A 72089-nucleotide genomic window follows, 5' to 3' on the forward strand; every position below is an offset into this window, starting at 1 on the left:
CACAATTTCACGTGTCGATCCCAAAAGGTAGTAAAGCTATCGCGTACTACATACTGTACTTTTGCCTCATCCGTGGGCTTATACTGTGCGGACAACACATACTAATCCCCACGCACTGATCCCAAATTCATTCATCATGTCCACCTTCTTCACACTTTCTATAAGATCATCAGGATGCCACTTCCAAGTCTCAACCCACTTTCATTAGTTTTTACTTCTACTAACAAGGTTTTTCACTCTACTTTTCTCTCAAAACAGTTTTTCCCTATTCTTCCTGCTTGCCATCAAAAGCCATTTTTCTTTATAATCCAGGCTTCATGCACTTTTTTTTTTTTTTTTTAGAATTTTAATCTACTCTCTTAATGATAGTTTTTTATCATCAAGTCAAGATACTAATCAGTTTTTTATGTAGACATGATAGAACTTCAAATTTTTTACACAACCATCAGAAGTTTTACCAATTAAATTAACTAAAACTCACTTATGCACTTCATTTTAATTTAGAATAATATACTAATTTATAGATATGAATGAGTATGACAAATTTGACTTCACCAAATCACATAATATTTACTAGGCTGTTATAATCTACCAATCCTGCTCTTTAGTATATCATCCCTAAATATTTTATTGTAGATTTAAACATTTTCCTTTCAACTACTACTTTTTTGTTTTAAGTACTTTTTCACCGTTTACTCATTCTTTTCTTTTCTTTCTTCTTCTTTTTTTTTTTTATACTCAAAAGCCCATTTCCTCAGCTTTTTTTTTATTTATAAATTTTGTATCCTTTTCCTGTCTACACAACCTTTCTTGTTTTTTCTCTCTTCCATCTCTTTTATAAGCTTTTTTTTAATCTTTTTTTTAATTTTTTCTCTTCTAGTAAGTTCCAACTAAACGGTCCCATGCTTTCTCTCTGAAATCATACACCATGCTTCTGAGAAGCTCCTCAACGCCAAACTCATGGCTGCCTCACTCCAAGGACTCATCATCCCCGGAGTCTGACCAAATTGTCCAGCTTCAAAGAAGCAGATCAATTTCCTTAACAACTGCATCATCATCTTTTCATTCTCTCACTGATGTCTCCACAAAGAAGCTGGCCCAAGCCTCATCAGAATCAGACTTCCTAACCCCACCAAAGCCCAAAAAGAAGAACCCCATATCGCATAACCTTAAAAAACAACCAAAACTCATAGTCAAAGAAAGTGATGAAATAGAACAAGAGCTAAAACCCAATTCAATATCATCCTCATCTTCTTCAATTCAGAGACTTTTTTCAAGCTCTGGGTTGGGTGAGAGTGTTTTGGATGATGAGGGTTCTCCTATGGGGAAAAAAGATAGTATTTTGCAGACTCTGGGTGTGGGTGGTGGAGTTGGGAGCAATGGTGGTAAGATTTGTGGTGGTGGTGGTGGGAGAGGATCAGATGGTGGAGATGGAGGTGATGTTGGTGGTTCAGGGTTTTTTGAAAGTAATAATCATGGTAGTGATAACACTGATGCGTACTACCAAAATATGATTGCAGCATACCCTGACAATGCACTTTTGCTTGGAAACTATGCAAAATTCTTGAAAGAGGTAATATAAAAAAGAGCTTCTTTGCCAGTTATTTATTTATTTATTCATAGAATTTAAGTTCTTGACTACTTTCTTTGATTGGTTGCTACAAAAATTTAGGAATGATAAAAAAAATGATCACGTAACTCACTGAGACCAATATATAAAGTAAAATTTTTGTTTGGAATTTAATGATTTGTTTTAACATGTGAATAGGTTCGTGGAGATTTTGGAAAAGCAGAGGAGTATTGTGGAAGAGCAATTCTGGCTAATCCAAGTGATGGAAATGTCTTGTCTCTTTTTGCTGATTTGATATGGCAAACAAAGAAGGATGCTGATCGAGCTGAGATTTATTTTGATCAAGCTGTTAAAACTGCCCCAAACGATTGGTAAAGAAGACCTCAACTTATCTTGCTTTTAGATTTTGGCAGTAGTAGATTTTGACGCTTATATTGTGAGTGGATTAATATATAATTCCTTGTCTGAGTAAAAATTGAAGCCTTTTATTTGAGCAAATTGTTAGATCTTGCCTGAAGTTTGAAAAAATTGAAAGCTCTTGATGAATTTGTTTTAGAAGTTGGATTCAAAGCTTTGATAAAGTTCTATATCAACCAAATTACTGTTACAGATGGATATTTTTTCCAAGTGGGCTCCAATAATTTGGGTGCTGAGGAGATTTTTTATTTTTTGGTGGCCTGTACTTTTCTAGTTGACCTTTTATAGTTGGTGCTCAAGTTCAAGTTTGATATCTAAACTTCTTTACTGTTTGCAGTTATGTCTTAGCTTCATATGCTCGGTTTCTTTGGGATGCTGAAGAGGAAGAGGAGGATGAAGAGAATCAACATGGAACTGAGCACAGTTATCCACCACATGTATTCCTAGGAGCTTCTCACCATTCTCCTGTAACTGCAGCTTCTTAATCTTAATTCTTCAACTTTCTCTCTGTCTGCTTCTTGCAATATAAAATATCAGCTCCGAGGTCATGTAACATATAAAGTAGCTAAGAAATAATTAACATTACTAAAATATCAGCTCCGAGGTGATGTAACATATAAAGTAGCTAAGAAATAATTAACATTAGTAATGTTAATTATTTCTTGTAATTTTTGAGTAAGAAGTGAATTGCTACTACAACTTTCTATATTATCTCCTGTTTCTTGTCATCTACATAGTGTCACAACGTACTGTCGTAAATAGAATAAATATCTTCGCGTTTCTTTTGGAGGCTTTTTAGTCTGTCTTCTAGTTCAATGACCATTTCGACGTAGTTGAGTATGGAATGGAACTTTGTTTCAAAGAATCTAATAAAAAAATCTAGTATCACAAGCTTGACAACTCTAGTACTCTACTACGTGGCTGAGGAGAAAAAGTGATAAATTTAGGTGAAATTGACAAACATTTAGTCACAATACCATGGAGGAGAGTTGTACCAAAAATTATGACCACATAACAACTCGAATGTGATATGCCATGGTGAGGAATACAAATACTCTTTTTTATTTTATACTTTACCAATTACAATATATTATGTATTCATTTGATTTTACTTAAAAAATAACCAAAATTTAATAAGAAAAAAAAAATCAATTTCATGGCAAGTTGTGATTGATTTGGTGAAATATAACGTGGGGGAGAAGATTTGTATTCGTTGAGTGAGACCATATGATTATTTATGTTGGGTAGCCTATGACAAAATTGCTCAAGTGTTTCCTCTGCCCCACATTAAATTCATTTGGTGAAATATAGAGTGGGGGAGAAGATTTGTAATTAGTGAGTGAGACCATATGATTATTTATATTGGGTAGCCTGTGACAAAATTGCTCAAATCTGCCCCACATAAAATTCATTTCATTTCCTCTAAATGAATTCTTTTAGCATTTTCCAAGACAAAATACATTATACAAAATATTATAGACATAAAAAATTTCACACTTTGTTGATGTGACGGATTGTTAGTGGTAGGTAAAAAAGTAGTATTTGCGGTAGGCTCGGATGAGAACTAATAAAAATTTATCAATTTAATTATTTTAAATTTTTTGTATATATAGCATTGCTCTCATATGTTGATGTCTTTTTCAACGTGTTGAAATCTCCCCCAATAAGTCTAGATCATTCTAAGAAATGGCCCTAGGCATTTTTTGTTCTAATTCTCTTGTGACAAAAGTTTCTCTCCAAATTAGTTTGAAGATAAACCCTTCAAAGTCCTCCTATACATGTTTATTGGAAGTGAATTTTGAAAATCTAACCGTTAGATTGCATGTCCTTATTTATCCCCCGTGCTTGTGAAATTTCATGAAGATCAAAGAACAATAACTACGCCATTATTTAAATGTTTAAATTTCAAATTTTTGTGATCTTAAATTATGAATAAAAAATAAGTTTATGGATCGAATAATAAATAATATCTAGTTTAAACGAAATTTGACATGCATGTTAATAATATAAAAAACATGCAATTTAATGGTTAAATTTTCAAAATTTACATCTAATAAAAAAATATATGAGGAGTTTGAAGGGTTTTGGAGAGAAAAGCCTTTTCCTTCTTGTCTTTTTCAAAAAATAAATTTATGTAATACATTGTAACATTGGCAGCCAAAGAGGCAAGCTTCCCAAAAATATCTTCAATGAATCAAACATGAAATTGAAATTAGGGCGTGTAGCGAACTTGCGAACCTGCCAAAATTGACTCGATTCAACTCAACCCGTAAGGTTGGGTCAATTTTAAGGGTTGGTGAGTTGGGTTGGATTGTGAATTTTTTTTTTAACAATGGGTTGGGTTAGGTTCGGGTCATAAAATTTATAAATCTGTCTAACTCGACTGACATATATTTCATATATATTTAAAAAAATTTATACAATTTTTATGTACTTTTTTGCCTCTTTGCCTAAATAAAACTCAAACTCTAAATTCTCTTCATATAGTTTGTATTTGTTTGGTGTTATGCTCATGATTATTTGGTTATAAATTTGCTCTTATTGGTATTGTTATAATGTTCAATTTAATAATAATACTAATAATTAAAGAAAAAAATTGTCCAATCCATGGTCTAACCTGACCCAAACCGATTCATATGGGTTGGGTTTGATTGGATTTTTTTAACCTAGTGGGTTGGGTAAACCCATACGCTCTTCTAATTGAAATATCCAGAAAGTAGGGGAAGTGGGTTTGGAGTCTTTGGACTAAGGTCTCTATACAGTCTCCCTCTCTCAATGTGTATTTATGTGCACTCTAGATATTCCTTCCTTGTAGCCTAAAATATTGTGCATAATTACCCTTTGAATCATTGTATGGGTAATGGGTCACCTAAACCATTTCCTTTTCTCTCTTATGTCGGCAATAAAGCTGATATCATGCTTCATATTGTTTAATCTTTCTGTGTCGTTGGATTTATGACTTGATGTTGAGTTGCTGAGGCATAATGTCATTATTCAACGATTTACATCATTTGTTATTGTAATGGATTTTTTGCATGGGTGGAAAGCTTCAAATGTTTGGACTCAAAAATGATTTATTTATTTATATTTTTACCGTCAAGACCGACATCTTTGGATCCAGACGGCTTTTCAGCTTTGAGACTTGGCCCGTTATTGAGTTGTCCATATTCATTCCTTTGTCCAAGCTTTGGAAATCAGGATTAATAATAAAAATAATGATAATAAAGACAGTAATTTTTGTAACAGATGTGTTGGTAAGTTAATTTTTTTGTGAACCAACCATTAACATTACTTTATCTTCTACTATTAACAATCTGTCATCTCGCTACTTGTTCAATATTTTGTAAATTTTTCTTTACTCCAAAGTCATTATTTTATAATATAAAAAAATTCACTCTAAGAGGTATCTCATCTTTCAAACTAAATGCGGAGTCCTGCACAAGAAGTGATGAAACATCCAAACCGCTGAGTGGCAACTGGCAACTAAAAAATGGTGCCTTGATAGTAGTAGGTAACAATAACGTGAACCATGACCACTGCATAGACTCAGAACGGGTTTGGTAGATTTGAATGCAGATCACGATAGGATTAGTAAATTTTTTTTTTGGAACAAAGTATGTTGTAATAGAATAACTATTCATATTTAATAGTTTGAGCCAAAATTAGCTAGAATTTAAATAATTAAGATAGAATTGAAAGGTGATTCGTACTGGTTAATTAACCAAAATGAAAATTTTCAGTTGTTCTGGGTGGAACAAACAAAATTAATAACATTGGTTATTCATTTGAAAAAAGTTTAAAAGATAATTCATTTAGAAAGTTTGTATTTTTTAAAGTATATTGATTTTTTTTAAGAAAAGGAAATATATTTATTTTAAAAGTTGCTATTACACACCAAAGAATAGCTATTAGTACGTGGGTTCCAGTTAGCTCAATTGGTAAAGTCTCTGATGGTTAAGTAAGAGATCTGGGGTTCAATCCTCGCTTATACCAAAAACCGATTGGTATCTTGGTCTGATGATAAAGAGCATCATCAGGAGCGGACGCCATAGGTTAAAACTCTCTAAAAAAAAGAGAATACCTATTAGTACAATCTTTCAAGAGACGAATAACTATTTCTCAATTTAAGAAATAGATATTATTAAGGAATAAATTCCCTATTATGAAGATCCAAATAAACAAATAATTTTAGTGGAGTTTATAGTGTGCATTTGTATTAGAATCTCTTTTAGAGATGACAAATATAATCCGACCTACAGGTACCTAACCCGACCCTAATGGATTGGGTTTTACTTGACCCATGAAACATTAGGGTCGGGTTTAGGTTTTTATAATCCAACTTGTAGCGGGTTCAGGTCGGGTAGGGGTATTATAAAAACCCTCTCTGAATCCAACCCGAATGTATTAAATTTACATAAATGCCCTAAGTGTGTGTGTGTATTAGGGGCGGTGCTACACTATTCTCAGGGGGTTTAAATGAACCCCTTGACTTAAAAAAATATATATATATATATATATAATATATATTTTTGTTAGTTTAATACTATAATTTTTTCTTAAAAATATTTTTGCATATCCTGACTTAAATTTTGCACACTCTTATTACAAGTATTTCCAACTCTAAGAATAAAGAGTAAGTGTATGTGAATTGTAAGTGTCACTATTTTTTATAAATTTATATTATGTGTGAGTGTGTCTAATATTGATTGTGTGTATTACTTTTTGTAATAATGTTATTTGTGTGAATTATAATGTGTGTGGATGTTTGTGTGTACAATATAAATATAATATAAATTTATATAATTTAATAATTAAGAAATAAAGATGGTTTGTTACATGTTTGTGTATTGTTATTATGTTATAATAACTTTCTGTTATAAAGTTAGTAAAATTCAAGAAAAAAAATTGAAAGTCAGTGATTGTCCAAGCATTTGATTGATTAAGTAGAAACTAGTGTATAATTTTATGTATGAATGGGTGTGGTCTTGTGCGTCAATAATTAATACAAAGCCAATGAGTTTAGTTTAATCATTTAGTTTAAAATATTTTTATACAAACAATAACAAATAGATAAACTTAACAAAATAAAATGATTATAGGCTCATAGCTACTCACATTGGCAATAGATATTCATAATGAACTATCATATAACAATTCAAAATTTGAATACTTGTATAAGGAAATTGTAAAACTTCGTGTATTAATTTTTTTTTTTTGTCGGTAACTCAACATATTCAAGTTCTTTTTTTATTAAAATTTTTTAATGACCCCCTAAGCAAAATTCCTAGAGCCGCCACTGGTGTGTGTATCCTATAATCTTCTTTCCAAACCCTAAACCTAATCCAAACTCAGTCGCCTCTCTCTCTCTCATGCACAACCACCAGCCACCCTCTCTCGGCCTCACTTAGACGCCCCCCCTCACAGCCTCGCACAGGCTCACAACCCCACGGCCTCGCTCAACCTCACAGTTGTGTTCACTCAGCCACTCCCTCCTCCATGTGTCTCCACCTCGTTCTCCATCTTTTTTTCTTTTCTTTTTTTTTTGGGCTCATTTTGTCTCTCATTGCTAAAGTTGTGAATCTCAAGGTTTTACTTTTTTTTTAAAAAAAAAATTTCACCAATGAATATTATTTACAATTCATTTCATTGTTAAATGTGAGTTTGTGTTTGTGTTTGTGATTTCTGTGTTTGTATTTATGCTAGGATTTGTATTTGTGTTTGTAATTTTGAAAGGGAAAATCATAAATCTAAAATTTTTTTGTTTGTGTTAAGATTTGTGTTTATATTAGGATTTCTGTGTTTGTTTTTATGTTAGGATTTGTGTTTGTGATTTTGAAAGGGAAAATCATAAATCTAAAATTTTTGTGTTTGTGATTTCTGTATTTGTGTTTGTGTTTGTGATTTTGGGCAGGGCATGATGGGTCGGGGCCCACAGGGCCTAACGGGGCGGGTTTGGGGGTTTAAAAAAAAACCCCATTTATTAAATGGAGCGGGTTAGGGTAATGGAGGCAGGTTTGGGCATAAAGAAACCCGTCCCGAATCCAACTCGTTGCCATTACTAACCCCATTTCCTCTCCCTTGGGTGTGTGTGTGTGTTTGTTTCTCAAAAAAAGAAAAAAAGAATGGGTAATGAGAGACAAGTTTATGATGTGCCTTGTGTGAGTAATGAGAGACGAATAACTTTAGCAATGAGTATTAAGTTATACTACACAACTTTTGAGAAACAAGAATTACTAACCCCTTACCCTCTCCATGTAATTTCACTAATAGATAACTTGCATCACCCTCCCTTAAAAGTTACCATGACTTTCGAGTGAAGTTTATGATGTGTTTTTGTGTTAGAACCTCTTTTCATCTCTCTTATCTGTGTGTGCGTTTGTTTCTAAAAAAATAAAGGGTAAATTGCAAATTACATACCTGAAGTTTGGTGATGTTTGGATTTTACACCCAACGTTTTAGAAATTTGATTTTACACCTTAAAGTTTGGTTCCATTAGCAATTTACACCCCACGGTTAGTTTTTACCATTAAGTGATACATATGCATGCTGACGTGTTTTATTTTTGCTAAATCATCAACAAACAGTACCGTTTTAGTGAAGACCAAGAGCGGACCTAGCACTATCCAAAGAGTACCATTTTGCAATGTAAAAAGTAAAAACCCAAAACTCAAATCCTAAACTATACCGTTTCAGCCAAATTCTAAAATCAAAATCATTCGTGAACCCATCTGCCTGAAAACTACAGGCTCATCATGACGTGAGCCCATCAGCTAGCCCGACAATGGCCACAGATATGGCGAGCAACAATAGAGAAGCTCGAAGATGGAAGATTATGGAAAGAGGATACGACCGTTTATCTTTATCTATCTATCAATCCAAACCAACGGCACTGATTTGCAAGTGCTGTAATAAAATTCAAATTCACAAAACCAAAACATTGTTGGATAGATTTAATGGTAGGCTAGCCTACTACTTCCAATTACTATATATATCGTGTTTTTGTTTTGTAAAATTAATTGTGATATTTTATTGTTATTATTATGGATTAGAAAACAAGGCAGAGGAGATCGTCATTAGTATGTACAAGTCCTTCAAGGCTGAAGAATTAAGGCGCAGCAACACCCAGAGGATCCTTGACCTACAGGAGAAGAAACTACAAGAGGTCACGGCTAATCTGAGCAAAGCAGAGAGTGAGAAGTCCAGCTTGGATGCTGTTGTAAAAACAGCCGAGAAGCAAGCTAAGAACCAAAGATTGCAGCTTAGGCAAGCTGACAAGAACTTTGCTGCCATAAAAAGTGGATTGAGGATCTTAAGAAAGATTTAAAGGAGTCTGAGAGGGCAAAGGAGGAGGCCATCAAGGCTAAAGAATAGGCGATCAAAGCAAAAGAGGAGGTGGAGAAGGCAAAGGACCAAGCTGAACAAGAGGGTTATGAGGTTGGCGTGGCAGAGACCATTGAAACTTTCAAAGCTCGAGTCCCTGAGATTTGTAGGCATTACTGCCTTCAAGTATGGAATGAGGCACTTTCCCGAGCTAGGATTGATGCCTCTTCCACACTTTGGAAGGCAGAGCCTCTACCCCTCCCCAGCCATTTGAGCCTCTACCCCTCCCCAAATCAAGGATGGTACTGTCATTCAAGGAGCTGAGGATAAACAAGGTGATGTAGCTGAAGACCCTGTCTCTATTGAAAGTCAGCTTCTAAAGCATGCTGAACCAACAGAAGGGGTGGCACCTGAGGATACACAGCCTCCAAATAATCCCAAGGAATCTTCCAAGGACAAACAGACTAACCAAACAATGGAGCTTGTCTTAGCGACAATTCCAGTAACCTTAAAGGAAGATCCGAAAGGCAAAGGGATAGCTGCTGACTCTTCGGCGCAACCTCAGCTTCCAAAAGATCCTAAAGGCCCTTTAAAGTTAAAGCTGAAGCCATGATTGCTCCTCCTCTCTCCAGCTTTTCTCTTTATCTTTGTTTAATGTAATTTTGACAACTTGCAAGCAAATGTACTTTTTAAGAATTTCAAATCAATGAAAAAGAGAAAGTTATTTCTACTACAAATTTCAAATTTACTGTCCTTCTATATATTTATACCTGTTATCTTTTTCATCTTACTTGAAGATTGTTTGTCACGCTAGAACAATAGTTTGTTTCCTTTCATAAATTAATTAACAATTATAAGGAAGTAATTTGGAATGAATTAGGTAATAAATATGTTCAATATACTTGCAAATGCTTTAAGTGATGCTTATGGGCTTCTATCCATTTATCACTATCTAGGGAGTCCTCAAGATTTGCTTGCAGAATGGCAAACTTAGGCTTAGATCCATGTCAAACATAATTAAATTTTAGCCAATGCTCAATAGAATATCAACATACATAAGATATTTGGATAGCATGAAGTATTAATTTCCCCAAAGTGGATGATCCGAGGACCAGATATAATTAAGGTTCTGTTCAACACTTAATAAAATATTAACTTATACAAGGTATATGGTTCGAGGAGCCAGGTACGACCAAGCTTCATTTTAATACTTAAAAAAGTGAATTGAAGTGTTAATTTCCCCAAAGTAGATGATCCGAGGACCAGCCATAATTAAGGTTTTGTTCAACACATAATAAAATATCAATTTGTCAAGGTACGTGGTCTGAGAAGCCAGGCATGACCAAGCTTCAGTTTGATACTTAAAAAAGTGAACTGAAGTGTTAATTTTTCCAAAGTAGATGATCCGAGGACCAGACATAACTAAGGTTCTGTTTAACACTTAATAAAATATCAATTTATACAAGGTATGTGGTCCGAAGAGCTAGGCATGACCAAGCTTCAATTTGATACTTAAAAAAGTGAACTGAAGTGTTAATTTACCCAAAGTAGATGATCCTCGGCCAGACATAACTAAGGTTCTATTCAACACTTAATAAGATATCAATTTATACAAGGTATGTGGTCCGAGGAGCCAGGCATGACCAAGGTTCAGTTTGATACTTAAAAAAGTGAACTGAAGTGTTAATTTCTCCAAATTAAATGATCCGAGGACCAGACATAACTAAGGTTCTGTTCAACACTTAATAAAATATCAATTTATACAAGGTATGTGGTCCGAGGAGCCAGGCATGACCAAACTTCAGTTTGATACTTAAAAAAGCGATCTGAAGTGTTAATTTCCCCAAAGTAAATGATCCGAGGACCAGACATAACTAAGGTTCTATTCAACACTTGATAAAATATCTATTTATACAAGATATGTGGTCCGAGGAGTCAGGCATGACCAAGCTTCTGTTTGATACTTAAAAAAGTGAACTGAAGTGTTAATTTCCCCAAAGTAGATGATCCGAAGATCAGACATAACTAAAATTCTATTCAACACTTAATAAAATATCAATTTATACAACGTATGTGGTCTGAGGAGCCAGGCATGACCAAGCTTCAGTTTGACACTTAAAAAAGTGAACTGAAGTGTCAATTTTCCCAAAGTCGATAATCCAAGGACTAGATATAACTAAGGTTCTATTCAACACTTAATAAAATATCAATTTATACAAGGTATGTGGTCCGAGGAGCTAGGCATGGCCAAGCTTTAGTTTGATATTTAGAAATATGATAACTAAGTCAACACAATGTGAATAGAAATGATCAAATGCCCTTCATTAATAATAATAATACCTTCGTAGGTTGTTTACATTCCAGGGACGTTGTACAATATATTCATCAAGATCTTCAAGATTATAAGCCCTTATGCCCGCAACCGAGGTAATACGATAAGATCCTTCCCAATTAGGCCCCAGCTTTCCCCATGCTGGGTTCTTTGCGGTACCCAAAACTTTCCTCAATACCAAATCTTCAAGTGCAAGTGGCCATAGCCTCACATGGGAATCATACCCCTGCTTGAGTTTATGTTGATAGTAAGCTAGTTGAACCATGACATTCTCCCGCATTTCCTCAACTAGGTTTAGGCTTTTCCCAGTGAGTTGTCGTTACTGATTAGGGTGAAAGAGCTCATTCTTAGTGTTGGAAACCCAGTTTCCAGAGGTATTACAGCCTCGGCTCCATAAGTTATAGAGAAGGGTGTCTCTTTAGTAGGCCTTCAAGGTGTAGTTCGATACGTCCACAAGACATGTGACAATTCTTCTACCCATCTTCCCTTAGCATCATTTAGCCTTTTCTTGAGCCCATTGACTATCACTTTATTGACGGCTTTGGCTTGCCCATTTTCTTGAGGATAAGCTGGAGTGGAATACCTATTCGTGATGCCTAGATCACAACAATATTTCCTAAAGGCCTTATTATCAAATTGTAGGCCATTATCTGAAATAAGAGTATGAGGGATTCCAAACCTGGTGACAATGTTTTTCCAAACAAACTTCCTCGCCTCCGTATCTCTAATATTTGACAATGGCTCAGCTTCAACCCATTTAGTGAAATAATCTATTCTGACGAGCATCCACCTCCTATTCCCTACTGCTTTTGGGAAAGGCCTTACAATGTCCAAGCCCCATTGAGCAAAATGTCAAGGACTAGACAGAGGATTAAAGACACCTCTTGGTTTATGGATGTTGGGAGCAAATTTTTGACATTGGTCACATTTCTTTGCATAATCATGTACTTCTCTCTGCATATTGGGCCACCAATATCCTTGTGTGATAGCTCTATGAGATAAAGATCTTCCTCCTGTGTGACTTCCGCAAATTCCTTTATGTAACTCTTCCAAAAGTAATTTCGTTGCTTCCGGGTGTATACACAGCAAATATGGTCCTGAAAATGAGCGTTTATATAATTTCTGGTCCTCGGACAGCTAGAATCGAGGTGCTTTCCTGTGTACCTTATCTGCTTCGGACTTTTCTTTGGGCAAGATATCATCCTTAAGGAAAGACACTATAGGATCCATCCAACTAGGTCCCACCCTAATTTGATGAATTCGTATGGTGTTACCACTTGTCCCAGTGGGTTTATATAGATCTTCAACAAGGATAACCCGAGGTAGGCCATACGCCGAGGATGTTGCAAGTGTGGCCAAAGAGTCAGCATGGGTATTCCCACTCCTGGATATATGTAATAAAGAAAAAGACTCAAATTTGGATTGTATATACTTGACCCGAGTAAGATATCCCTGCATTCTTGGGTCCCTTGCCTTTAACTTCCCTTCTGCTTAACCTACCACTAATTGTGAATCCGAGAACATTTGCATTGTTTTTCCACCCATTTTTTGAACCATGTCCATCCCTACTAGCAAAGTTTCATATTCTACCTCATTGTTAGTGGCCGAGAACCCCAATCTCAAGGATTTCTCAAAAATAATTCCTTCAGGGGACACCAGAACTAGCTCCACACCAAATCCTCTTTGATTCGCTGCTCCGTCAACATACACTTCCACAACGAAGGTTTCTTGCACGAGATCATGCCAACTGATTTTTCATCCATGTCCAATCCCTTAACATTTTCTTCCAATGAGGGTTCAACAAATTCTGCCATCAGATCTACAAGAACTTGTCCCTTTACAGAGGTGTGAGGCATATACTTGATATCAAAAGCCCGTAGAATGGTACCCCATTTGGCAATCCTTCTCGTGTAGTTTGCACTCCGAAGTATAGACTTAAGAGAGAGTTGAGTCAAAACAACAATTGTATGAGATTGGAAGTAATGGAGAAGCCTACGCGTAGCATGCACCACTGCTAGGATTGCATTTTCCAACAGTAAATAATGCACCTCGGCCTCATGCAGAGACTTGCTCATGTAATAAACTAGCCTCTGTATATTATTATCATCTCGTATAAGAACCAAACTAATTGCATGATTAGCCACCGTAATATATGCGAACAAAACTTCATCAATCTCTGGCCGAAACATAATGGGTGGTTGTGAAAGATAATCCTTAAGTTGTTGAAAAGCCGAAGCATACTCCTCGGTCCATTCAAATCCCTTCCACTTATTCAATAACTAGAAGAAAGGTCTGCACTTGTCCGCGGACCGAGAAATAAATCGGTTGAGGGCAGCAATCATCCCTGTCAACCTCTGAACCTCTTTGGGATTCTGAGGTGGGTGCAAGTTGTTAATTGCCTTGACCTGAGTCGGATTAACTTCAATCCCCCAGTGAGTTACCATGTAACCTAAAAATTTACCTGATCCTACACCAAAAAAAACATTTAGAGGCATTAAGTCACAACTTGTAACTCCTCAGCGTCTGAAAAGTATCATTAAGATCTTCCTTATGGGTGGAAATCACTTTGCTTTTCACTACCATGTCGTCCACATATACTTCAATAGTCTTTCCCGGCTGGCTCAAACATCCTTGTCATCATCCTTTGATAGGTAGCTTCAGCGTTCTTCAAACTGAAAGGCATTACCTTATAATGGTAATTTCCCGTAGGAGTGACAAATGCACTTTTCTCCTGGTTCTCCAAAGCTAAAGGTATTTGGTGATAACCTTGAAAAGTATCCAAAAAACTCATCCGAGGTTGCCTAATAGTAGCATCCACCAACTGATCTATTCGAGGCATTGGGAAAGAATCTTTAGATTTGTTCAAATCTGTGAAATCCACGCATACTCTCCACTTCCCATTCTTCTTTTTTACTACCACTGTGTGAGCCAACCATTCAGGATAAAATACCTCTTTAATAGCACCAGCTTTTTTGAGCTTGAGAACCTCTTCCTTGACAGCCTCAGAATGCTCTTTAGAGGAACGCTAAGGTGGTTGCCTCCTTGGCATTGTAGCTGGATTGACATTCAAATGATGACAAATGAAATTCGGATCAACCCCGGGGGCCTCATAAGCATTCTATGTGAATACATCCACATTTTTCTTTAAAAACATAACCAACCCCGCTTTCTCTTCAGGGGGCAATTGAACTCCCACTTGAAAGAATTTCTCAGGGTCGTCATCTATAAGAACCTTCTCGAATTCCTCACATGCAGGTTCTTCTACTGATGGTACCCTGGTCGCGGCTAGAGACATTGATTGCTATGGCCTTCCTTCAGCCGAGGCCGAGGACTCCGGCCCAGGCTGATGTAGAATTGCAGCCGTCATGCATTGTCTAGCCACAGATTGACTTCCAAGCAGTTCCTCTATCTGATCACCAGACGGAAATTTGATTTTGACATGAAAAGTTGAGGACACGACACCCAGAGCATGCAATCAAGGTCTTGCCACAATGGCTGTGTAGGGAGAATAGGCGTCCACCACAATGAAATCCACGTTTATCACTTTTGAGCCTGATTGCACAGGCAACCTAATTTGCCCCTTTGGTATGAAAACCTTCCCCTCAAAGCTTATTAAGGGCGAATCATAAGCCGTAAGATCTTCAAGCTTTAAGTTTAACCCTTTAAACAAGTCAGGGTATATGATATCCGCACCACTACCCTGATCAACCATCACCCTCCTCACATCGTAGCCCCCTATCCTCAGCGTAACCACCAAAGCGTCATCATGCGGTTGGATAGTCCCGATTTTGTCCTCTTCTGAGAAACCTAAAATTGGTAGGATATTCGCTTTAATCCTCTTCGACTCATCCCTAGAATCCTCGGCTAGGGTTTGAGCCACAAACATCACCCTGAAAGGATGAAAGCCAGTTCTTCCAGGTGCAGCAAAAATAACATTGATTGTACCCAGAGGAGGCCTTGATGAAGTTCTACCCTGGTTCACCGCCCCTGAGTGGTTTCCCTGCCCATTAGGCCGATACAAGAATTACTTTAACCTTCCCTCTTTAACCAATTGCTCTAAATGGTTCCATAGAGTCCGACAATCCTTAGTGGTATGAACCCTCTCATGGTGATAATGGCAATGAAGGTTTTGGTTGCGCCTCAAGGGGTCCCCCGCCATTTTATTGGGCCACTTAATGTATGGTTCAATCCTGATTTTCTCCAATAGTTGTTGCACTGGTTCCCTAAAAACGGTATTAACCACCTGAGGGGAGGTAGGACCAGCTTGCCTGGCAAAATCTCTCCCAGGCCTGTTGTTGTTGTTGTTGTTGTATCTATCCGACCTGAAATTCATCCTCTCCTGAGGGATAACCTTCGCCTTTCCCTTACCTTACTGCTGATCTTCCTCAACCCTTTTATATTCATCAATGCTATCCATAAGCCGATGTACGCTCCTAATAAGTTTTTTGGTCAAAGATTTCCTCAAGTCGTGCTCTGCAGGTAGGCCGACCTTAAAGGTCCTTATCGCCACATCATCAAAATCCCCATCAATCTCATTGAACATCTCCCAGTATCTGTCTGAGTATGTTCTCAGGGTTTCCCCTTCTCTCATGGCCATGGACAATAATGAATCCAAGGGCCGAGAAACCCTACTGCATGTGATGAAACGAGAGCCAAAAACCCTAGTAAGTTCTTTGAAAGAATTGATAGAACCTGCCCTCAAGCCATCAAACCACCTCATCGCCACAAGTCCTAGGCTGGAGGGGAAGATCTTGCATATCAAAGTTTCATTCTTAGAATGTACTGCTATCCTCTGACTGAAATGACTCACATGTTCCACAGGATCTGTTCGGCCATTATAAATGGTGAATGCTGGTTGTGTGAAGTGCCAAAGGAGCCTCCCTTCTTCCAACTTACGTGTGAAGGGTGACTTAGAGATTTGATGTAATGCCCTACCTATGGCATAATTTCCCAAGCCCCTGGAAGAAGAATTTTTACCCTTTCGTTTATGCAAGTTGTCTTCCTCGTAGGAGAAAGACTCATCCAGGGGAGTCCTTGACCTCTGCCTATAATTGTCATCCCTAGAGCCCTCAAAAGAGGGATCAGAGAAAGAAGGGGTTTGCCTTCGCCTTTCACGACGTAACTTCTTTTTTAGGTGGTCAATTTCCTTCTGCATGGCCTTAGTATTTTCCTCGTGAGGAACTCTGCTTCCTCCTCATGAATGACTCCTACTTCTGCTAGTGTGCATTGTATGTACACTACCCTCTCGGCCTTCTTCATGCTCAAGATGCAAAGAGTGATCCTCACGCTGGGATCCCACACACTCTGTACGATGTGGACTTGAGCCTACCATCATGCTAAACCTCCTACAACACAAGATTTCCCACAGAGGGCGCCAATTGTAAGGACACAATTTAAGCCCAAACCCACAGTCAAAAGGGAATGGGCCTGAAAGGCCATTTACAATAAAATTTGTAGAGAGTGGGTTTGAAATCTAGGTTCTAGTGATGTTAGATAACAACAATGATGGGTTTTGATCACAAAGATATATACAAGGAACTGTTTATATGAAAGAATCTTCTCATCGGACACAAGCCGAGGATGATCTACATTACTTCTTCCTAATACAGATTACAATTATGGATAATTAGGTCCGCAGTATTTTTTCTCCCTTTCTTCTGATCCCCTCTCCTCAAGATCCCTTCTCCATTTTATATCCCCTCATTCTCCTCTTCTTCATGCTCCACGTCAGGGTTAGATTGCTGGTTTAGATACTTGTCCCATCCACCTCCCCTAAAGTCTTTGGAGACAGGAGCCAGGTTCCATTTTGATACTTAGGTCTCACTTCCCTATTAATGCGACCAGAATAGCAATTGTAGAGCATTCAATGTGGGGGCGGTGGTAATAGCTTTATGTTAGATATTCCACCGCCTTTTCTTTTTATCTTCCATATTTACCATGTTTACCCTTACCCATAGGGTTTTCTAAAACATAACTTGTGGATGTTAACCAGCCATTCTCCTACCTCGGCTATACATAGCCGAGGACATAATCTTCCTCGGACTCACTCTTGGACATACTTGCTTCAGACATCATCTCTTTTCTATTTAGTATTGCTTTAGGAGTTAACATTCATACATTCTCGGACCATTCAGTGTTCTCGGATTGGGCTTTTAGCCCAAAGAATACTTTTGGGCTACCCCACACATATTCCCGGGCCCAATGACCCTACAGAGGATGTGGCTGAATTTAAATGTTGAATAAAATAAGATGAAAAGAAAAATAGTAAAAATTAAATGTATAGCAATAAATACCAAATTATTTTAGCTATGCTATGTAATAGAATAACATTATATTCTTATAAACTATATTTATAATGTAATAGAATAAAATTTAACAGTCAAAGATAATAAAAAAAAAGATAACAACTTAAAACACAAAAATAAATTGTATAAACCCAAAGTAGAATTTTGAATAATACAAAAATTCATTAACCTAAATTAGAGATGCAAGAAAAATAAAAAATAAAAGTAAAAAGTAAAGTTTTTGATGTCCTTCATAAGGTTATCTCTATTTTATTTTTTACTCCTCCCAACAGCCTCTTTGTTTTCTATTTGACGGTTCAAATTGACGTTTGATTTCTTTTATTTTTTTCTACACTTTTATTACTCATAAATCTCTGTGTGTGTGTGTGTGTGTGTGTGTGTTGGCATCTTACTATTTTTCCAAATTTAATGATAATTCTAATGTACTAAATATGTAATGTAACTTTTTTTTAATTTTTCACTTCGTTTTGCTTCCATTAAGTTAGTATATCCACAACTATTAGTTTATAGGGGTAAATACAGTAAATCCGCCTGTGGTTTGGCTCAAATTTACATTGCCTATTTGTGGTTTGAGAAGTGTCACTTTGCCCAACTGAGGTTTGCACCGTTAGCCTTTCATAACCCACCTCTCAATTTGCCGTTAAAAAAACACATTTTTAGACAAAAATAAACATAACATGAATCAAAAGGATAGGGTTTTGAAAATTTTAAAAAAATGGATGAACGTTGAAAATGAAATTTCAAACCATTGCAAATAAGCATTTTACCTTCTTCTTGTAAAACAAAATTATACATAAGCAAAAAAGTTTCAACTTTCAATCATCAATCCCTTGCATCCAAGCATTCGAGAATTTATTTTTGAGGGAGATGCTCTAGTCATCATCAATCTGGTGCAAGGGGAGGATTTTTGCACTTCTCACTTCGATAATATCATCAAGATTGCAAAGTTTTAGCCATTTTTGTTTCAACCATACCAAAAGGAATTGAAACTATATATGTTGCTCATGACTAAGAAAACCAAGAATTTTGACATCTAGTTTGGCTGGATGATGTCCCAGCTAAAATATAATCTGATGTAACTTGTGGTATTTCATTGTAGTTCTAATGAAACCCAATACCCAACAATAAAAAAATAAAAGGCCTCACCTAATGGTTAGAATTTGAGCTAAAAATTTTCACTAGAGGTTACTAATTTCATTAGAATACAAACCAATCTCAACCACAGCCACAACCACTGGATTGTTCAAAGTGTCGGAGAGGTCGTGTCTTTTCCCAAGACCCGGTGGCACCAAATTCGACACCACCACTCCTGCAGCACCCTCAAGCCAGCAAACCCACACATGCATTCAACCAGACACAAACAAACATATTTCTATAATAAAAAATAAAATAAAATAAAAAAGAAGAAGAAGACATGAACAAACACCGCCACACCATCACTGTCAGCTTGTCACCATTCACCCCAAATGAACAAAACCTCCAATAAAAGAATTGAAGAATTACCTCAATGAACAAACTCCCAGATCATGAGTGGCTGGTCAAGTATAGGCTCCAATAATAATGTATAGGCAGTATAGCATAACCCAAAGTATAAAAGTTTTTATATATATAATTATTTGTTGGTTTGGTTATTCTGTTTTTGCTTTTGTTCTTCTTTTAATTACATTACATTTAATTTGTTTTCCTCTTTTAAAATGGAGTTACGGTGGTGGGTGAGTAGTGTTACATTTAAAATTTACAAAACCATCACTTTTGATCTTATTTTCTTTTGTCTTTTTAGGTTTTTTTTTTTTTTTTTTCCTGGAGAAGAGAGAGAGATAAAAAGAGAGCAAAAATACATTTTTACCTTTATTTTTAACTGAGGTGGGTTACAGAATTCTTACAATGCAAACTTCAGGTGGACAAAGTGACACTTTTTAAATCACGGGTAGGCAACGTGAATTTAGGCCAAACCACAGTTGGGTTTACTATAATTATCCGTAGTTTTTTCATATTATGTTTGGTTTCATATTCTTTTTTTTTCTTTTTTTTTTAATTGAGTGTTTCTAAATTGGTAGTTGTTTTGTATTTCATTTTTCCATTGATGCATTGTAACATTTCATGGGAAGACTTTATAATAACAATTTTTATTTATTGAATTTTAAAAAATATATTATATATTTAATTTTAAAAAAATGAGACAAAATATAAATAATTTAAAGATATGGAGGATGTTGCTAAATTTAAATGTTAAATAAAATAAGATGAGAAGAAAATTAGTAAAAATGAAATGTATAGCAATAATCACCAAATTATTTTAGTTATGCTATGTAATAATATAACATTATATTTTTATATACTATCTTTATAATGCAATAGTATAACATTTAACAATCAATGAAAATAAAAAAGATAACAAATTAAAATACAAAACTAAATCATATCAACCCAAATGATGTATGAATTATGATGTGTTTCAATTCTTTGTTATCATGGTTCGTAGAGATGCAATCCATTTTCAGCTGAGCTATTTACAATTGGTTCTACACCCCAGCCAATTCCTGTACTTTGCAACTCCACCGTTTCAGCAAATTCGTCCCAATCTGGCCGAACAACGAATAACTTCTACTTTAATGTATGGGATACATGCCAAAATGTGTCTTTCATAAAGTCTCCCTTTGCCCATTCACTAAAAGGACAAGCTTCCAGTCTAAAATTGATTTCTGCAATGCATTTGGTGGAGCTTCCAGTATTGCATCAGTATGTTTTGATAGTCAACCTGTTACACTAAAATTATATATATATACCAAGAAATGAAGAGAGAGAGACCTTTGTATGTGCAAAAATAGAAAATTATGCATGGAATAAGAGAGGGAATGAAAATTTTATAGTTTGAGGATAAGAATAAGAAGAGTAAAAAATAAAGGAAGATAAAAGGATAGAATAATAGTGATATTGAGAGTAGTGGGGATATGAAAAGTTAGAATAGAATGAGAAAGGTTGAAGAAAGTTAAGGTAGGGAGTAGTGGAGATATGAAATGTTAAAATGGAATTGAAAATTTAATAATAAATAAGAATAGTTAAAATAAGATAAATATAATATTTTGATTGTAATATAATAGTTTTTACTTTAAATGTAAAAAATTGTATAAAAATTTGGAAAAAAAATTGATAATGACATAGCTGCTGACGTGGCTCAACGTGAGTGTGGCAATATTAAATGTTACGCTTTAATTTTTAGTAATATATAGATATGAATTGGACGCTACTCTACAGGTATTGCAAAATAGATCCTATTTAGACATGGCAAACGGGTGATTTAGGTCGGGTCAATTGGGTTACGGGTCAAACGGGTTGTGGATCTATGAGGTTGAATTTATTCAATCATTTTGTTGGCTTTATTCTGTGTCAAATTTGCTTATGATTAGCATTTAGAAACCCTGTATTTAGGTGGGAATCATGTAAGGGTATTGTGTGAAAGAGTGTGAAGAAAAGCTCAAGAGTGTGCATTCAAGAAAAGCCTTGCGACTGGTGAGTTGCCAAAGGAGGCACACGTGTAAAGCATGCAGGGGGAGTTAAAGGGTCACGCCAGTTGTCGCATGATGTGCATTGATAATAGCTTAATTTTACATATTTATATCATTGTTAGAAAGCATTATCATATTTATTTTGAGGTAATTCATGCATTTTATATTTGGTTTTGGAATAATGGTGAATAATCAATTTTGTGCTTAATTGAATCTTGTTGCGTGAATTTATCTTTTGTAGGAGAATAAAATTAAATAAGTGGATTTGTGCAGAGAAGAATGCTAATGGACTTTACATTTACAAGGGCCATGATGAAGTTAGAGAAGGCCAACCCAATGAAATTTAAGTCCAATTGGAGCAGGGAATCAAAGGAAATTTGCATCAAATCCAAGTTCAATTCGGATTAGGATTCCAGCCTGCACATCAGTTAGTATTTTTGGCATAACTTTTGGCTTAGATGTCCAATCGAGATGATTCAAGTTGGGCTGGAAATTTAACTTAAAGGGCTACAACTTTGTAGTTTACCAAAAGTCCGAATTCTAACGTTAAATGGGCCAAAATTGTTGGTTAAGTGAAGCCTAAAAATCTGGAATTTTCCCCAAATGGAAATTCAACTTGTAATAGGATTCCTTGACCTATTTAAAGGCTCTTTAGGGAAAAATTCAATGGAGGCTAGTGCTAGGGCTGGGGGCTGAACATAAAGAGTGCGGTTACTTCTTTGGTTTGCTTCCATGACAGTTAGTTTTATTTTATTTGTCTAGTTTAATGTTTAGTATTTTATTCTTGTGTTTTATTTCAATTACTATGAGTAGCTAAATTTATAATTAGGGTTGAGGATGAAACCTTGTTAAAGATTATTAGTTATATACATGTGATTTGATTTTTTCCACAATAGTTGTTCTTTAATGATTTAAATTGTTCTTGCTTCATATCAATTGACTAAGATGAGATTCTAGATATGAGTTCAATCATGTTTTTCTCATGATTTAGGATTTGTCTTAATTAATTGAATGCTTGGTTTATTAATTCTTGATTATAAAATTGGATATCGCTTGTGATTTATCTGTCAATGGATACAATTTATGATTTGATTTTTAGAATTGGATATATCTTGTGATTTGTTTGGCTATAGATACAATTGATGATTTGATTTTATACTTAAGAAGTGAAGAAGAACATGCTTTTGATTTTTAAAATAAGGATTTTAATGAGAATATTTTTCATGATATCAAGATTGATTTCTAGATTATCATGTAGTAGTTGGGAAAAGCTAATGATCATAAATATATGTTGATATGACTTACAAGGCGGATTCCAAAACCTTAATTCCTTTCCCTTGATTGTTTACATCTTTTTATTGCTTTATATCTTTTGCTTAGTTTAACTATTTGCTTAATTTGACTATTTGCTTAGTTTATTTAATTTCAAAACAACCAATTTTTATTAAACTAGATTAGAATTAATTTGGTTAAGATTTAATTAATTTTCTTACATTCATTCAAGTCCCAGTGGGTTCGACCTCGTTCTTGTCAAACTATACTTTGGTACGGTTCGTACACTTGCGAGTATTTTAAAATTTCACGCCAGTTGTCGCACTACAAGACAAAACCTCCAGTTGGCCAGACAGTTAGCTCGCAACTCAAACTCGCAACTTGTTCCAGTTGTGAGCTCGAGTCGCCAGAATGTCCTGTTTGGCTGTAACTGATTCTTTGCATTCCATACACACCCTACTATAAATACTCTTATACCCATGAAATGTAGAGAGCTTCCAGAGAGAATTTTGAGAGAGAAACCTTAGAGAAAAACAAGATTGACTCATCCACAATTTTCATCCTTTGATTCTCCAAATTTCTCTACTTTCACCCTCTCCATTGTTACATCCTTGAGATGTATATTAGTCAAATCCTTATCTCACCATATCCATATCTATGAGGAGGTATTTTGGTACTTAGGAAGCAGTTAAGAAGGGACCAATTCATTTTAGTTGATGCAATGGGCTTATTGTAGGATCTGGTAAGCTAGAGAAGACAAGGTTTAGTGTAACCCTGTTGGAGCAAGAAGCTTGGAGGGCTTAGGTGCACTGGGTAGATTAGGCTTGGAGGGTCTTCTGCTATTCATGTATCCCAACTTTATTCTCTAGTGAATTATTCGCTTAGAGGGCGACAGAGAGATTTTTCGCCGAGGACTTCGCTTTCCTCTTCGATAACACATCGTTGTGTTGTCTTTGTGTTTGCATCTCTCTTCCCTTAATCTTTACCTTTTAATTACTGTTGTGGTTGTGATTAATTTCGGTTTAGATTGTTTTACCATTTATGATTTAGCTTATTTTCATATTCCACACATACATTATTTGATAATAAGCTTGTGTTAGTAATTTGTAATTTGGGGGTCTAAATGCTCATAGGTGTTTTACACACTTTTTGAACATTCAAGGTCAAAATAGGCCATTTTAAGCGAGTTAAAAATAGGTCCAAGTTAATTGGATCGGGTTGGGTTGATCCATATTTTTCCATTGATTTTTTTTTTTTATAAAGAAAATGACATGTATTTGCCATTTGGAAAGTCATGCAAGAAATTACTTGATGTAAAATGTATTACTTTGAATTCACCACTTATATCAAGAATGAATTTAGTTAAAATTTATTAATACTTATTCAATAATTTTAAAATTATACAAATCCCAATATTGCTAACTAAAACAAAATAACAAAAAGAAAAGTAAAACAAATACACAAGTTTTATTTCTACACAATATCAACATTCCAAAATATAAAACAAAATTACAAATGACTTATTAGATAACTCATTTGTCAAAGAATAAAAACATATAAGAAATTTAGAATCTTGAAAATTAATTTTATAATCTATTATCAATTGTGGTTGACGCTCTATTTCAATTTGAGAATATACATTAAAATTTGATTGTTTACTTATTTATACATGATCTCTTTTATGAATATTATATTATTATTAAACAACACATACTCTAGGAAATATCATAATTTATTTTGAAAAGCCGTTTATTTTGGACATAAATTGTTAAAAAATAGGTCTAATTATTTATAATTTATACTAATTTGATACTTTGGCTTCACTATTTTCACAATTATGAATGTTTCTTACACATGTCTACAATTTTAAATCTATATTTTTAACTCTATTGTAACCAGATTATCTTGGCATGTACTTTGTTGTTTGATATCTAAAAATCTTCACTCATTGCATAATGCTCAACTATTCATCTTTCAGTTTATTTGCATGTAGTTATGTAAATGTCTTAATTGTTTTCTTAAAGTTTAGAACAAACAATTAAACCAATATTGTCTTAATTTTATTAATTTTTTACCAAATTTTTTTAAAAATGGTTCGGGTCACAGGTTGGGTCGGGTCGGGTTAATCCACAAAAAAAACACAGGTTGGGTCACGAGTCAGCCCGTTTTTACTTCGGGGAAAAGAAAATCAGGTTCGAGTTGGATCGAGTCAGAAAATTCTGACCCATGTTGTCATGCCTAATCCTACTAGAGCATTTGTTAATAAAGTATAAAGTATTTTAGGGAAGTTTTAAATATCAACTTTTATGAGAAATATAAAAAAAAAGAGCTTTTTTTTATACAATTTTTAAAAAAAAAAAAATAATACTCTTAGTTTAATTTGGCATTGGCTTAAGAAGCTAGTTTTTTTTTTTTTAATTTTTAATTTTACTATTTAGCTTTTTATTTTATTTTTTATCTACTAACTTATTTTTATTACTATTTATAAATTTTATTATACCTTTTACATTATTTTATAAATTCCACTATACTATTTTAACTACTTTTTACCTTTATTGAATTTGTTAACCTTCCCATTAAAATAGTGACATACACCATACACATGCCGACATGCGGGTCAAAATTTGTTTCCATAGCTTTTCTAGACTCTCCAATATATTTAAAGTCCATTCGCTATCTAATTTATCCAACGATTTTATTTATTTATTTATTTTTCACTGTGAACACTCATCTTTTTGTTTCTCTCTCTTTCTCACACACAAGCAATTAAATAAACACCAATGGAAGTACTAGTTGGTGGAGAATCTTCTAACCTTGATATGGAGGGTTTATTTTGTAATGGACTTTTGTGTTTAATATATGCTATGCATCTTCTTTTATTAAAAAAGAAAAAGAAAAAAAAATTCAATATGCACCAAGAACATGCCAAATATACATAGAAAATTTCCATCAATGGACAAATCCAATTAATTTACTATAAAATATAATTAACTGAAGATTACAACACCTAGATTTATAAAAAGAAAAAAGAAAAAAAAAAACTGAAGTTCACAACATTTTTTTTATAAGGGTGGTGCTAGGAACATACAAATTTTACTGTAAAATTTTACACATATATATACTTAGATTAGATTAGAGTAGAAATTTTATCTTGTATAAAAAAAAAAACAAATAATTCATTTATTATGTTGTTTCTTTTTTGAGAAACTATTTATTGTATTGTTAAATCAACTAATTACATTCATTATCACATCAGTTTGTAGACTTTATTGCCACATCAGTTGCCAATCACAAAAAAAAAAAAAAAAAAAAAAAATTTACACACTGATTTATTATATTTGTTAATATTTAACTTTTTTTTTTATTATAATATATTTATCTTCTTGATAATGAAGAGTTTAGGAACCCGGTTTTGACCCTTGGAAGTGGGAAGCCACACTTATCAATGGCGCAATACTATGAAATTGACATATTAAACTGAGGATTTTGCCAAAATAGCGAGCTTTTTTGCATTGATGCTCTCAACACAGATAATGACGTAGGATAGTTTACAAGGATCGTTGAAATTGATGTGGATTTTCCATTTGATTTTTTAATAATAATTTGATTGTCGAGAATGAAAAATTTAAAATCTAAATGTCTTATTTAGCAACATCATGCAATGCTAACTACAGTATTTGAACTAATAACACATATTTGATTGTATCACTTACATTTTTTTAGTTAAAAGAATACTAGAAATATTAGTACATAACATAATACCGAGTCTGAGTACTATTGAACTTTGGACATATATAATTGTGTCCTACTGTTCGTGTGTTGTTTTATTAGTGTGTATGATTTTTTTTTAAAATTTTTTTACTTACTTGATTTTTAATTATTTCAATTTCTACTATGATTACAGAACAAGTATTTTCGGTCATAAATATAGATAAATCAAACTTCTCAACAAAATGAAAGATTATTTATAATTGTCCATTTGATTTCATACATTTTTTTGGAAAGTTATTGTGAAATTTAATACATAATCAATTGAGGTTTAAAAAACTGATCAATTCAAATGTATTGAGGAACAATTCTTTTTTTTTTGAGAAACGAGAAACGAGAAACAATTCTTTAATGCATTAAAAAATGTCATGGTTCTGTCCTTACACTAGTCTATCAAAAACACACATATTTACAATCAATTTATGAAAAACGTGTTACAAATAGCCTGAGGCAGATTAATTTGGCTAATGGCCCATAACTGGGGATATCAAAGATTTCCTAACTCAGATATATGTTAGTGCATGTTTGGTATGCAGTAAAAGATCTTATAATAGAATTACTATATATGTGTGCATGTAACAACTATTTGTTTATATATTTTTTTTGGTAAATTACAAATTACACCCTTGAAATTTGGGGTTATTTGAATTTTACACCCTAATGTTTCAAAATTTTGATTTTACACCTTGAAATTTGGTTACGTTAGCAATTTACTCCCCATGGCTAGTTTTTGCCGTTAAGTGACACATGTGCATGCTGATATATTTTATTTTTGTCAAACCAGCGCTAAATAGTATTGTTTTAGTGAAGACTAAGAGCAGATTTGGCACTATCCAAACAATACCGTTTGCCCAATGTTAAAACACAAAACTCCCATCCTCAACAACACCGTTTCAGCCAAATTCTAAAATCAAAATAACTTGTATCAACTACTTCCAAATTGCAGAGCAGGAACTCAATGTGAACCCATCCTCCTGAAAACTACCGGCTCTTCATGAACCCATTAGCCTGGTAGCAGCCGAGGCCACAACCAGGGACGGAGCTAGAACTTTGAGTTGGGAGAGCGGTTTTACTATTGGCTATGTATAGTGATTTCAACCTCTAATTCTGCTACTTAGCTGCTAAGATTTTTTTTTTGTAAGTAAGAACAAAATTATCTTTGTTTAGAATTTTTTTTAAAGGGCAGGGTTATTTATTTTGGATAAAATTAGTTAATTGAGCTTTTTGTTTTTAGTTTTACTAGTAATTTTTGTTGTTGACTTTTTTTTTTGACTTATATATTTTGTTTTAGATTTTAGATCTATAATTTTTATTGTGGTCACTAAAATGAGGAAAATACTAGAGCTGCAAGTTTTTTTATAAATTACTTATGTAATAAGTGGTTACTGGTAAGTAAAAAAATGATATAAATAGTGTGTCTATATATGAACCAATAAAAATTTGCTACTAAAAAGATTTGTAAAAATGTTATAAAAAAGTTTGTGAGTATAACATTACTCTTAAAAGAATTAATGATATTGTTTAAGGGAAATAAAATGTAATTTTATAGAACAAAATTGCTAAAATTAATACACATATATATAATAATATTTTTTTTTAAAAAAAATTAGGGGGGCATTGCCCCCGGTCCAAGGATAGTTCTATCCCTGCCACAACCACTGATATGGAAACATTGGAGAGCAATGTTAGAGAAGCCCGAAGAAGGAAGATTACGGAAAGAGGATAGACCGTTCAATAATGACTTAAAAAATTAGATCTAATCTGTAAAATTGATTAAATAATTAAAGAAAAGTACGAACACCAAATGAAGAACTGCTCCACTAGAATGAATACAGCTTCAATTTTACCTCATATTTATCACCACTTGGTCCACTTCCACTTCCAATGAGCAGACTAAACAACCTATGCGTAGAAGATAGCAAAGTAATAAAGCAAAGTTAAAATTTTCAAGTGTAACAGAGTTGGAGGTAAACAAAGCTTGGATGAGATCCTTACCATAGCAAGTTCCTTCTTCAAAGTCATGAAAACATTCTGATCTCTCATTCTTCTGAGCTCACCCATGTCCTCGGGTAACAGTATTGCTTGCTCCAGTGCGTCTGCTACACAGGCGGCTGTTCCCTCATCAGAATTCCTGATGGATGCGTCAACAGTGACCACATGGTCGTCCATGGTCATCTTGTGAGCCTAGATTGGGGCATGTACAGCCGCGTGAGACTCGGTCTGTCTATCTGACCTCGTTTGCACTGTGCGGGCCTGTTTTCCTCCTTTTTCATGCTCAACCTCCTTGGAAAGGGGGTCTTTCCCTCCCTCAATCACTTCTTTTCCTTTCTACTGATCCCTCTTTCTTTTGTGGTTAGCTTGGTTAATGCGTTGAGATTGGGTGGGAGGAGGAGGGAGCTTGGATTCAGGGACTTTCTCGGCACCTTTATCTTTGGCCTTGGTTTGAGGTACCTTAGAAAGCTCTTGGGTTCCCACTTGAGCTTCCAGTACAGCTTTAAGACTTGACTTAGGTTTGCGTTGGATGCCCATTATGTCAGATTGTTGGATGTCACCTTGTGGGGAGTTTGAAGAGGATGTGCCGAGGACAGCAACTTGGTCTTCGGGGAAAAGGGTCGATTGAAGACTTCAAACTTGTCCTTGGAGGAATCAAATACTTCAACAATCTCTTCTTCTTCCTTTATACTGGGTTGAGAAGAGGTTACTTCGCCAGATGTGTGTTAAGTTGGAAGAGGGACTAAGGGAATGCCGTCTAGTATGGCTTATAGCTGTTGTGTGGGATGTGTGATAAATGTGCCTTGAGGAATAGGAGTTCTCTCGGGTAGCAGAAAACCCTCGACAGTAACACTTATACGGCGTAAATGTGGGTCCTTGGCTCTGATCACGCACTTCGGCACCTGGAAAGCTTTGGATATAGGATTGAAGCCGAGGATTAAGTGAGTTGCTCGAAGTTGGCCGTCAGTGTGCACAAACACTTCGGCCTACAGTATTCTGTCTAATCTTACGAAATCAACAAGATGAGGATGACGATCTGCTGCATGTGGATCTGCAAATCATTGAGAAGAAAAACAAGATTAGAATAAGTAAATGTTTTATATAAACCCAGCTTTAAAAAAAAATGGTTATGAATAGTTCAACTGGATCCAGAACTTCACCTGGTTTCCCCTCCCTTGCTGGACAGGAAAAATCGTCGTGTCAATCCCTTGATATGAGTAGGAAGTCATTTTTCATACCCTTGTTGGATTCAGGGAGGCATTGGATTAACCTAACCTCTAGGTGTCTAGATTTTAGGTAATATCCACCTTGTTTCTTTAAGTAATGAAGGTTATAAACCCAGTTCACATCATGATGGGTGAGTCCTAGGTTCATCTTTTCGTTTAAGGCATCTATGGAACCCAGAATCCTAAACATGTTTGGGGCGCATTGGGTAGGAGCTAATCTAAACGCCCTAAGATAATCCCTAGTAACGGTCCCCATTGGGATTTTCATCCCTGTTTCTATGAGTGCTATCATCGAGATTACTACCTCTCCCATTTCCATTTTTTCATACCACTCCCCTTCCGAACAGTATTTAACAGATACCCCCGGAGGAATTCTGTACTTAGCCTTAAATTGTTCTATTTTTTCGTCTGAATCTACTAGGGATGCAAATCTACCCATCTTTGGGAGCGAGGTGTGGGTATGATGGAAGAATTAAGAAAATAGATGAGCCGAGGAAAAGTAAACACCAGAGAGAGAGAGAGAATAAGAGAAATAATGAAAGATGGAGTTTGGGAAAACTTACTTTAAGAAGGACAGAGTCACCTCGGCCTAGTTCTTGGTAAATGTGAGGGGCGCGTGTAGATTGCAAAAAGTTGGCAGATACGTTGAATGGGTGTTGTAATGTGTAAGATAGTTTGAATTGTTAGTTTTTATACCAGTGGAAGTCATAAAGCGGGAAACTTCCCGCCTATGTCTCTATGTCATCCTCAACCGTTGGATGCGCATTGCGTCGCTAAGCGTGGGGGATAGAGAGACATCAGAATTTAATTTGAGGACGCTCCGTATGCTGATACGTCAGGAATGTGCTATGGGCAGTTCAAAAGTCATCATCCCTGTCAGCAAAGATGTATGGTGTACACAAGCTAAACGGTGACAGATGTCGAGATCCTCCTTTCCTCCCGAGGTAGTAAAATGAGAATCTCGATGGGCTATTGTAGGGTCATTGGGCCCCGGGAATATGTGTGAGGGGGCCCAAAAGTATTCTTTGGGCTAAAAGCCCAATCCGAGGACACTGAATGGTTCGATGATGTATGAATGTTAACTCCTAAAGCAATACTAAATAGAAAAGAGATGATGTTTGAAGCAAGTATGTCCAAGAGTGAGTCCGAGGAAGATTATGTCCTCGGCTGTATAGCCGAGGTAGGAGAATGGCTAGTTAACATCCACAAGCTATGTTCTAGAAAACCCTATAGGTAAGAGTAAACATGGTAATATGGAAGATAAGAAAAAAGGCAGTGGAATATCTAAGATAAAGCTATTACCACTGCCCCCGCATTGAATGCTCTACAACTGCTATTCTGGCCACATTAATGGGGAAGTGAGACCTGAGCATCAAAATGGAACCTGGCTCCTGTCTCCAAAGATTTCAAGGGAGGTGGATGGGACAAGTATCTAAACCAGCAATCTAACCCTGACATGGATCATGAAGAAGAGGAGAATGAGGAAAAATAAAATGGAGAAGGGGTCTTGAGGAGAGGGGATCGGAAGAAAGGGAGAAAAAATACTGTAGACCTCATTATCCATAATTGTAATCTGTATTAGGAAGAAGTAATATAAATCATCCTCGGCTTGTGTCCGAGGAAAAGATTCTTTTATATAAACAGTTCCTTGTATATATCTTTGTGATCAAAGCTCATCATTGTTGTTATCTAACATCACTAGAACCTAGATTTCAAGTCCACTCTCTACAAATTTTATTGTAAAAGGTCTTTCAGGCCCATTCCCTTCTGACTGTGGGTTCGGGCTCAGATTGTGTCCTTACATCCTCCATATTATTAAATTATTTATATTTTCTATCATTTTTTATTTAAAAAATAAAAAATAAAATATTTCTTATAATAATAATAATAATAATAATAATAATAATATCAAACCAAACATATCATAAAACAAACTAATAGTCATGGATATACTAACTTCATGGCAACAAAATGGAATGAAAAAATAAAAATAAACGTTACAATGCATATTTAGTGCATTAGATTTATCATCAAATTTGGGAAAACAATAGGATGTTAATGAAGAGAGAGAGAAAGGGATTAGTAAAAGAAATCAAACATCAATTAAGTAAATTAATTATTAACCGTTAATAGGAAAACAAAGGGGCTGACGATTAAAGGAGTAAAATTAATTAAAGATGATCTTACGAAAGTCATTAAAAACTTTACAATATATGCAATTAAATAAATCAATAAATTCACTTAATTAAATCATATAATCAACAATTAAATACAATCATACAAAATTTTAACTTAAAATTAATCAAACTCTAATCTAAAAAACAATATTTATTATCAAAACTAAAAGGAAGAAGTTCTTCAATAATAATAGAAATATATAAGAAATAAAGATGGAAAATTTCAAAAATCATTTTTTTGACATTTCATTTAACATTATTTATAAATAATAAAAATCCTTAAATGCTTATATTCTTCACACGCCATGACTTTTAAAAATCTAATGAAATGTTCTAAGTTTTTAACTCTCATATAATGCCTTAATTATGAAAATCATCATCCAGTAAAATATGATAATAGTAAGAAACGTTACAAATGAGATCATGAAAAAACTAATTAGCCACTATAACTATGGAATAGATGCATTTTTTTTATGCATCTAAGGAAGTGAAATGTATAGAGTTTACTTATTGAGGTATATGTAAAGATTCGCGTTAAAAAAATATGTAAAGTTTTTTTTTTTTTGAAAAAAAGAGAGAGTATATTTAAGGTTTTTATTAACTTAAAATACGATGAAAAAATAATTGTTAATAACTACGACCGCCGTTACTCTATAAATCACACACAATACTATATTTTATATCCTAAACAACAAAATTAGGCTCTTTTGAATATACACTACTGTCAAATTTTTTAAGACTTTCTCTCATTTCTCTGTGTGTGTGTTAAAAATACTTAGTCTTCTAAAAAAAAAAAAAATCCTAAACAACTTATAAATTATAACCCAAATCAATCATACAATTACACAATCAAAGCATGAACATGTAACATGAATTACCTTCTAAATTATTGCTTGGAATTTTCACAATTATTTAAAGATAATCACCAAATTTAATTTTTAGAAAACACTTCCATAGAAAAATATATTACCCACATTATTTCAACCCTTAGAGAAAAGAAGGTTTACATGTAGCATGCCAAACATGTTTAATTGACTTAGAGATGTAAAAATTATTCAACAGACTACGGTAGAATTAAGGTTTCAAAATTTAAATAAAACAATTATACAATAATAAAAAATTATTTTGCGATAAATATGATTATGAAATGAATTACTTTTCATTAAATTAGTTCAAATTACATAATGATAATAATAATAATAATAATAATAATAATAATAATAATAATAATAATAATAATAATAATGAGACCACTCTTAAAAAATAATCGTGCACAACGAGCGGGTCGGCGACTAGTATAAAAAAAAAATTGTGCTTTCATTTTTCTCTACATTCCATTTAAGACCAAAAAAGAGTAGAAAATAATTTTTTTTAAGGAAAAAAAAAACAGTGAAAGAAAATAAACTTCAGTATAATTGTTGTAACTTTTGAGGTTCTGATCCCAAATAAATAAACCAGTTTCAATCCTTACCGAAATATTCAGGGAATACCTAAATCCTATTGTCCTTGAATTTCATTTTGCAGGTTATATTAGAGAGCAATTAATCTCTAAAAGCACGTGCCAGAACAAATGGTCACGATATGTTGATAAGAATCCTTGACTACTAGCTAGGAAGCTTTCAATAGGGACCTCATAGGACCTACATTATTTCTAAACAAAAATCAATTAGTTTATGGACACAACATTTTTCATAATTATTGACATAACCTATTTGGAGTGATGTATAATAAAAAGGCGTAAATGCACTTTTAGTCCTTATATTTTGGCCCTATTTCTATTTTGGTCCCTACATTTTCATTTTACCACTTTTAGTCCCTAAACCAATTAATGCGTATTATTTTAGTCTTTACCGTCACCCAACTAACAGAAAATGCTGACGTGGCTAACGGAGGAATTAAAATATTATAAAAATGCCACATCACCCATGACACATCAGCACGTCAGCATTTTAATTAATAAAAAATTAAATAAAAAAATAAAAACCCAAAAAATAAAAAGCTAGGTCAGAAAATAAATAAAAATTTTAAAATAAACATTAATCTATTTTTTTTTTTTACTTTTCATTTTTTTTCATAAGAACCTACATGCTCAAGCCCAGAAAATTTCAAAACCAGAAAAATTCACATCTCGATGAACTTTTGAATCATTTGATCTTAATTAATTATTTCTTAATCTAAATGAAGAACACACAAGTAAGAAGAGAAAACAAAATCAAAAGCACCCACATCACAATAACCAAAAACCCAACTCTAACATTCCAATTTTCAAAAACTTAACATCAACCATTACCCAGCTCTAACATCAACCTCACAAAAACTTAACCTTTTCCATTACCCACATCATAAATAACCAAGAATCCAGCAAACCCAAAAGATCTAAAATACCCACAAGAAAAACAAACCAAAAAACTGATCAATCATCAAATCTCAAAGGTCAAAAGAACCAAGAATCCAAGCTCCAAATCCCCATCACCGAAAAAAACTTGCTCCGCCGTGGGCGAGATTCCAAAGCATGTCGAGGATCACCACGGGCTTCGAGTAGACCCATATGCAAACACACGCAAACCCAAATGCAAAATCAACAGATCGGCGAAGGATGATGGATGAACGGAGCTGGGCTTCGAAGATGGGTGAGGAGGATGATGAATCGGGTCGGCAATGATGTGTGGGTCGGCGATGATGCGTGAGCTCTGGTGTGATGGTGCGTGAGCTTCGGCGATGGTGTGTGAGCTTCGGTGGCGGCGGTGAGGAGGACGATGAATCAGTGAGGATGATGGATGAGGAACGACGCGACCTGGCAAAGGCTCTGGCGCTGCACGAATCGACGTTGATGATTGGGTTTTCTCTGGGGTTTGTTGAGGATTTGTGGTCTGGAATTTATGGATTTTGGTTTGATGATTGGGTTTTGTTTTGTTGGATGATTTAGATGTTTTGTTGTTGATTTGGTTAGGTTTTGATTTACTGGTTTTGGAGATATGTTTGGGATGAAATTCTATGTATTTAGTTGAATTTGTGTTATGAGAAATGTTGGAAAAGAAAATCTTTGAGTACTATGTTCTTCGATCTTGTGATCTGGGGTTGTGTTTTTGTAATCTGGGTTTAAGATTTGTTTATACATGTTCTTCAACATGATTTGAATTTATGTGTTTTTACGTTTTTAATTTTTTTTTCTATTTTTTAATTTTGCTAAAATTGATAAATTAACATAAGTGACGTGTTAAGTGATGTGACAATTTTTTAATATCAAAATAGATTTTTTAATTATTATTTTACTATGCCGTCAGCCACGTCAGCATTTTCTGTTAGTTGGGTGACGGTAAGGACTAAAATAACACGCGTTAATTGGTTTAGGGACTAAAAGTGATAAAATGAAAATGTAGGAACCAAAATAAAAATTGGACCAAAATGTAGGGACTAAAAATACATTTAGTCCTAATAAAAATGGTATCACTAATAACAGTACACTCAAGTGAAAGTGATAGACTGATATCACTTTAATCGCAATAAGACATGTTACCTGTGGTGAAAATTATTGTGAATTTAGTATTACTTGTTAGAAATAGACGCAAAGGCATTCCAAAACTATGCTAGGGCATTCCTTTGGGCTTATTTCAACTGTAAGGCTATTACAATCACTTCTATCACTATTATCTTGGTCCTGATATCTGAACAGATGACAGGTGCGCATCACTATAATAGTTTATCATTCTTGATGTGGAAGTAGTCGCTTTACTTTTGCTTTTGGCAAAACTTGAACGAGAATCCAACTTAGAGGAAGTTGGAGGCTGAGGTACAGAACAATGGCCTTCAAGCATTTGAACTACTTTAGTCATTGCAGGCCTCAAATGCATATCTTCTTGTATGCACCATAGTGCAACTTTGATAGCAGTGATAACCCTTTCATCGCTTTCATCAGTTTCTAGCTTTGGATCAAGAATTTCTTTTAGTTTTTCTTCTTCCCTCATCTTGAAGGCATAAGTAGAAAGATAGACTTTGTCTGATCTTTGCCTTGGATCATAATTTTTCCTTCCTCCAATGATCTCAAGCAAGAGCATTCCATAGCTATATACATCACTCTTCTCTGATATGGCATGGTCAAAGATCCATTCTGGTGCAAGGTAACCTCTTGTACCCCTCAGCTGTGTGCATACAAGACTTTGCTCCCTATCCATAAGCTTAGCCAAACCAAAGTCTGAAACTTTGGCAGAAAAATTATCATCAAGTAGTACATTTTCAGGCTTTATATCACAGTGGACAATTTTCACTTCACACTCCTCGTGGAGATAAGCCAGCCCCTTTGCTGTACCCACTGCAATGTTGAATCTTGTATTCCAATCCAACATGGGATCACCTTCATTGTTCTTGAAAATCCACCTGTCCAAAGATCCTTTGTTCAAGTACTCATATACAAGTAGCCGGTGAGGCCCTTCAGCACAGAAGCCTTTGAGCTGGACCAGATGGACATGATGGATACTCCCAATTAGACCAACTTCAGCTCTAAACTCTTTCATTCCCTGCCCAATGGCCTCCAGTTGTTTCACAGCCAATAGAGTACCATCGGGAAACACACCTAGGTAGACTGAATAAAACCCTCCTTCGCCAAGTTTTATAGAGAAGTTATTAGTTGCTTCATGAAGGTCACTATAGCTGAAGCGAACAGGCATCCCAGAAAGAATATCCAAAAGAGTGTCATCTTCTAAATCTTCTTGGGAAGGTTCCAGCAATATCTTATTTTTGCGGTCATAGTAAAATGCTAAAAAGATTAGACCAACAATAACTAGAATTGTTGCAGTGACAATGATTACAATGATTAGAATGTGGCTTACTTTTCTGCTTTTTCCTCTTGCAGGACTTTGCCCTCCATCTCCATTAGAACCATTACTTAAGACCTTCACATAAGAGACATAACCAGCAGAACTTGCACGTTGCAAACTTCCTATCTGGTCAAACAGAAAGCAATTCCCAGAACTGCCTTCAAAGAATAGCACAAGGCATGAGCAGTTTTGAAGGCAAGCTTGTTTGCAAGCATTTATATCAGATTTCAAAAAGGGTGTGACAAACCCAAGTGCAAAATAATCAAGCTTCTCACCAACATATAAAAGGTCTCCTGAGCCTTTGGAGCTATTGCAGGTTGAGATAATCTGAGGCTTGCAATTAAGTTGTAAACTGAGAACAGAAGGGCACTGGCATTGGTTGCTCAAATAGCAGACATAATATGGGTTACAAGGCTCAGGAATGCTGCAGGAACTTTGTGGTATTCTATTTGCCTCAGGAGTAACAGAGTTTCCCATTTGAAAATTATAGAATGAGATTGAGCCATCGGAGCCTAATACAGCAGCCCACATGGCATTCTGTTCAAAATGGTTGGAGAATGTAAACTGCAAAAGTAAGGTCCCCCTTTGATCATAGAAATTCCATGAATTGGACATCAAAGATGCAGAATAAACCTTGCCACTGACATTGTTACTACTTATCCTGCTGTCATTTGCAATAGACCAATAGATTTGTGGAGTTTTATATCCAGCATACAATACCAAGTTTCCTGACTTGATTTCAAGATATTGAGACAAGTTATTGCGGTTGGGAGAACTTTTTAGTTGCATTCCTTCAAAGAATTCCTGGTTGAGTAAAAGGGTATCAGTAGGATGGCTAAAACTCTGCCAAAGAATTCTTCCATTGTCACCAAGCAATGCCAAGTTTCCGGAGTCCTGCAATTCCATGGCTGTAGCTCTTTCTCCTATTGTGTTTGTAGACCAAATCACACCATTCGTGCTTTCCAAGTAAACATTCCCATCATTGCCAAATACAAAATTATCAGAACCAGTGACCATTGAGCCCGTGTTGGCAGTCCAAACCACTTTGGAACTGTTTATGTGAATAACTACTAGTGCAAACATTGTGACATCCTGGCTGTTCTTAAAGCCAAAGGCAAAAACTGAGTTGTTGGATAAGAGGAATAGCCCATTGTTCTCAACATACACCATCTGAGACGTATTGAATCCTGGATATATCTGACCAATATTTTGAGTGATGGCAATGCAAGTTTGCAACATAAGGATGAAATAGAAACACAATGTTCTAAATTGGAATAAATCCATTACTTGTGTAGCTGCACCAATTCACTGAATTTGGCCAACTAGACCACCAAAGTCTTGAAATTTTATACCACTAACAATTTCATGTATTTGGGTGAATCAAATTTGAAACACCAGTTCAAAACAAGGAATGAGTTCGGCAGAGAGGGTACATTCTAATATTTGACCGTAAATTTAAGCATTGATTATGAATAAAACAAGGTACATATACATTCCTTAAACAAAAAGATATATTGTTGAAGGAATAACCTATGAATTTCTAAATCCAGAACCCAAAGTTTGTAGAAAGTCTTGTCTGGTATTTGAAGTAGAAAGATAAAAGAAGAAGATGCAGATGCATTTCGTGTATGTGAAGCAACAAATATAGCAAAAAACCTACTACGGATAAACTAGACTGAAGAGAATTCTTGATGACGGACTTTCTTAAATTAGCAATATAGAAAACTAGAAGCAGATCAAAAACATATTGCATAGCCATTAACGAGGAGCAAGGGATGACTCATAACACATTACAAGGATTCATATGACTAACCTCATTCTGTCTCTGAAAGAGATGAATGGATCTTGGGCTTTCCCTTGATTTGAGAGAAGAGATGAAGTAAGATGAATCAAAACTATTCTATATATTGTTATATACCATAAGATTCTTGAGTCAGCTGCACTTTCTTCTTATGTGTTCACATATATTGTGGTCAGAACGTTTCACAGTTAAAAAAAACCTTGCTTGTGAGAGTATATCACTGTTTTATTTCATTTTAATCTCTATCGTGTATATGACATGCGAAAGTCCAAGTCTTGCATATATATTAAAACTTGACCGACTTGGTTGCCAGCGCTAGAGTCTCTATTAATGTGTGAATCATGCGAGCCCAATTCTCTGATAATTTACTACTATGAAAGTGACAATAGAGATTAATTTTTATATTCTAACAACGTGAATCTCTTTGACAATGCTAGGCCAACTCCCATTTCTTAATCTAGCACGTTTCAATCATCTACGTGAGTAAATGTGTCATACCCCAGGCTCAAAAGAGAAATTAAGCTCATTAAATATTTTTTTATTCTCTCATTTTGAAAAACAAATAAGCTAAATGCCTGCACGAAATCTTGTATTATATGTCTATACCTGTAAAAGTGGATTGTAACCCCCCCTAAAGAATGAAATTTCTGTTTTATAAACCCTATTCAGAGTTAGTGCTCTTCTAGTAGGGGAGAGAATCTAAACCCTTAAATGAGTCCTCCCCATATAGACTAAAACAAAGTAATGTGGTCCAAGATGTGGTCCTCTTGGCTGTGAGTCCCAAAAATTGCTCAGTTTTGACCTTTGTGTCACAAGTTGACCCTTACTATTTTGTATTTGATTGCAAACTTGCATCATACTGCACAAATTTTCTTCTTTCTCATAGTTTAATTCTCTTTAGTTTCATTTCATTTGAAGAATATTTTTCAGTTGTGTCAACTTTACACTTGTATCGCTGATACCAGTTCATTGCTGGATATCAATCACATGTACCAGCCAAGTTGCTGATGTAAATTCATTATATGTCTCAAACTCTATCTGAGGAGAAACTAAACACACAAGAAAGTTTCATGTCAACTAGAGGAGTTTCCAGGAACATTCTTAGCAGAATTCAAGGTAGAATCAAGACTAACTTGAGCTTCATTGTGCATGTGAAATTAATAAACTGTTATTCTCTTCTTAAAATTGAAAGGTGAACAAACAAGGGCAATAATTCAATACAAAAGTTTCAAAACTAGTCAGAAACCAAGAAGAGACAAGAAAATATTTCTATTTAAATACCAATACATACGGATCATCAATACTTCATTATACATAGATTAAAATGATATCCTCTGGTGCAAAAATTTCTTCTATCATCTTGGACCTGATAAGCGAATATCTGAAATGGCTACATCACTTGAGTAATCATTCACTCCTGATGCAGTAGCCCCATAACTGTTCCATTTAAAGATGCCTGATAGAGAACCCAACTGAGATGAGGTTGGAGGCGGAGGCACATCACAAAGACCTTGAAGCATTTGGACTACTTTTGCCATTGGTGGCCTTAAATGCATCTCATCTTGTATACACCACATAGCAACTTTGATAGCTGTGACAACCCGCTCATCTTTTTCATCAATCTCTAGCTCTGTATCAAGGATTTCTTTCAGTTTTCCTTCTTCCAACATCTTGGAGGCGTAGGAAGGGAAATGGGCTTTCTCTGAATTATTTCGTGAATCATAATTTTTCCTTCCTCCAATAATCTCAAGCAAGACCATACCATAGCTGTACACATCACTCTTCTCTGATATGGCAAAGTTGGTAATCCACTCTGGTGCAAGGTATCCTCTTGTACCCCTCAATGTTGTGTACACAATGCTTTGTTCCCGGTTCATAAGCTTAGCCAAACCAAAGTCTGAAACTTTTGCAACAAAATTATCATCAAGAAGAACATTTTCAGGTTTTATATCACAGTGGACAATCTTCACTTCACACTCCTCATGGAGATAAGCCAACCCCTTTGCTGTACCCAAAGCAATATTAAATCTTGTATCCCAATCCAACAGATTACCCTCTTCATTCTTGTTGAAGATCCATTTATCCAATGACCCTTTACGCATGTACTCATACACAAGAAGCCTGTGAGGCCCTTCAACACAGAAGCCTTTGAGCTTGACCAGATGCACATGATGGATACTGCCAATGATGGTAACTTCAGCTTTAAATTCTTTTTTCCCCTGTCCAGCACCCTCCAACCTTTTCACGGCCACTTCTGTACCATCTGGGAGCACACCTATGTAGACTGAGCCAAACCCTCCTTGACCAACCTTTGTAGAGAAGTTTTTGGTTGCTCTACAAAGATCACCATAACAAAAACGAAAAGGCATTCCAGGAAGATTGTCCAAGAAATCATCCTCTTCTGACTTGCCAAAAGGATATTTGAGTAATATTTTCTTTTTACGTTGGTACCAGTATACTGCATAAATTAGACCAAAGAAAACAATCACTGCTGCAACTATGACCATGGGTAACATAATGTTATTGCCTCCATTTCCAATTTCTTCACTTGCAGGACTTACAACTTTTATATATGAAATATAACCAGCAGAACCCACATCAGACCGTTGTAAACTTCCTATCTGATCAAACAGAAAGCAACTTCCAGAGCTGTTTTCAAAGAACAACGAAAGGCAGGAGCAATTTCCAAAGCATGCTTCTTTGCAAGCATTTAGATTGGATTTCAATGAGGGTGTAACAAAGTCAAGCGCAAAATAGTTGAGCCTTTCGCCAACATATAGAAGCTGTACCGAACTCTTGGAGTTGTTACAGTTTGAATTAATCTGAGGCTTGCAATTAGAGTGAGAGCTGAGAAGTGAAGGGCATTGGCATCTGTTTTCAAAATAGCACACATAGTACGGGTTACATGGCTCAGGTGTACTACAGGGGCTTTGTGGTATTTTAATTGCCTCGGCAGTAACTGGTTTCCCCTTTTGAAGATTATAGAATGAGATTAACCCATTGGAGCCTAAAACAGCAGCCCAGAAGGGATTCCATCCAGGACTGTTGGAGATGACAAACTGCCAAAGTAAGGTTTTATTTTGATCATAGAAATTCCAGAAATTGGACACCAGAGTCACAGAATGAACCTTGCCGATGACGGAGTTATTGGTTTTGCGCCTGTCATTTGTTATGGACCAATAAATTTGTGGCGTTTCAAAGCCCGCTGACAAGACCAAATCGCCTGATCTGAATTCAAGATAGTGAGACAATTTATTGCTGTTGGGAAAACTTTTGAGCTGCATTCCATAAAAGAATTCCTGGCCAGGCAAAAGGGTATCAGTAGGATGGCTAAAACTTTGCCATAGAATGCTTCCACCGGCCCCAAGCAATACCAAGTTTCCCGTATCGCTCATTTCTATGGCTGTAGCTGTTTTTCCTCTAGTGTTTGTAGACCAAACTACACTATCCCCATCTTCCAAGTAAACGTTCCCATCTTCTCCAAACACAAAGTTAGCAGTATTTTGAATCAATAAGCCTCTATTAGCAGTCCAAACTCCTTTGGAACTAGGCATGTGAATGACAACTAGTAGAAACAATGTGACATCCACACTAGTGTAGAAACCCAAAGCGAATTTCGAGTTGTTGGATATCAGAAATATACCTTTATTATCAATATATTCCATCTGAGATGCTCGGAAGCCAGGATAAATCCGGCCAAACTGTTGAGTGCTGGCAATGCAGATCTCAAACACAAGGAGCAAACTAAGAAACAAGGTTCTAAATTTGAACAAACCCATAATTCCTAGCAAATTTGGCAACCAGTAAAAAAAAATCTGGGGTTTGGCCAAATTTAGCCTGAAAAACCAATATAAAACAAGGACTTTGAATTTTGCTAATTCTCTATAGTCTCCAAAACTCAATTATGTAACTGGGAAAAAGAGTTTGCCACCCAGCTACAAGATGAAACTTTTCTACTCAAAAAGCTGAAAGACAATTATGAATTTGTAGAAAGAATTGTATAATTGCACAAAGAGTCCGATGACAAGATCTGTGTGTTGAAATCAAAGTGAGACAGAGTTACGAAAACAAAGATAGATGTTCCCAACTGTATCTTATTTGTGTGAAGCAAAGTAAATAGGGTAAGAAACAACTAAAACAAGGAATTCCTTGGTGAGTATTGATAGATTTTCTTTGTTAACAGTAAGAATAATTTGAAATGAGTGGCAAAACAACAAAAGATGTTTGCTTGGCCATGAATGAAGGGAAAAAGAAAATGACCAAGAACCAGAAAAGGGGTGGAGATAGAGACATGACTGACCTCATTCCTTGATTCAGTTACAGAAACAAGTGGATTAGCCAAGATGGGTTCTTGGTATTTTCTTCATATTTTGGACTGTTGAGTAGAATCGTCTCTCTTTCTGTGCAGGTAGAGAGAGACATACAGAGTGAGAGAGAAAAGTTGAGTAGCCAGGTTATGGAAATAGTTTACGATGCAGTTTTCTTTATTAGCACCGAACATACTTTGAGATGTTAAAGTATTCCTTCCGTACCGTAACTGTAGCCAATGCCAAAACTTTTTTGGCATTTACCCTAGTTTTTGAGTTTTTGGTATTTAGTGCGCTAAATGTGGAAAACATCGGATAAGAATGATCTAAAGATGCTCTTTTTTAGATTCAGCTAGGCTCATAAGTTACTTTGTTATGTTTTCTACTCTCCTTTTCTCCTTTTAAAAATAAAAAATCAAAATCAAAAATAAAAACACTAAAACAAAACCATTAAAAATAAAAAACTCAACCAACGTACAAACAAAAATAAAAAGTAAAAACTCTACAAGAGATGTGGTCATTTTAAAACATGTCAGGTATGTTTGGCAAAAATTAAAAAGTCAGTCTATTTTATTATTTAGTTTATTTTTATTACTATTTATTGGCTCTACTACACTTTTTGATACTATTCACGGGTCTCTTTGTATTATTTTAGTTAACTTTTACCTTTATCTAAAGTACTTTTAGTAAAAAAATTTCAATTTCAACAAAATAAGCGAATCTCAAACAAATCTGTCATGTTTATATCACTTTTCAGTATATGTACACAAAAGTAAGCAAAATATTTCTTTTAGTCAATGTTTTTATTACTTTGTTTTAGTCTACATAATTGGTTAGGTCGAATATGTTTGAATTTTATATGATCTAGCCCAAGTATGAGTTAGAATTTTAAAAGGTTTAGAATTTCAGCAAAATAAGCAAATCACAAACAAACTTGTCGTGTTTGTATCACTTTTCAGTATATGTACACAGAAGTAAGCAAAATATTTCTTTTAGTCGATGTTTTTATTACTTTTGTTTAGTCTACGTAATTGGTCAGGTCGAATATGTTCAAATTTGATATGATCGGGTCCAAGTATGAGTTAGAATTTTATTGGAAAGATTGTTATTCCTATGACCCTATGTATTCTATCTTTAACAGTTAAATTAACCCCAGTCTACAACTACATAACCAGATTACAACTACAAAAGATTCTAACCTTTGTAGTTGTACTCTGGTTATGTAATGTATTATAAACCCAGTTTAAAACACTATTATTACTATATTTGTGTGTGTTCTAATAAATTACTATTTACTAAAAAAAATGTTTATCTCACATTAGTTGTGTGCGTTTAGTGTCCATTGTTTTTAACCCTAATCTACAACTAGTCAACTATAAAGATTAGGTCATTTTGTAGTCGTACTCTGGTTATATAATGTATTATAAACCCGATTTAAAACACCATTATTACTATTTTCGTGTGTATTATAATAAGTATTACTATTTATTAAAAAAAATAACATAATGTGATTGGTGTGGGGGTAAAATAAATAAAATGTTTATTTGGGCCTTAGGCTTGATTTGGTGGTGTAAGTCTGTCTGAGCAGAGCTTTTGAGGCCCACAAGCCAGTGCACACTACAAGAAGTGGAGGAGTCATCTGAGGAAGAGTACCTCTTCGAACGGGCCCAGTAAAGGTTATCAAACATACCAAGGGATTTAGAGACAGAATTCTGGAAGATCTATCGGGTAAAGGCGTGATCCACGCAGTGGTTAGAAGGAAGAACGTGTGAGAAATATCAGAGGAGAAAAAGCTACTACCCACGCATTAAAGACCCTGCACCTACCTCCTTGGCCGCATTAATGGGGAAATGACCTCTAAGTAGTGAGGTTCAGCTTTCCAGCTGGTATTTGGAGGTTTAAAGAAGGTGTTGGATGGGACAAGTATCTAGGGATGAGATTGGTGATACACGTGAAAAAAAAAAGGAAGAAGAAGATGGATACAAGAGAAGAAGAAAGATATAAAAGGTGGAGGATGGCAGAAGGAAGGGGGGATCGAATACTTAAATTGTAATTGTAATATTTTTCTTAAAAGAAAGAAAGGCAATACAAGTTGTCATCGGCTTACGTCCGAGGAGAGATTCTTTACTATTCTCATCTATTGAACACGCGGATAATGGCAATCTAGCCTGTTTTTCCCTTGTCCAACATCCACAGTCTAGGTTTCAAGCCCACACTTTACAAATTTTTATTGTATAAGGCTTTTTGGGCCTGAGTCCACCTAGTGATTGGGCCGGGTACAAATTTTGCACTTACAATTGACGCTGTCTATGGGAACCTAGTGCTAAAGAAATTGGAACATTATGGCAAGCTTAGGTCCGCATCATGCAGAGTCCCAAGGGTCCCAGCGTGAGGATCACTTTGAGCGTCTTGAGCGTCAGAGAGATCGAGAGGGAAGTGTGCACACGGTACACCCTGGTGCAAGCCATTCGCGTGGTGGAAGCAGAGCCACCCATGAGGATGATGCCAAGGCCATGCAGAAAGAGATTGACCACCTTCAGAAAAAGTTACGCCATGTCAGACGAAGGCGAGCTTCACCTCCTGCCAATCCTTCCTCTGGGGGCTCCTAAGGAAGCAGTTACAGTCCAAGGTCCAAGACTCCTCCTAGCGAAACCTTCTTTTACGAAAGGGATGAACTTCTGAGTCGTAGGCATAAAAAGTTTCCCTCCACAGGCTTGGGAAATGACGCTATGAGCAGGGCATTGTATCAAATCTCTAAATTCCCTTTCTCATTTAGGATTGAGAAAGGAAAGCTTCCACGATGGTTCACCCAGCCCACTTTCACCATCTATAATGGCAGGACGGACCCAGTTGAGCATGTGAGTCATTTTAATCAGAGGATGGCGGTACACTCTCAGAACGAAACCTTGATGTGCAAAGTCTTTCCCTCTAGCCTGGGACCTGTTGCTATAAAATGGTTTAACGGGCTGAAAGCCGGTTCTGTTGATTCTTTCATGGAACTCACTAGGGCATTTGCGTCTCGATTCATTACATGTAACAGAGTTCCTCGACCTTTGGACTCATTGTTATCTATGGCCATGAGGAAGGGTGAGACCTTGAAAACGTATTATGACAGATACTGGGAGATGTTTAATGAAATCGATGGTGATTTTGACGAAGTGGCAATTAACATTTTCAAGGTTGGCCTCCCAACTGATCACGATTTAAGGAAATCTCTAACCAAAAACCCTGTGCGGAGTGTACGTCGGCTTATGGATCGCATTGACGACTACAAAAAGGTGGAGGAAGACCAACAATAAGGTAAGGGTAAGGCGAAGGTTATCCTTCAAGAAAGGAGGGATTTCAGGTCGGATAGGTATAGTAACAACAGGCCGAGGAGAGATTTCTCTAGGCAATCTGGTTCAGCCACTCCTCAAGTAGTTAACACCGTATTTCGAGAACCAGTGCACCAATTGTTGGAAAAAGTCCACAAGGAGCCCTACTTCAAGTGGCCAAGTAAGATGGCTGGGGACCCTGCGAAGTCGAATCAGAACCTTTTTTGCCAATATCATCAGGATGTAAGCCATACTACTGAGAATTGCCAGACACTTTGGAATCATTTGGAATAGCTAGTTAGTGAAGGAAAGTTGAAGCAACATTTGTATCAACTTAACGGATAAGGAAACCATTCATGTCCAAATAATCAGAAGAACAACTCATCTCTGCCACCCTTGGGAACGATTAATGTCATCTTCGCTACACCTGGCAGAACTGGCTCCTGTTCTACAAGGGAGTCACATACTCCGGCCGAGGAGTCTAGCTTGAGGCCAAAAAGGATCAAAGGGAGTGCACCTATTTTGGGATTCTCGGATGAGGATAAGGTTGGGACCATTCAACCGCATGACGATGCCCTGGTGGTTACATTAAGGATAGGAAATTATGACGTGAGGAGAGTGATGGTTGATCAGGGTAGTGGTGCGGATATTATATACCCTGACTTATTCAAGGGGCTTAAGTTAAAGCTGGAGGATCTCACTCCCTATGATTCGCTGTTGATAAGCTTTGAAGAGAAAGCTGTCATACCGAAGGGACAAATTCGTTTGCCTGTACAGTCGGGTCCGGAAACAGTTGATGTAGATTTCATTATGGTCGATGCATATTCCCCATACACGGCCATCGTCGCAAAGCATTAGATGCATGCTTTGGGTGTTGTCTCCTCGACTTTACATGTTAAGGTGAAGTTCCCTTCGGGTGGATTGATTGAAGAAATTCTTGGGAGCCAATCAGTGGCAAGGCAATACATATTGACCGCAATGCTGCCTCAAGCCGAATCAGAATCCTCGGCCTCGGTTGTGGAAGACTTATAGCAATCAACAACTCTGGATGCGCCCGGTGCGGTGACAGCAGAGGAGGCAACGTGCGAAGAGTTAGAAAGATTTCTTATTGATGATGACCCTGAAAAATTCTTTCAGGTTGGTGGTCGGCTACCGCATCAAGAGAAAACGAAGTTGATTAGGTTTTTAAAAGATAATATTGACGTGTTCGCATGGGATCCCTACGAGGCTCCGAGATTTGACCCAAGCTTCATTTGCCATCATTTGAACGTCAATCCTACTGTTATTCCTATGAGGCAACCACCTTAACGTTCTTCCAAAGAACATGCTAAGGCCATCAAGGAGGAAGTGCTCAGGCTCAACAGGGCTAGGGCTATTAAAGAAATTTTCTACCCGGAATGGTTGGCGCATACTGTTGTAGTAAAAAAGAAGAGTGGGAAGTGGAGAGTATGTGTGGACTTCACAGACCTAAATAAAGCCTGTCCCAAAGACTCATTCACAATGCCTCGTATCGATCAGCTGGTGGACGCTGCGGTTGGGCATCCTTGGATGAGTTTTTTGATTCCTTCCAAGGCTATCACCAAATACCTTTGGCATTGGATGACCAGGATAAAACCGCCTGCATTACTCCTACGGGAAATTATCACTATAAAGTGATGCCATTCGGTTTGAAAAATGCAGGGGCTACTTACCAAAGGATGATGACCAGGATGTTTGAGTCTTAACTTGGAAAGACTATTAAGGTATATGTGGATGATATGGTGGTGAAGATCAAGATGGTACCTATGCATGTGAAAGACTTAGATGACACTTTTCAAACGCTTAGGAAGTTCAAGTTGCACCTTAATGCCTCCAAGTGCTCTTTTGGGGTGGGCTTTGGTAAGTTCCTAGGCTATATGGTGACTCATAGAGGAATAGAAATAAATCCGGCACAGGTTAGGGCCATCCATGGCCTACAACCACCTCGGAATCCGAAGGAAGTTCAGAGGTTGACTGGAATGACTGCTGCTCTCAGTAGGTTCATTTTTCAATCTGCTGATAGGTGCATACCTTTTTTTCCAGTTGTTGAATAAGTGGAAAGGATTCCAATGGTCCGAGGAGTGTGCTTTGGCTTTTCAACAACTTAAAGAATATCTTTCCCGGCCACCTATCATGTCTTGGCCGGAGGTCGATGAAGTCCTGTTTACATACATAACTGTAGCTATCCATGCAGTCAGTTTGGTTTTAATACGGGACGACAGTGGAGTACATAGACCGGTTTACTACATTAGTAAATCTTTGAATGAAGCCGAGGTGTGATATCTACCTTTGGAAAAGGCGATTCTGGCCGTAGTTCATGCTACGTGGAAGCTTCCTCATTACTTTCAATCCCACACCGTTGTGGTTTTGACTCAACTTCCTCTCAAGTCGGTATTGTGAAGTGCTGACTACTCGGGGAAGGTGGCCAAGTGGGGAACTATTTAGGGAGTTTTCAATATCAAATATATGCCTTGCACCTCCGTGAAGGGTCAAGTCCTTGCCGATTTGGTGGCAGAATTCGCCGAACCCTCATTAGAAGAAACTGCACAGGAGTTGCACATGGATGAAAAATCAGCTGGTATTATCACAGGCAAAGGGCTTGTGGTCTGGAAAGCATATGTTGACGGTGCGGCTAACCAGAGAGGGTCAGGTATCGGACTTGTTTTGGTATCCCCTGAAGGAATCACCTTTGAAAAATTGTTGAGACTGGCGTTCTCGGCCACCAATAATGAGGTTGAGTACGAAGCTATCTTAGTTGGTATGGATATGGTCCAGAAAATGGGGGGAAAGTCAGTTTATATGTCCTCAGATTCTCAGCTAGTCGTGGGCCAGGTGATGGGGACTATAGAGGCTAGGGATCCGAGAATGCAAGAATACTTGGCCAAGGTCAAATGTTTAGAATCCAAATCTGATTCCTTTATCCTAACGCATGTTTCTAGAAGTGGAAACACACATGCAGACTCATTGGCCACTTTGGCAATGTCCTCGGCTTAGGGTTTGCCTAGGATTATCCTCATTGAAGATTTGCTGAAACTGGCTTTAACAACCGCAAGTGTCATCCGTATCCATCTAACAAGGCTCGGATCTAGCTAGATGGACCCTGTAGTTTCTTTTCTGAAAAGTGATGTTTTGCCCGGGGAGAAGTCTAAAGCAGATAAAATTCGTCGAAAAGCACCTCAACTCTGGTTGTTCAAGGATCAGAAGCTATATAAACGCTCTTTTTTTGAACCATATCTGCTGTGTGTACACCTTGAAGCGACGGAAGCACTTTTGGAAGAGTTGCATGAGGGGATTTGTGGAAGTCACACTAGAAGGAGATCTTTAGTCCATAGAGCTCTAACTCAGGGATATTGGTGCCCCAATATGCAGAGAGAGGCTCAAGACTATGTAAGAAAATGTGACCAATGCTAGAGATTTTCTCCCAACATCCATCAACCTGGTGGTGTCCATAACCCTTTGTCTAGTCCTTGGCCATTCACTTAATGGGGGCTGGATATAGTTGGGCCCTTCCCGAGAGCTGTGGGAAATAAAAGATGGCTACTCGTGGGAACTGATTACTTCACCAAGTGGGTTAAAGCTGAACCTTTATCAAATATTAGGGATGTAGACACCAAGAAATTTATCTGGAAGAACATTATCACTAGATTTGGGGCACCTCACACACTTATTTCTGATAATGGCGTGCAATTTGATAGTCAAGCTTTCAGGAAGTATTGTAATGACTTCGGCATCACAAATAGTTACTCCACTCTAGTTTATCCTCAGGGAAATGGATAGGTCGAGGCTGTTAACAAAGTTATAGTCAATGGATTTAAGAAGAGGCTGGATGATGCAAAGGGTAGATGGGTAGAAGAATTGCCACACGTTTTGTGGATATATCGTACTATACCGCGAAGATCCACAGGAGAAACACCCTTCTCCATAACTTACTGGCTGAGGCGGTAATACCTTTGGAATTTGGGTTTCCGACATTAAGGACGAGTTCTTTTAGCCTTGGAAATAACGGTGGCTTGCTAGAGAAAAGCCTGGATTTGGTTGAGAAACAGCGAAAGGCCGCCATAGTACAACTGGCTTATTATCAGCAGAAGCTCAAACAAGGATATGATGCTCATGTGAAACTAAGGCCACTTGCGCCTGAAGATTTGGTCTTGAGGAAAGTCATGGGTACTTCCAAGAATCCAGCATGGGGAAAGTTAGCACCAACCTAGGAAGGACCATACCGAATTACTTCTGTAGTGGATATAGGGTCATATCGCTTAGCTGATCTAAATGAAAAAAATTGTACAACGCCCTTGGAATATAAATAACCTACGAAGGTATTACTATTAATGAAAGACACTTTTGCCATTTTTTGCTCATTTATTATTATGTAACATTTCGATTTATTTATTCTAAATGTCAAACAGAAACCTGGTCATGCATGGTCCTCGGACCACATACCTCGTGGAAATTGATATCTTGTTAGACGTTAAACAGAACCTTAGTTACGTCGGGTCCTCGAACCTTCTACTTTGGGAAAATTAACATTTCAATTCGCTATTCTAAATTTCAAACAGAAACTTGGTCATGCATGGTCCTCGGACCACATACCTCGTAGAAATTGATATCTTGTTAGATGTTAAACAGAACCTTAGTTACGTCGGGTCCTCGAACCTTCTACTTTGGGGAAATCAACATTTCAATTCGCTATTCTAAACATCAAACAGAAACCTGGTCATGTATGGCCCTCGGACCACATACCTCGTGAAAATTGATATCTTGTTAAATGTTAAACAGAACCTTAGTTACGTCGGGTCCTCGGACCTTCTACTTTGAAAAAATTAACATTTTAATTCACTATTCTAAATGTCAAACAGAAACTTGGTCATGCATGGTCCTCGGACCACATACCTCGTGAAAATTGATATCTTGTTAGATGTTAAACAGAACCTTAGTTACGTCGGGTCCTCAGACCTTCTACTTTGGAAAAATTAATATTTCAATTTGCTATTCTAAACATCAAACAGAAACTTGGTCATGCATGGTCCTCAAACCACATACCTCGTGGAAATTGATATCTTGTTAGATGTTAAACAAAACCTTAGTTACGTCGGGTCCTCGAACCTTCTACTTTGGGAAAATTAACACTTCGTTCCATCATTTTGAGCACCCAATACAAACCATGCCTTATGGTTACATTACTCATGGAAATTAACGTACCGATAAACCATGGTAAGTTTGATGGTTTACTTTGTGCCCCTAACTAAATATTAAGTTAAGTCTCAGACTGTGTGTTGTTGTACTTCATTTATTACAGTTTCAATGTATGATTATCTACTGATGAATAAGATTGATAAAATGAATGTACTTTTATGGGGGGTTGTTGATGTTTGAGGTGTTGTAAAGACTTCACTGTGCATTAAGGTGAAGCGAATTAGTATTTTCCTACTGAAGATTGGAAACCAGTTGAATAGCAACCTTTCAAACTTCTCTTTAATCTTTGTCAATGGATACATCGGAAATAAAATTCTGAAATAAAAAGGTTAAAATAAAAGTCCTAATACAAAAAACTCATTACATAAGGAAAAGGGGTCCTAACTGGCCTAAGCCTTAAGCCTTGGTGGGGGTGTCCTACTTGGATGTGCTGGCAGCCCCTTTTGCTTTGCTGTCCTCCTCTGTTTGTTTTAGCTCCACTTTGAATGAGGTCTGGACTTGTTTCCCTTTGTCCTTTGCCACTAGTGGGGGAACATTGGGCTTGGCATCTTTGCTCGAAGGTTTCTCGGCTTCGTCACCTTGTTCCTGCTCTTTGTCAGAACCAGCAGGTTCTTTAAGAGTTGAAATGGATTCTTGAATGATAGATGGATGCGTTGAAGGCACTATCTCGAGGGTAGGTGCGACAGGAGGAAGCTCTTCGAGCACTTAGATTTCCTGAGGAAGCCAAATATTCTCAGGTTTCCTCAACTCAAAAGTCATGGGAATCCCTGCCACGTTTTGGCCTTCTGCCCACACTTGTTGGCAATACTCCCTGCATAACTCTGCCAACACCTCCATCAGTCGATCTTCTGTCGCCTCGACCCCTTCATTGTAAGCAGCCTTCTTGGCAGCCTCTATAGTTTCCTTGAGGTTGGGAGCCTCTTCCTTCACTTGGGCGAGCTCTTTATTTAAGGTAGAGTTTTCTTGCTGAGCTTTAAACAGATCCTCGTCCCTTTGACGCAGAAGTTTGTGTTGCCCCTCCACCTAAGTTTTGATTATTTTAAGGCTGGCCTCGGCACCATTTCTCTCCCTCTTCGCCTCTGCCAACTACTTGGTTAGGTTCTCTTTCTCCGCAAAGGCTTGGCCTAAGGCCTTCTCAGTCTCCAGTCTGACCTCAAGTTCAACTGTAGCCTTCTTCCGAAAGTCTTCCACCCATTTCTCTGCAGCAAAGACTTTTTGTATGGCCTGAATTGAAATGTTGAATAACTGTATTATTATTTATGATTAATTCAAAATGCGTGCGAACGAATTTGTGCTAAAATGTGATTACAATAATAATATGGAGGTAATTAGAAGACACTCACCAAAGCCAGGTCTCTTTAGAAGGAGAGAAAGAGATGTGGCTAACTCAATTTATCTAGAGCTTCCATATCCTTTGGTAGGAGAAGAGGTTGCTCCAGGGCGTTAGCCAAGTGGTGAACGTGTCCTTATTGGAATGCCCTAATGCTGGATTGGCAGGAAATGGGGGCCTCATCTAGCTTTAACGCAGGAGACTAGTTGGCTTGTGTACGGCGTACCTCAGCCAAGTCACGGCTTTCCCCGCTCTCTACTAAGGAAGCACACGACTTACCCTTGCCTGCTTTCTATTGCTGCTGTTGTTGCTTAAGCCTCTTTTGCCTCTCTATATCTGCCTCTTTAGCCTTGTTCTTCCTCTTCTTCTTAAGCTTCGGGATGGGGATCTTAGGATCAATGGAAGGAGGGGGTGGTGGCAGAATGGGAGGGGTTGCGACCCAACCGTGCCCTACTTAAGAGCTTGTGTGCCCCTCCTAGACATCAACTTTCTAAGGGTAGAGATGTCTTCTTCCTCGGAGCTAGAGTCGGGTTGTGCTATCACTAAACCCTTTATACCTGAAGTTTCTGCAGGCACCTGTTCTTCGTCCGAGAGGATGATGAGGTGATCCTCTTGAGGTCTCTCAGCTTCTTCAAGGCGAAACTGATCAATTTCCTCGTCGAGGGATTGTTGCGAGGATGCAGGTTCTTCTCAGATGGTTGTTGTTTGGGAATGTGCCGAGAGAGGAACTGCTGCGATGGGGCGGGAGTATAGGACGACGAAGGGGTCGTCTGGGAGTTCGTGGACAGAAAGAAAGCTTTGTCTTGAAATATCTATCCTTTTGCGACTTTGGTCTCCTACGGTGATCGCGTTGCCAATCTCTTGGAAGTCATCTGATAAAGGATCATATCCTAATATCAGATGAGCTGCCCTTATTTGCAAGTCTTCGTTAACAAATACTTTGGAGAGAAGAACGCGATTAAGGTCCGCGACACTGCAAAGGCTCAGACGAGACCGTACGTGTTGTTTGTCTACAAAAACATTCAAATAGACAAGTATAGTTAGGTCAGCAGTGAACATCAACTACAAGGGTAATAATAATAAATAGTGTAACCAGAAATGGTGAAGATTATAGGACTAAGTCACAAGTTAGGGAATCTAACTCCTATAGAATCATTCCTGGGTCTCCCCACTTGACTGGGCAATGAGGACCGTCAGACCAATTTCCCGAGGTGATAAGATAGTCATCTTTCATGCCTTTGTTGGATTTGGGAAGACAGGATATTAGCCTAACAATGCTAGATTTGGATTTAAGGTAATACCCTATGTCTTTAAGCTTATGACACTCATACAAGTAAACGACGTCGTGCCATGTAAGGTTTAAATCCATTTGCTCGTTTAGAGCGTCAACGCAACCTAGGATTCTAAACACATTGGGTGTACATTGATTTGGGCATAACCTATGGTTGCGTAGGTATTCGCTAGTTACGTTTCTCATAGGAAGGGTCATCCCACCCTCTAGAAAGGCGATGATGGGGATAATCACTTCTCCCTTTGTCCTAGTGTTACCTATGGCTTCTGCAGGGCAATACTTTAGGCCTACGTCTGGGGGGATATGGTACTTGGCCCAAAAACCCTCCATACCAGCGTCGGTATCTACTAAATACTTAAATCTACCCATTTGGTGGGGCTAAGAACAGGTGTTTGGAAAGGGAAAGGATGTAATTGGTATCTGAGGACAATAGCCGAAGAGAAATGAATAAAGAAGATTAAGAACTTACGAGAAATGCCTAGATGATTCTTCACAAGCTTCTTGAGAGGAAAGAGAATGAGCGATTCTTAGATTTGATTGATTTCTAAAAGGTTAGAGTGAAGTTCAGTTTCCTAGGCACTTTGGCGTGTGAGAGGCGACCTCGAATCAGAAGTATCCCGCCCAAATTTTTAGAAAGGACCTGGGCCGTTAGATGCGAATCTCGCCGTTGAACGTGGGGAACAAGATGTAACTCGTAGTCATTAATGCGGATGTTGCAGGTTTCAAAGTGTTAGGGGCGGTTTAAAAGAAGCAAACTGACCCTTATACATGTGGCAATTCGTGGACCATGTAGAGGTTTTGCCATTAGATCAAAACTCCATTTCTCTCCTTGGATGGGAAGAAAAATGAAGTTTTGAGGGGCTATTGTGGGGGTAAAATAGATAAAATTTTTATTTGGGTCTTGGGCCTGATTGGTGGTGTAAGCCTGTCCGAGTAGAGTTTTTGAGTCCTACAAGCCAATGCACACTACGAGAGGTGGAGGAGTCGTCCAAGGAAGAGTACCTCTTCGGACAGGCCTAGTAAAAGTCATCAGACATACCAAGGGATTTAGAGATAGAATTCCAGAAGATCTATTGGGTAAAGGCGTGATCCACGCAGTGGTTAGAAGGAAGAACGTGTGAGAAATATCAGAAGAGAAAAAGCTGCTACCACCGCATTAAAAACCCTGCACCTACCTCCCTGGCCACATTAATGGGGAAATGACCTCTGAACAGTGAGGTTCAGCTTTCCAGCTGGTATTTGGAGGTTTAAAGAACGTGCTGGATGGGACAAGTATCTAGGGAAGAGATTGGTGATACACGTGGAAAAAAGAAGGAAGAAGAAGATGGATACAAGAGAAGAAGAAAGATATAAAAGGTGGAGGATGGTAGAAGGAATGGGGGATCGAATACTTGAATTGTAATTGTAATATTGTTCTTAAAAGAAAGAAAGGCAATACAGGTTGTCATCGACTTACGTCCGAGGGAGATTCTTTACTGTTCTCATCTATTGAATACGCGGATAAAGGCAATCTAGCCTGTTTTTCCCTTATCCAACATCCACAGCCTAGGTTTCAAGCCTACACTCTACAAATTTTTATTGTATAATGCTCTTTGGGTCTGAGTCCACCTAGTGATTGGACTGGGTACAAATTGTGCACTTACAATTGGTAATTTTTATCACTTAAAAATCGTCAACATACTAGGCCTATAGCTATACATAACCTAGTCAATTCCCTTTGTTGTTAATGGCCACCACTTTCACTTAAGAATTTGTTATTTGTTGGTAATAAAATTTAGCTTGGTTTTAGAACTAAAACCTACAATTGGTAAAGACTAAAGAGGCCGTATAAGTCAAGAACATAATATCTAATATCTTTTTTCGTATTTCTTTCCACATCAAATAATAATAATAATAATAATAATAATAATAATAATAATAATAATAATAATACCTCAATTATAAAAAAGTTAAGTAATACATAAATTCTTAAGTTTACTTTCTTTTTCTTTTGAGAAACTAGTCTTTGTAATTAATTATATAAAAAAAAAATGTTATACAAAACACAAGGAGTTGTTATTTGTTGGTAATAAAATCGAGCTTGGTTTTAGAACCAAAACCTACAATTGGTAAAGACTAAAGAGGCCGTATAAATCAAGAACATAATTTCTAATATCTTTTTTCGTATTTATTTCCACATCAAATAATAATAATAATAATAATAATAATAATAATAATAATAATAATAATAATAATAATAATAATTGCAGGGTCAATAGGTCTAGGAGTATGTATTGGGTCAGAGGCCCAATTTGATGACACTAAATGGTCCGAGGATGTGGGAATATCGATTCAAGAGACAGTGTTGATGGATAAAGAGACAGAGGTTGATCAAGGTCATCCCAGAAAGTTGTCTAAGGAGAAGTATGTTCTCGGCTAAATAAAGCCGAGATAAGAAAGGGTTGCCCGATGTCTAAAGACGATGTTCTAAGAGATCCTATAAGTAAGGATATGTATGAAGGGTGTACAAGATAGGAATAAGGGCTATGAAATATCCAAGATAAAGCTGCTACCACCGCATTAAATGCTCTACAGCTAAACTTCTAGCCGCATTAATGGGAAAGTGATGCTTGAGCATCAGGTTTCAACCTTACAGCTATCTCCAAAGACTTCAGGGATAGGCTGATGGGGCAAGTATCCAAACCAGTAATTTGATCCATACGTGGAGGATGGAGAGAAGAAAAAGGAGAGGATAAAAGGAGGGGAAGACATTTAAGAAAAGAGATCAAAAAGAGTAAGAAGAAAACACTGAAGACATTAAGATCAATATCTATAACTTGTCTTTGAAAAAGAGAAAGATAAGATCTAGCCTCCTCAGCTTGAGTCTAATGACAATTTTTGTTATATAAACTATCTCACCTATATGATGTTGCAATCTAGCTCATTATCTTTGTTATTTAAAATCACTAGAACCTAGATTTCAAGTTCACTCTCTACAAATTCATTGTATTGGAGTTTTTGGGCCTATCTCAATTTTATTTTTTGGGTTTTGGTGCAAATTGTGTCTTTACAATAATAATAATAATAAAATACCTCAATTATAAAAAAGTTAAGTAATACATAAATTCTTAAGTTTACTTTCTTTGTAATTTTTCTTTTGAGAAACTAGTCTTTGTAATTAATTATAAAAAAAAATGTTATACAAAACACAAAATAAAGTCAGATCACCTCTAAAAATATATACCGCTTAGGAATAAAATATAATATATTATATAAAGATAAATAAATAAATAATTAAGAAAAAATTTACAATGAGACTTATGAGTTATGACAAACCACTCAAAGATAATAATAGATGCGACATTAATTTCGAGTTTTAGACAAAACTTAATGTCAACAAGATCCACGTCCTAGTTTCATTAGTTGGTGAGCATTCTGAGAATCAGTTTCATTAGTTCACAATCTTGCTAAAGGTGGAATTCATGTTACATGTGTATTTGTGTGAATGGAGAATGCCTTTTCACACATCTCTGCGGAATTTAAGCCGATTTGGCTTATGTTTCTTAATAAAATTTATAACTTCTTGCTAAAAAAAAAAATTGTTTGATTGTGTTGAAACTTGAGGCTGCTTGATTTTTATTTTTATTTTTCCTTACAACAATTAGGGTTATTTAAATCCAGGTACTTCTCATAGGATTACACATTGGATTTTGCTTCTACTTTGAATGGTAGCTGCCAATCAATAATCAGTTACCCATTTTTATTAGCTGAGTAGGAGGAGGGGAAAAAAAAAAAGAAGACACTTGTAACTCAAAGCAGATGAACAAATGGTAAATTGGTGTTGAGTCCCTCACAAGTTGGACCCGAATTCAATGAGAAAATGGGCATTTTCCCTTTTCGCCAAAACATTTCAGCAAAATGCTCCTGTTTTAAAACTCGATTTTCTAAAAATCGAGTTTCAATTTAAAACTCGATTTTTGGACAATCGAAATTTTTTTGGTACTCAAGTTCCTTGAAAAAGTTCAAGTGGAGCTCAAATTCCTTGAACTCGAGTACCAAAAAAAAAAATTTCTAAGTTCATGTTCGTTATAGCTCGATATTCCAAAAATCGAGTTTTACATTTGAAACTTGATTTTTAGAAAATCGAATTTCAAAACAGGAGCATTTTCCTAATTAGTTTCAAACATGGGGCATTTTGCTGAAAATTTAATGAGAAATGGGTAAAAGCCCATTTTGGCCCGAATTCTGGTGTTGGGTGTTAGGTTACAATGCAATTTGAAGTTTAAGGTGATGAATTTAGTTAATTATTTATATAATAATTCAATATTATTTATTCAACTTGACATGTTATTTAAAAACATTGTTGTTTTCATTTCTTTTTAGATGCGAAATTCCTAATTAAGTTTTTGTATTCAGGTCTTATTAACATCTCTTTAACAAGTTATTAAGAAAATTGATTGTCAATAATTATTCAACACACTCATTTTTTTTTTCAAATGTAATGGTTTAGTATTTCAATTGGGTAGAATTTCAATTGACTCAATATTTTGGGACATTATTGGAGGTGTGGGGAAAGAATGCAAAACACGCCTACATTTCTCTTTTCTTTTAAAAAAATAAATTATCATCTAAAATATTGGGACTTTTTTCTTTTCTTTTCTTTTCAAGTTCCGGTAGTGGGAGACTTCAGACCCTTTATAAATGGCCAAAATACTATTTTGGTTAATACATTTTGGGGGTCATTATCAATTAGATTCTTAAATTCTAGTAGCAGTCAATTTAGTCCTTCTTCTTGTCGTCGTTGTTGTTGTCGTCGTTGTTGTTGTTGTTGCTGCTGTTGTTGTTATTCTTATTATCATTTGAAAATCTGTTATTTTCAACTTATAGTCAATTTGGTTTCATCTGTCAATTCACTAACATAAACTAACTTAAGTTAACTATAAGTTAAAAATAATCATGGCCAAATTGAATGCTAACAAAATGTAAGAACTAATTTGACAATGACTCAAAAATATAAAGATCAAAATAGTATTTCTACCTTAATAAATTAATGGGGCAAGTAGAGCCTAAGGCCTAGGCCTAGACCGACCATACTTAAAATAACTACAATATGAGCAGAGAGTCCAAGAGCAATGCTAGGACCACATAGTTTTACATATCTTTGGCCAAAACTCACTCCGTGACGAGTTGTAAATGGTAAAGATATGGACTCACCACCACACCTCTACCATTCACAACTTGTAAAGATGTGGCCAAAGTTGAATAAAATTATGTGGTCTTAGCATTTTCTAGAATGTTAGTTTCCAATAAAAATATTTAATTATTCCATGTGCTTTTGAAAACACTTATCTATTATTGGCTTGTTTGTTTGAAGGGAAGATAAAAAGTGATTTTAAGGACAAACTGAAAACTTATTGCTGAAAACTGAAAACTGAAAACTGAAAATACTGTACAAAAATAATTTTTTAATGGGTAAAAATTACTGTTCATCCCAAAAAGTACTGTTCATTGGCCTAAAATCACTGTTCATGGCCAATGAACAGTGACACATGCGCGTGGAAAAAAAAAAAAAAACTGCCCAGACGTGGACGCAGCCCTCCTATCCAAACGCATTCAAAGTATGTATTTGGAGCTTTAACCACCAATATGAAAATGACATTTGTTCTTGTTATTGTACAAGACATCAGTTGAGTTAAATAAGTCATATGCATTGCACATAAGGGGATGCATATTCATCTTCTTATTGAAGCCAAACTTAGTTCTTGTTAAGTTCTCTTTTTAAGAATTCTTAAAAAGAGCAAAGTTTGGCCTCAATAGGAAGATGAACATGCATTCCCTTATGTGCAATGCATATGACTTATTTAACTCAACTAATGTCTTGTACAGTAACAAGAACGAATGTCATTTCCATATTGGTGGTTGAAGCTCCAAACACAAGGATTCTTAAAAAGAGAACCACCACCACCCATGTTAGGCAAGTTTGTACTTCCCTAAGCCTTAAAGGCTTAAGGGATTCATAGATCCAGGTTCTTGTTATCCCGGGGTAGAGTTATACTGTCGATTGTAAAATAAAATAAAATAAAAAAAGAGAGAAGAACCCGTATGATGTGTGTCATCTTGTTAGGACTATTGCATCTTGAGGAACAAGCTAGCCTAAAGAATAAGATGTGAGACCCTCAATGTGACATTGGATTAAAAAAGAAAATTGTGTTATTCGATGCTGACTATCAAACTTTTTTTTTTTAATTTTTTTTTTTTTTATGGGAGACTATCAAACTTAAGTAGAAGGGATGTGAGACCCTCAACCATAGCATAAGGACTAGCATTTTGTTGAGAGGATAATCTAAGAAAAAGCGCATCAAGATTAAATAACAAATACTAGATGCTTCTTAAAGTCAAAAGGATTTTCTTTTTTCCTTTTTTTTATTCAAAGATAAAAGAGTTTTTTTTTTTTAATCATTTTGATCGAAGGACATAAAATTTAAAGACTGATTGTTTTCTCCAAAAAATGGGTAGTCGAAAAATCGTGGCCACGGTGAGGCCAAAAAAAAAAACAGCTCCTCTCACAACAAAATCAGTTAATTAAAGAATGGGAAAAACTTTGATGGTGTTGCTCAAGTTATATAGAAATTCTTAAATTCAAGGGTTAGGAATAACAAGTTCTTCATTATCTAGTATAGGGTCATTCAAAATATATATATATATATAGAACATATAACCACACTTAGAATAACAAACCAAATTACATTTGTCGAGAAGTGGAAATTCGTATGGATACAATCTTCATTATGAATCTTGATCAATTAAATAGTTTTGTTGTAGATTCTTATACAAAGCTCTTCTAAATGTATTTCTTTTATCATTTCATCCAAGAGTAAGAGTTGCTCTAATTTCATCAATTTTTTTTAAAATACTCTTTTCTTGAATATCATTTAAAATACTCTTTTTTTTAAATACTCTTTTTTTAAAATACTCTTCATTATCTCACCAATTCAGCAGTTAGTAACCCAAACTTTCTAGAGAAGAGCCTAACGTCTTATCTCACCTAATTGTAGAGCAGTTCTTGATTGGGTATAATTAGTGCACACAATTATTGACATTCTTGTCCAAGTGCTCCTTACATGGTGTGTTAATCATGTAAACAACATGCAAATTGGAATTTGCCACTACCAACCCACCACCTTCTTGGTCCCAGCATATCATGCTAATTTTTAATTCATTGATAATAACCCAAAATTTAATTTCGTGTCAATAAACTCAATATATATGTCAACTAGTTTGAACTTAGATCTCTCTTCACCTAAAGTTTGCGACATTATCCTATTCAAGGTACAGCCATACACTCACCCTTTAAAATAAAAACAAACACACACTCAAATACTCTCTCTCTCTCTATCTCTCTCTCTCTCTCTCTCCCTCTCACACACACACACAAAATACCATTCTTCGCCAAATTTGACGAAATTGTGCTTGCAAAGTTGCATTGGCAAGTGACAATAATATGGAAATATGGGTTCCAACTATCATTATTCACCAAAAGACTATTACCATTGGATTTCTTTTCTCATGGAATCTAGTACCACTCTCCGAGTAGAGAATTCAAATTTTGCTATTTCCATTTTCCATTTTCAAAGCTTAGTTGTCTTTTGCATGTGTATCCTTATATAATATTCAAGTCGCAAAGATGCTATAGCAGCTAGAACTTCTTTTTTTCTTTTTCTTTTTTTGGTGCAAACAGTTGGACAAGAAGAGAAATATAAGCAATATTACGAATACTTATTTTTATCTAGGCCTTCAAAGTTCAAATGCAAACTCTCACATCTTTTAAGGTGTTCAAAATCCGTAACACACTTCTTTTCTTCTTTTTTTCCCACTTGTATTTGAAGTTTCGAGGATCCAGTCATCACTTTAGTAAATTCCTTAGGCCCCTGCCATTTTGTACCTTCTTTTCCATTCAACGTGTCTTATAAAGATCAAAGACTTGCCCACTACTTTCCGTACAAGCAAAGATTATATAGGAAGAATCTAAAAATTACTGCATCAAAGAATGAAACTGATTTTTACACTAAAATTAAATAGGGGTTTGAATTCGAAACCCTTTATCAAGTTTACCCACCTTTCTCTTCTTTTTCTTTTTTTCTAACATTGAGATTTGAGACCGAGACAGGAGTGTTTTCTTTAAAAAGTGACTTATGGAAACCTTAACCGCGCCAGTTTTATTGAAGTGTCTAAAGATTAAATTACAAAACTTAAGTACATTTCTATGGGTATAATACACTAAATTTCTCTAATTAAATTTTAATGTAGGGTTGTATTGATCAATATTGAACAAATATTTTTGTCTTCTATAAGAATAATTAAATGTAATACAAATATGTGTTTAAATTTAACTTAAAACCTAATATAACATATTTTACTCAAATTATAAATAAATAAAAAAGACAATAAAGAAATATAAATTCCTATTGCCAAAATGTGAGAATTGGCAACAAAGTAAATTGTGCTATTCATGTTCACTGGCCAACAAAGAAAGACCACTTAGTTGTGATTGTCGGTCGATTTAATTGATAAAGTTTTTATCATCATTATAGGACTTAGAATCGAATCAGGAAAGAATTTTAGAAAGAAAGAACCTAACAAAAAGAAAAAAGAGTCAAAGTTCACTCTAGAATTTGAGTGGGTTCGTGTTCAACATGTTTGTGTCATAAAATGATAGTACAAAAGCACTAGCAGAACATAGCTGATTCTGCTGGCCAGAAAAATGAAAACAATTAATGGAAAATTTGGGGTCCAACAGAGGAACAGTCAGGACATATGTTTAAGTGTTAAGAATGATTGTGTTATGCAATTCATGATATGAGGAAATTTGGTTGGCCACCAATATTTTTGAATTTCTCTGGTATGTTGTAAAGTGAAATTTGACCTTGGCATTGACATTTTGGGCCAAATGGTCAATGTGCTCAACAAACAACTATTCTTGCATACTATTGAGAGCCCCTAGCTTGCATTACAGCCCAAAGTTATCGGTCTGCTCTTTTCCAGAATTTGCATTAGACTGCTAATAACTCAATTAATGGCCTTGTATTAAGAAATTCAACGTGCTATTTCCCATCATTTATCCATAGTTTAGTTGAACTAAAATCATACTCTCTCTTTATTTTTTTATTTTATTTTTTTTTAAGTATACACATGAGTTTACTTTTTTTATTATCGAGTTTTGATAATTTATTTATATTAGATTCTTTGTTTTTTATACCTTATTATCTCACCTAGAACAAAAATTTTATTAAAAAAATTACTTAACAGAACACGTGATGCAAAATTAAACAATAATTAGAATCCAATTTAGAACCTAATTTAATTTTCTCTCAACTTTGCCTATTAATATATATATATATATATATATATATATATATATATATTAGGATTGATTACTTCCTGCGTCCTAATCTTCAAATTCTTTATTGACTTAACTTTGACCATATTTCAGGCTGAAATTTTTTTCTAGCAATACAAATAGTTTATAGTTATTCAAGTCTGTCTTTAGCTAACTGATTTTTGATTGATATGATGTTCAGGAAAATGAGGGCATCAGCCTTAGCCAAGAGTTACTCAGATGAGGCAATAACTATTTATGAAAAATTAGTGTCTTTACTAGTTCATGATGTGTGCATTAAAATAGTCCCTTCAGATAGTAAGCCTTATGGGTATCATAGGTTACCTACCTGGGGTGCACAAGCATTCAAACCCTTTACTACAAGGACTAATGTAACAACTCCTCGAAGCATTTGCTCAGGTATAGGAATGGCTATTCACTGGTATTAATGGATATCCATGTCCTAAGGAAACAAATGCTTTGAATGACATTGGCCATTCATTTTGATATCTATTCAGTATACAAAATGTTGTAGCATATAATAGCAACAACATGAAAGCCTAAGATAGAACTTTTCACACTTAGAAAGAAAGTAAAGTAAAAATTGCTTCCTATCTTGGGCCTGATAGCCGAACATCTGACATGAGTACCTCACTAAAATTAAGCAGTCCTGAAGAAGATGCCTCTTCAGTGCTCCATTTGTAGAAACTTGAGTGAGAACTAATCTGAGAGAAGGTTGGTGGTGAAGGTACGGCGGAAAGACCTTCAAGCATTTGGACTACTTTAGTCATCGACGGCCTTAAATGCATTTCGTCCTGTATACACCACAATGCTACTTTGATTGCAGTGGAAACCCTTTCGTCGTTCTCATCAATCTCTAGCGTAGAATCAAAGATTTCTGTCAGTTTTCCTGCTTCTAACAATTTCGAGGCATAAACAGGAAAATAGGCTTTTTCCAGATTCTCTTCTGGATCATAATTTTTTCTTCCTCCAATGATCTCAAGCAAGACCATGCCATAGCTGTATACATCACTCTTCTCTGATATGGCATAGTTGGTAATCCATTCAGGAGCAAGGTAACCTCTTGTACCCCTTAACGTCGTATACACAAGGCTTTGTTCTCGATTCATTAGCTTGGCCAAACCAAAATCTGATACTTTAGCTACATAATTATCATCAAGAAGAACATTTTCAGGTTTTATATCGCAGTGAATAATTTTAACTTCACACTCCTCATGAAGATAAGCTAATCCCTTTGCAGTACCCACCGCAATGTTGAATCTTGTATCCCAATCTAACAAGTGACCCCCTTTTTTGTTCTTAAAGATCCATTTATCCAAAGACTGTTTACCCATGAACTCATAGACAAGAAGCCGGTGAGAACCCTCAGCACAGAAGCCTTTGAGCTTGACTAGATGGACATGATGGATACTGCCAATAATCGTAACTTCAGCTCTAAATTCTTTTTTCCCCTGCCCAATGCCTTCCAATTTTTTCACAGCCAAGCGGGTACCATCTGGTAGAACACCTAGGTAGACTGATCCAAACCCTCCCTGACCAACCTTTGAAGTGAAATTTCTAGTTGCTTGACAGAGATCACTATAACTGAAACGAGCAGGCATCCCAGAAAGACTATTCAAGAAATTATCTTCTTCTGATGTTTCTTCAGGATATTCCAGCAATCCCTTCCTTCTGTGGTAATACCAGAATCCCACATAAATTAGGCCAAGAACAACCACTATGGTTGCAATAGCTATGAATGCAATTGATAAAATACGCTTCTTTTCCATTCTTCTTGCATTACTTGGTCTACCACCACCACTAACTGGGACCTTCATGTATGAAAAATAACCAGGAGAACCTTCACTGGAGCGTTGCAGGCTCCCTATCTCATCAAATAGAAAGCAATTCCCAGAACTTTTTTCATAGAACAGCACAAGGCAGGAGCAACTTGCAAGGCAAGCTTCTTGGCATGCATTTAGATTAGACTTCAGAAGGGGTTGAACAAATCCAAGTGCAAAATAAGTAAGCTTCTCACCAACATATAATAGCTCTACTGAACTTTGGGAGCTATTACAGGTTGAGACAGTCTGAGGTTTGCAATTATTTTCAGAGATGAGAGATTTAGGGCATTGGCACCAGTTGTCAAAATAGCACACATAATATGGATTACAAGGCTCAGGAATACTGCAGGACTCTTGCGGTATCTTAGTTGCCTCAGGAGTGACACCCTTTCCCTTTTGAAGATTATAGAATGATATTAACCCATTAGAGCCTAAAACAGCAGCCCACAAGGCATCCGTACCATTATAGTCAGAGAAAACCAATTGCCAAAGTAAAGATCCATCTCGATCATAGAAATTCCATGTATTGGACATAAGAGAGAGAGAATTAACACTACCACTGACACTGTTATTGGTTTTCCTGCTATCATTTGAAATGGACCAATAAATTTGTGGAGTTGCATAACCTGCGTACAAGACCACATCACCTGAATTGAATGCAAGATAATGAGACAAATTGTCGTGGATTGGAAAGCTTTTAAGTATCATTCCTTCCTGGAACACCTGGCCGGGTAAAAGGGTATCAGTGGGGTCGCTAAAACTCTGCCAAAGAACACGTTTATTCTCAGCAAACAAGACCAAGTTTCCTGAGTCCTGCAACTCCATGGATTTAGCACTTTTCCCTGTTGTGTTTGTAGACCAAACTACACCATCCCCTCTTTCCAAAAACACATTCCCCTGGTTGTCGAAGACAAATTTATCAGAATTGTCGATCAGCCTGCCTCTGTTAGCAGTCCAAATCACTTTGGAACTACCCAGGTGAATGACTACTAGCAGAAACAATTTGACATCCAGGGAAGTGTAAAAGGACAAAGCAAATGCCGAGTTGTTGGAAAGCAAGAATAGCCCATCATTATCAGCCCATTCACTATGAGATGTTTGAAATCCAGGATATATCTTGCCAACATATTCATTGCTGGCGCTGCATATCTCAAAGACAAGGAGGAGACAAAGACACAAAGTTCTGAATTGGAACAAACCCATCAATTCTGAAACTGCACCAATCCCAATTTTGGTTAAGTAGGCCCCAAATATCTGTTCAAAGTTTCATACCTATAAAAAAAAATTCAGGGGTTTGGGCTAATTAGTGTAGAAAAAAAAAGGTTCAATGCTAGGGAAAATAAAATGATACACGCAAGATATTTCTTTGAGCTTGCTTATACATGCCCCCAATGAAATTCTATTGCAAAAGAATAAAATTTTATAAACAGTTACAGGAGTAGAATTCTACATTGAAGAGTGAAAGATAAAGATAAACTTGAGGAGGAAAATGTCTACAAAATAATTTACACACAAATATAGTCCAATTGCAAGTTCCATTTCTGGAATTCATGGGAGAGTTCAAATATGAAAGAAAATATAGATTTTGCATACTCTATCTACAATCTAACCCAGGTGAAGCAAAACAAACATAGCAAAAAGCCAAAAACAAATACAAAAAATAAAAAAATAAAGAGAGAGAGAGATCTTAAATGAGAAACAAAAAACTAGGAATAAACTACAAGAAATTAAGATAGTTATAGGTAATATTGAATTGTTTTGCACACAAAGACAGTCTAATTACAAGTTCCAATGTTTAAGCATCTAAATTGAGGAAGAAATTAAGAAAAGAAATCAAATAGTACCACCTCTGTTTTATGTGAGCTAAGCAAAGCAAACTGAACACGAAACTGCAATACATATATACTAGAAATGAAGAAAATACTTGGTTATTAACTGATTATTGATGGGTTTCTTTGCTTAACGCTATATCCATCTACTTATAAATAATACAAAGTTAGACACACTAGTCTTGCATGGCTATCAACGAAAAAAGAAAAGAAAAAGACCCAGAGAATGAGTATAGAGACATGGTTGACCTCATTTCTTGATGTTGTCACGGAGACAAATGGATTCACAGAGATGGGGTCTTGGCCTTTTTTCCTTATTATGATAGTAGATGGTTGGTACTGGATGAACTACACAGACAGAGAGAGAGAGAAGTTGGAACTTTGCTTTGGAAGCCTTGGACTAGGCAGATAATGAAAAATGTGGTTCCAAGTTGCCCTCTTATTACACTGAAACTTTAATGCATTCAGATACCTTTTTACTTTTTATTTTTTATTTTTGAGGATTTGTCTTTGCAGTTTGCACTTTGCATCCCATTGTATGCTTTTGAAAAGGGCAGTTGTGTACATGTGCCCCTGTTATTAAGGGTGCGTTTGTTTCGACAGTAAAATAATTCTGGAAAATGTTTTCAGGAAAAGAAAATATTTTCGAGAAAGAAAAATATTTTTAGATGTTTGGTGGCATTTTAAAAAATACTTTAGAAAATATTTTCAAGTGTTTGGTAACATTCTGAAAATGTAAATTTTTTACTGATTTCTCACATTTTCTCACATTTCAAACAAATTTTATAATAGAACATTACAATCCATCAACTTCTAAACAAACAAAAATCAAATAGAACACCATGGCCAAATCAAATTAAACTGAGAGAGGGAAGTGAGACAGGGAGGAGGAAGAGCGATCGTCGATCTCGCCGGGCGCGAGCTCGACGGCGCGATCACACGCGTCGATCTCGCCAGGTGCGAGCTCGACAGCGCGAGATCGCACGTCGATCTCGCCCGGCGCGAGCTCGACGGCGCGAGATCGCGCCTCGATCTCGCCCTGCGCGAGCTCGACGGCGGGCCTTTGGGTTGAGGACGGCGTGGTCTTGGCTTCACCGGCGATCTCCCTCTAGCTCTCTCTCTCTCTTTTCTGGTGTGGGTTGTTGCTCTCTCCCTCTCCTTCTCTTTCTCTGTTTTCCAACGGAAAACTCAATTTGAAGGTAAAATACACATGGAAAATATTTTCCGGGTGGGGAGGGCAAATTTTACGGTCAATGGTTCCTCTTTTCCGTTTGACCAAAATTTCCGGTGTTGCCAAACACCCGCAAATGCTGAAAACATTTTTCGGAATTGCTTTACTGTCGAAACAAACGCACCCTAAATCAATTGCATTTGTGCACCTGCTCTTTCTTTTTGTTTGAGCAAATTATTGTTTTTTCTTTTCTATTTCTTTTCATTTTCAATGCAATACTCTTACAAATTTAATATCTACCAACAATATCAACCAAAATCTACCATCACCTTAAAATTTCAAATAATCCCAAATCTTTAATATAGACAAAGGTACTCTCACAATAAAAATATAAAAAATATAAAAATTGGCACAACAAAGTTGCACTACTTTTATATTTGAAAATACGTGTGGTGAAAATGTATTGTGAAAATATGTTTTGTATTGTTCAAACAACGAAAATTGTTGTTTAAATACTCCTACCAAACACCACCTCTAGTACCTCCAAAACCAACTACAAAACATCTAAACTTCTCTATTTAAATTTATGAAATAGATTAAATACTTTTCTCTCCTTCCTTACTTTTATTTAATGACATTTAAAATTGAATTATGGGCTCTAATTTTTTTTTTTAGTTTACAAGTTCCAATTACCCAACCATTGTTATAAAGACAATGCTACTCAGGGTCTTCACAGGTCAAGTTTGGTTGGATTGCGCATCAAACCGCACCCAACCCAACTATATCAAGTTTTAGGATCTCAAAGCTGCCATTAACTATTAGAATTATGGGTTGCCAACCAAAGAAGCTTTGGGTTTGCAACAATCAAATCGGTCGAAGTTGCCACCCTCCTCAAGATCACGGTGCATGGCGAAGATCCGTCAAATCTAGAGCAAATCTCACCAAAGCTAGTAAAGATCTTCATAGATCCATGGAGATCTTGTTAGATCTAGTGAGATTTTCGCTAAAGCTGTGGATTTCATCACTATGAATAGTCGAGAATTGCCAGATATAGACAAATGACGACATTATATGGTCAGTCAATAGAAGTCGAATATCTGGGAAGAGAGAACTATCATTTAACCCAATGTTGATTGGATTGGAAACCATGCATCCACCATTAAGCCATCAACTGAAGCACTGCTTGGATCAGACAAATTTTGGGTTAGATGGCTTCATGTTGAGTGGGTTTATCGAGTCCGATTGGATGTAGGACTGCCCTAAATGCTACAAACACAATAAATTTCGCAATTTATTTAGATGGTCAATTGCAATTAGTATAGCATTATTTTTACATGGGATCACCACTAATGTTATTTTTATTATATACCAATTACTATTTGTCACATCAATAGTTATGAAATATGTTGTAAATTTTTTTGTGTAATTAGATTTATGGGTTATTTTTGAGTCATAAGAAAGTAGAAAGAAATTAGGGAGATTCAAACTAATGAGATCTATTTCATAACACATGATTCTTGTCAGAGGCTATACTTTGGAAATTTAATACCCAACTATTTAACACTGCTATCCTTTGAGAATTTAGTAATTTACAATAAGGTTAATGGCAGTATCATCTTAACAGCTCATTACAAATTAATGTCATGTGCGCATGTAAGTTAAATTTCTAATTATGCTCTGCCATGTTCCATAGAAAAAGAAAACAAAAACAAAAAAAAACCTTAAAGCTCTATTTGTTGTAAGTTGAAAACAGCTTTAGAGAAAGACAAATTTTGTCTCAATAAGATAATAACAGTGGGTAGCCATATGACAAAAGAAAAAAGAAAAAACATATGTGCCAAATACTCAAATTATAGGTGTATAAATGCAAAAAGTAACCAACATGTTTTTGTCTCTTGTACATGGACTCATTAGGGACTAGGGAGTAAAAAGTTTGCCAACGACTGTCTATTTCCTTAAAAATAAAAACGCAGAGAGAGAGAAAAAGAGAGAGAGAGAGAGAGAGAGAGAGAGAGAGAGAGAGAGAGGTCCGTGGAGGTAAAGGGTCAATTTTGGCCAACCAATGAAAGGAGTATTTGTAGGTGACTAGGTATTTTCTTCAAAACATGTGGCACCCAAATTATGTCCCCATCTTTCATGTGAATTTCCCAGCTGAGCCCGCCACCTAAGATATAAGGCATCATCAGATTTTCTGCAACATTATTGCCTTTCCTGTTCTTCTTCTTCTTCTTCTTCTTCTTTTTCAATAATTATTTTATTTTATTTAATAAAAAATTATGAAGGCTATCTTCTTCTCATTGGCAGGGGATAGCCCATTCTATTAGAGATCAACATCGTGCATGCCAGCTCTTGTTGATTCTAATTCAGTACCATGAAACTACTACTTTATACATGTAATCATGGTGTAAAAGAAAAAATCTATGTAAGAAGAAGGAGAGTGAATAAACTATCACGCAATCAAACTCATTTTTTTACGAGTTTTTATATTTTAAAATCGTTATACAATAGTTCATTATTAGTTGTCAATATGGGTGACTATTTTATTTTGTTGAGATTGTATAATATTTTTATTTTTATGCAATTTTCATTATCTAGTTGTCACTTGTCATTGTTTTTATACAAATATTTTAAACTAAATGACAAAACTCAATCCACTAACATTGTATTAATTATTCACTCATACAGTCACACTCATTTATACAGAAATCATTATATGATAGTTCATTTAGTTGTCAACATGGGTAAGTGTGGCTATTTTATTTTGTTGAGATTGTATAATATTTTTATTTTTATGCAATTTTCATTATCTAGTCGTCACTTGTCATTGTTTTAATAAAAATATTTTAAACTAAATGACAAAACTCAATCCACTAGTACTATATTAATTATTTGCTTACACAGCCACACTCATTCATACAAAAATAATATACTAAGTATCTACTTAACCAATCAAATGCTTGAGCAACACTTAACCAATCAAATGTCTAAACAATCACTAACTTTATTTTGTTCTTCTTAAATTGCTAATTTTATATATATATATATATATATATATATATATATATATATATATATATATATTTTTTTTTTTTTTTTTGAGAATGAGCTATTTTATTTTATTGTCAATATGGGTAAATGTGCTAGTTTATTTTGTTCAATTTGTATAACACTTTATTTTTATGCAGTTTTCATTATCTAGTTGTCATTGTTTTTATAAAAATATTTTAAACTAAAGGACAAAACTCAATCCACTAGTATTGTATTAATTATTCACCCACACAGCCACACTCATTCATATATAAAAAATATGCTAAGTATCTACTTAACCAATCAAATGTTTGAACAATTATTAACTTTACTCTTTCTTTCTTTTTCTTAAATCGCTAATTTTATAATTAAAAGGTTTCTATAACATGATAAAAATACACCATCATGTAACTAACCCTTTATATTTCCTAATTACTAAATTATAGAAAGTTATATTATATTTATATTATACACACACATCACAATTTACACAAATAACTTTATAACAAATAAATAAATAATACATACAATCAATATTAGACACACTCACAAACATATAATATGAATTATAATAAAGAGAAATATTTACAACTCACAAATACTCACAAATATTGTTGTTTGGTTTTGGGTTGAGCTGATCTGTGATCAGGGTTTGCAATATTTAAGCCAGGGTGTGCAAAAATATTTTTAAAGGTTAAACTAGTAAAAAATTATTATATATATTTGCAATGAGATAATCAATGTTATTGTTTGGTTTTGGGCTTGGGCTTGGTTGATCTATGATTAATGTGTGCAAGATTTAAGCTAGGCTATGCTAAAATACTTTTAAAGGTTTGAACAACAACGCTACCCATACTCACAGGTGTGTTCATTGCCCCCATCCCACTTAAACCCTATCAAGCATTGCGTG

The 72089-nt window shown here is 35.8% G+C and overlaps 4 protein-coding genes across 6 annotated transcripts; 1 reads left to right on the forward strand and 3 right to left on the reverse strand.

Moving 5' to 3' along the window:
- The first annotated feature begins 798 nt into the window (after window positions 1–798).
- Window positions 799–2698, forward strand: LOC142633735 (uncharacterized). 2 transcript variants are annotated; one of them, XR_012843953.1, is made up of 4 exons: window positions 799–1573; window positions 1769–1941; window positions 2325–2531; window positions 2592–2698. XR_012843953.1 is itself a non-coding variant. In XM_075807989.1 (3 exons), exons 1-3 carry the CDS (start codon window positions 929–931, stop codon window positions 2470–2472), a joined length of 966 nt encoding a protein of 321 aa, XP_075664104.1. In that variant the 5' UTR covers window positions 799–928; the 3' UTR covers window positions 2473–2698. The 2 variants fall into 2 exon arrangements, 1 of the variants encoding a protein (XP_075664104.1); XM_075807989.1 differs by having other exon boundaries at window positions 2325–2698.
- Window positions 2699–35301: 32603 nt separating this feature from the next.
- LOC142636860 (G-type lectin S-receptor-like serine/threonine-protein kinase SD2-5) lies at window positions 35302–38560 on the reverse strand. 2 transcript variants are annotated; one of them, XM_075811151.1, is made up of 2 exons: window positions 36712–38560; window positions 35302–36612 (listed from the first exon to the last, which is right to left on the reverse strand). In XM_075811151.1, exons 1-2 carry the CDS (start codon window positions 37981–37983, stop codon window positions 35533–35535), a joined length of 2352 nt encoding a protein of 783 aa, XP_075667266.1. In that variant the 5' UTR covers window positions 37984–38560; the 3' UTR covers window positions 35302–35532. The 2 variants fall into 2 exon arrangements, with proteins under 2 accessions (XP_075667266.1, XP_075667265.1); XM_075811150.1 differs by having other exon boundaries at window positions 35302–38560.
- A 1086-nt stretch (window positions 38561–39646) lies between these two features.
- LOC142633267 (G-type lectin S-receptor-like serine/threonine-protein kinase SD2-5) lies at window positions 39647–43015 on the reverse strand. Its single transcript, XM_075807484.1, has one exon. The coding sequence runs from the start codon at window positions 42277–42279 to the stop codon at window positions 39856–39858; it is 2424 nt and encodes an 807-aa protein (XP_075663599.1). The 5' UTR covers window positions 42280–43015; the 3' UTR covers window positions 39647–39855.
- Window positions 43016–63727: 20712 nt separating this feature from the next.
- Window positions 63728–67371, reverse strand: LOC142636730 (G-type lectin S-receptor-like serine/threonine-protein kinase SD2-5). The gene is made up of 2 exons (XM_075811017.1): window positions 67231–67371; window positions 63728–66424 (listed from the first exon to the last, which is right to left on the reverse strand). The coding sequence occupies exon 2, from the start codon at window positions 66353–66355 to the stop codon at window positions 63920–63922; it is 2436 nt and encodes an 811-aa protein (XP_075667132.1). The 5' UTR covers window positions 66356–66424; window positions 67231–67371; the 3' UTR covers window positions 63728–63919.
- Window positions 67372–72089: the final 4718 nt, after the last annotated feature.

This window comes from Castanea sativa, chromosome 5, assembly GCF_040712315.1.
Source record: "Castanea sativa cultivar Marrone di Chiusa Pesio chromosome 5, ASM4071231v1".
Taxonomy (NCBI): domain Eukaryota; kingdom Viridiplantae; phylum Streptophyta; class Magnoliopsida; order Fagales; family Fagaceae; genus Castanea; species Castanea sativa.

Bases quoted from the DNA above. Each gene is read 5' to 3' on its own strand.
- LOC142636860 (XM_075811150.1), bottom strand. From the start codon at position 37,983: ATGGATTTATTCCAATTTAGAACATTGTGTTTCTATTTCATCCTTATG.
- LOC142633267 (XM_075807484.1), bottom strand. From the start codon at position 42,279: ATGGGTTTGTTCAAATTTAGAACCTTGTTTCTTAGTTTGCTCCTTGTG.
- LOC142633735 (XM_075807989.1), top strand. From the start codon at position 929: ATGCTTCTGAGAAGCTCCTCAACGCCAAACTCATGGCTGCCTCACTCC. The intron at 1,574-1,768 runs GTAATATAAAAA...ACATGTGAATAG, and splicing joins ATGCAAAATTCTTGAAAGAG to GTTCGTGGAGATTTTGGAAA. The intron at 1,942-2,324 runs GTAAAGAAGACC...TACTGTTTGCAG, and splicing joins AAAACTGCCCCAAACGATTG to TTATGTCTTAGCTTCATATG.
- LOC142636730 (XM_075811017.1), bottom strand. From the start codon at position 66,355: ATGGGTTTGTTCCAATTCAGAACTTTGTGTCTTTGTCTCCTCCTTGTC.